This window comes from Pan troglodytes, chromosome 8 (assembly GCF_028858775.2).
Source record: "Pan troglodytes isolate AG18354 chromosome 8, NHGRI_mPanTro3-v2.0_pri, whole genome shotgun sequence".
NCBI classification, from domain to species: domain Eukaryota; kingdom Metazoa; phylum Chordata; class Mammalia; order Primates; family Hominidae; genus Pan; species Pan troglodytes.
In genome coordinates, this window is record NC_072406.2 from 21,438,477 (window position 1) to 21,510,565 (window position 72,089).

The 72,089-nt window shown below is 37.9% G+C and overlaps 1 long non-coding RNA gene and 1 pseudogene across 1 annotated transcript in view; one reads left to right on the forward strand and one right to left on the reverse strand.

The window, feature by feature from the left end:
* LOC107966898 (uncharacterized) overlaps positions 1-2,891 on the reverse strand; it is a 21,615-nt gene extending 18,724 nt beyond the window's left edge. The window contains exon 1 of the long non-coding RNA XR_001706955.1: positions 2,848-2,891. This is a non-coding gene — a long non-coding RNA (uncharacterized LOC107966898). The remainder of the gene's footprint in view (positions 1-2,847) is intronic.
* Positions 2,892-12,432: 9,541 nt separating this feature from the next.
* On the forward strand, positions 12,433-50,229 carry LOC466010 (uncharacterized; annotated as a pseudogene).
* The last annotated feature ends 21,860 nt before the right edge of the window (positions 50,230-72,089 follow it).

Genomic DNA, 72,089 nt, shown 5'->3' on the forward strand with positions numbered 1-72,089 from the left:
CCAAGCCCACGTGACTGGAGATGAAACTGCCTTCTTTAAAGCACACCAAAAAAGTTTACTGTATGTTTTCTTCTCAATTTTCACAATTTTATTGGCCTTTAATAAGCATTTTCTCAAGAGCTTGGCAGTTTCCAAATGTTTTAAAATCATTTTTTACTAGCGGCTTCCACGACACACCTGTGGAGTGGGTCTGTGCTCTCAGTCATGTTTTTATGGGACGTGTACGAGCAGAAATGCAAAGAGGAGAGACAGAATCCCATTTTTAAACTCGGTGCCTTACGTTAACCCACAGGGAGAAAAGGGAGGACTTGCCTGCTTCTTCATGTTTGATGTGCTATGGGCAGTTTCAGTGATGTGGTTTCAATGAGCAGGTGCTTTCATTTCATTCTGTTTCTATTAAAAAACCTCCTCAGAAACGCAATTTATGATAAGTTTGGGAAAGTCGATTCTCCAACTCATAAGGATGAATGTATTGCTTAAAACCTAAACTAAACAACTCCAAACTTTAAAAAACTACCATGTAATTCTGGTTGTTGGGAATAAATCCCACAATATGATTTTTCAGTGCAGATAGGTGACAAATTAGCGTAATGATATAATGACTTCTGTACATCTATCCTTTACACGAAAGGTGTTTAATTTACTGAAATACAAGCTCGTGATTAAGATCTAAGAATTTTCATTACTAACTTTCTGATTCTTCAGCCCCCTTCCTAGAAGCAATCCTTTATGTTTGGCCTATTTAAGCTCTCACAAAAACTATTTATCACAATTCTATGTGAGTTCTGAATATTTCTTTATTTAACCATCTCTAACTTAAAACTTTCTTTAGTCACAATTGCATCATTTATTGGGCATTTGAAAACTTGAGTTTAAAGATTAAAGACCTAATAACCCCTTAATTCCCTTCTTTCTTTTACAACACTTCAGATACATTGCTGTTAGGAAACAGAGCTATTAACTCTAAATTAGTTTTAAAAAACCTAAATAAGTAGCTCCTCTAGTAAAATTTATAAGCCTGTAGAAAGCACAGATAGTCTGTCTTCTCCAATCAATATTTGAATTAAGTGGTAGTAGTTTTTTGCTCATTAAAAAATGTTTTCAATAAGAAGCAATGTTTTGATAAATGGAGGGGAAAATTCAAATTACATAAAGCTTTATAAAATTATTTTCATTATCATATATATTTATTTTTAGGAGTCTGACTTTGTTACAAAATTGTGTTATTTTTGTGATGTTAAAAGTTGAATTTATTTTTTCCTTAGTTAAACTAAATTTAAAACTGCTTTTTATGCTTTGTTTTTTATGTATAAGGTTAAAAAACAAACAGTACAGCAAATGAGAGTCCAACATCAATAAAAAATTTCCAATATGTATAATTAATAAATATTGAAAATATTTTTATTTATTGTTAATAATTTGTTGAGAAAATGAATTTTTATCAGAGCAAAAATAAAAATTCATATTTAGAAAAATTTCATTTCTCTTTTCCTATTCATCTAGTCCATAGGTCAAAAGCAAGCAAAACATGTATTTTGGGGAAATATACAATTATGTGTATGAATTATGCTTTTATATAAAGGTAAAATATAGGACAAAATAGGTTAAAGGAATTTTTGAATTTTTAAATGCAATTACACATATTATTCATATATATTAGTGTATCTTACTTACTTTGTGTCAATAATATTTTTACTTCACACATTGTGAAGGTTTTATATTTATCTCAAATTATGGATTTCAGAATGATGCAATAAAAGTTGACCTACATTTTAGAAATTATTTTAGTGAATAACTTTTGATGGTGACATTTTAAGATAAGATAATTCCAGAGAAACACCAATAAACTAAACTTTCTTAAGAGGAAGTTGGTGAGGCTTTAATAAAGTAAATAGAGGCAAATTCATTCCACGATAACTTTTAGATCAAGTATACTGTACTGAGATTAATTGTTCTTTTTTGTCTCTCTTTTAATTAATATTAATTATCATCATCATCATGCAAAATTTGACATTGCTAATATGTTGTCTTTTCACAGAACTTTCCTTGTACATCAAAGGATGGGCCGAGGGTGCTGTCAACCAATTGTGTTCCTCCGATCTCTTCAAACGCAGAGTCGCCCAGGCTCTGACACTTTTGATGCATGGATAAGGACCGGTTACTTTGCATTTTTTTTTAATATGGCAGAAAATTCGAACTCATATTTTAAAAATAAACACTGAAATAATGGGCAATATTTCTTTACATTGCATTGAATGGAGAAAGAATGAGAGAAAGAAAAATGGAAGTAATCTTCGACCTTGTAGAAAATGGGTGAGTTCCCTGGAACTAGGATCGGCTTTTACAGCATCCTCCTCAGCCCTTCCTTGTACAGTGCAGGATTTTAGCTTTAAGGTAGAGATTTCTCCCAATATCATAGGATCTAATCGTTCAATCCATCATTCAAGAATGACAACAATAAAGATATAATTAGCCGTCATTGTAGTCAAATTTACTACACTTCCTAGTAGGGAGCACATTTGCGTTTTTAGTCCCTTTGAAACTCAGGTCCAGTCTATAAGGGTGGATTGCAGGCAGATCTTCAAGACGAGTGATTATTTTCTAGGGCAAAGGGATGGGTCTTGGAGAGTTAGTTTACCTGCAGTAATAAGCCCGATGGGACAAATCCAAAACGAGCTAACCCTGTACCTAAGGAACCCGGAATGGTGAGTGTAACCGAGACCCATCTGGTAGCAGTGATTCAACACACACCTCAACGGCACTACCCCAGAAAGAAACATGTTGAACCCTTCTAGAAACTCATTCTCAAGGCATGCACATGCAAACAAAGAGAACCCCAAGACTCACAGTTCATTTGAATTCACAAGGGAAAATTTTCGGGATGATTGTTGCTTTGACGTTGTCTTACTGTTGCAGAAGGAAGTCAAACCTGTTTTTAATTGCAAAACCAAATGGTTTATGCATGGGCTCTGCCATGCTTGTGTGAACATGTCGCTTTTATAACCCCCTCCCCCCTCCACGAACACGAGACTAGGCTTGCCAGCATTGTGTTTGAGCATGGTCACATTTAAAATGAAGAGCCTTGCAGGGGTTTTTGAAGGTGAGTGGGTGGGGGGGATGTCAATCTGTCAGAGATGTCACCTTAAGTGGATCTATCTGCCTATATGTTACCACTTGCTAATTATGGATTTGGGTGATAATTGTCATAAGCTTTGCCACAAAATGTGTAGTAAAATGCATTTTCTGGGGGCAGAGGGTGATGTGCAGAGCGGGCCGAAGCTAGGCTCTAAGGGCTGGTAATCTACAGATTGAAAGCCTGTAGGATTGTGCTGTAGGATTGTCTCACTGTTTAATGTTCTAATGAATACACATATTGTTGTGTGTGTCGGGTTGCTTTAGGCAACATTGCTGGCATTCCACTTCAGGAACTATGTGTGTACGCAGAACTGAGTCTGCAGAGAAGTTTCTCTTCACAGGGCCATAAGCGGCCTTCAGGAGTACTGTCTCCTTATGAGTGCTGTCCTGGAGAGGGCTAAGAAACAAGATCAAATAAATGGCAGATAAAATAAGGAGCTTCCTTGTGTTTGTAAGTAGCAGCCAATCACATCAAAGCTCAATCTTGGAAAAACTTTGAGATGGGTCTTAAATATTTGTTGTTCCAAAGATTACTTACAGATAAGGAAGAGAAAAGCCAGAGAAAAAGGCCAGTGATGTATGAAGGAAATCTATGTTTTTTTGCAAAGCATCAGCAATAAAAGATATAACCTAAAAATAGTTTCTGCTTCTGTGTTCAGTCCTTGAAGCTATTGCCACCACCAGCCACTTGTTGATTCATTAGTTGTCATTGTTTCTTCATCTCTGCCCAAACTCTGATCATTCTTCCCTCATCTGCTCTCATCTGCACACGCATGCATACACACACGTGCACACACACACACGGCCCTTACTTTGGTAACATAAGTCCCAGTGTTGAGTTTAAGAAGTCCACTCTCTAGCTGGTGAATAAAATTGGTGTCTTTTTCTGATATTATGTGAAAGACGGTGAGTTGAGTCTTCTTATGGGCAGGGACGATGCCTTGCTTATCCTTCACCCTCAAAGTTGGTGTCCACTAAATATTGAGGAAGAAAAGATCCCTCCTAAAAATGCCCTTCTCTGAGAACTATTATTTTCAACTAACAGAGGTTGAGTACCTGGAGATCAGGGTCTCACTGGACAGTGATGTTTATTAGTCTTTGATGCAATTAAGCAAGTGGTTTTGGCCTGATCTATAAAAGGAAACCTGGCCTAAAGGAGGTGAAGTCTCTACCTGTAAGTGATCTGTGCTCAGATTCAGACCACAGAGTCTAAGCAAATATACTGGACATTCTCTACTGATACATATGCACAGTTAGCAGGCCAAGGGTTAGTAGTGACTGTTTTGTTCAACTCCAAAAGTACAGGAATCATGTGCTCTCAAAGCTGGCACTTAATACAAGTTCCTGGGTCACCTATCCCTTTGCCCCCTTTGCTCACTGCCTGCCCTTGTGCATAGACTGTCATAGGGATGGATAAACACAGTCATGTGCACACTCTTGCTTATGCTTTCCTTGTAGCCTGGAATGCCTACCCCTTACTTCTCATAAAAGACCAGCAGTTATTTACTTATTTCAGGGTCCAGCTCATCCATGGACTCTTCTCAATCCGAGAAGCAGGGTGCATCATAATAGTGCTTTGACCCACTGATTTCCTTGGCTCAGGTTCAGGAGCTGGTGCTTGACAACCTTCTCTGGTCTTTGTTGCTTCTAATCTATCCACTCAGAAGATGTAACACCAATGTAGAACCTAAAATATATTAACCTCCCTGAAGGCAGGGATAACAATGATAAAGTCAGTTATGTATTATGAATCAACAAACTCTGTGGAAGATGTTACAGAAATGACATGCATATTTCACATCGGGGTGCTATTATTACACCTTTAATAAAATGAAGGAATTAAAGCTCAGATAACTTGAATGGTTTGGCTGGAGGCATTTGTTAGAAGCCAAACTGGGACTCAGATTCAGGTCTGTAAAACTTGACACTGTCATTTATATGCTGCATTTCCCTTTGAGAAATGCACTATGAGAAGGAAGAAGAGGCTTGTCGGTTGCCAGGGCATGTTAGGTAGAATTAGATTATTTGCCCTTGTATTTAGTCCAGTGGGATAATGAAGAGACAACAAAACAGTTCTATCTTCTACAATTAGACACTAGGGGGAAAAGGGTTTTATTTATTGTACACGTGTGAGGAGGTGTATGAAGGGTGGAAGGAGGTGGGCACTGGGAGGATGAGATGTCATTTAGTCTGTGAGTGACTGTCATCTGCAGGGGCCTGTGTTCAGGGTCTGGACATAAGATGAAGGACGCAGTTCCTTGTCTTCATCATCCAAGAGCTACTTAATAGTCCAGTGAGAAAGAGAAAATGTAGGAACAAAGCCAAATGGAATAAAGAGTGCTTTTTAGGGAAGCTCACCGAGATCTTGGCGAACACAGAGGAAGCAGACTTAGCCCAGCCAAGGTGTGGGATGTCTAGGGAATGAGGTAACAGGTATAATAGATCCGAGGCTCTAGCACAGTGGGAATATAAGTGGCCTGGCTTCCCAAACACATAAGTCCCCTGTGCCAAGCAGTGACTCATGACATGCAGGAATAAACTCCAACAAGAAAGGGGTACCTCAGAAACACATTGCTCATAGGCACATAGAATGTGCCAACCAGGGATGGCCACATGATTTGCAGACCCAGAGCAAAACAAAAATGCAAAGCCTCTTGTTCAGAAAAGCAGGAGAAAAGTTCTGTGAAAGGCATTATAAGACAAAGCTTTTTCTTTTCCTCCAGGAACTCACCCTCTCTCGAGAGTCATGGTGTTTCCTATTTGCTGTTTAATACCATTCTTGGTAAAGAAAATTTAAAATTGTCAATTATTAGTATGGATTTCACCACTCATTTTAATATTGTATGATGCTAGTTTCGCATGAAATTATAAGAGCATTTAACTAGTATGCAAAATGACTGAAATTACACAATGCATGTTTTGTAGCTCATGTATGCATATGCGGTTATTGTTACCAGAACAGAGGAAGCACTGCACAGAACTAACTCATATATATATATATATTTTTGAGATGGAGTCTCACTCTGTCACCCAGGCTGGAGTGCAGTGGCGCGATCTCGGCTCACTGCAACCTCCCCCTCCCGGGTTCAAGTGATTCTCCTGCCTCAGCCTCCCGAGAAGCTGGGATTACAGGCACGCGCCACAACACCTGGCTAATTTTTGTATTTTTAGTAGAGACGGGGTTTCACTATGTTGGCCAGGATGGTCTCGATCTCCTGACTTCATGATCCACCCACCTTGGCCTCTCAAAGTGCTGGGATTACAATTTCACTTCTTGATACATGCCCCTTCTAGCAACACAACACACTGATCTTGTGCTCTCATCGAGTATCTCTGAATTCCTACACACTGTGGGTCATGGGGCAACACAAATGTTTGACATGAATAAGGCGACAAGGAACAGAGGAAGCATATGTTGTGTGTATTTTTGCTGCTCATGCCTATTCCCCATTGTCTTACTGGATGTGACTTATAAAACATTAGAAAAAGATAAAATTATTAAGAGTTTCAAGACAGTGAGAGCAGAGCACTAAATCAAGTGCAAGATCCTCTGAGCCTGGGGGTCTGCTGGTTCTGCACAGGTTGCAAGCTCACACATCCAGCCTTGCTGTCAACACAATTCCATCCCTGACAACAAAGCAAGGTCAAAAGATCAAACACGAGTTCTCTGCTCTGTGATGCTTGGGCTGAGAGATCGCCTATCCTTCATCCTGCTGGAAATCCAAACCAAGAATATAAAACTGATATTCATCAGGAAGGATACATCTACGCTCACATACGCCAGCAGGAACTTGAGCAGGGACCCAGCTGATTTGACCTTCCTGCTCATCCTGTAGGTTTTCTGCACTGGATGGCTTGATTTTTCCTCTTTGTTAATAATAGGATCAAGGCTGGTCAGGCACTGTGGCTCACGCCTGTAATTCCCGCACTTTGGGAGGCCGAGGCGGGTAGATCATCTGAGGTCAGGAGTTCAAGACCAGCCTGGTCAACATGGTGAAACCCCGTCTCTACTAAAAATACAAAAAAATTAGTCAGGCGTGGTAGCCGGCGCCTATAATCCCAGCTACTCGGGAGGCTGAGTCAGGAGGATCGCTTGAACCCGGGAGGTGGAGATTGCAGTGAGCTGAGATTGTGCCATTGTACTCCACCCTGGGCAACAAGAGCAAAACTCTTTCATAATAATAATAATAATAATAATAATAATAATAGGGTCAAGACCATATGCGGTGGCTCATACCTGTAATCCCAGCACTTTAGGAGACTGAGGCAGGCAGATTGCTTGAGCCCAAGAGTTCGAGACCAGCCCGGGCAACATGGCGAGACCCCGTCTCTACAAAAAATACAAAAATTAGCTGGGCATGGTGGTACTTGCCTGTAGTCCCAGCTTCTTGGGAGGCTGAGGTGGGAGAATCGCTTGAGCTCGGGAGGTAGAGGCTGCAGTGAGCCAAGATTGTGCTACTTCACTCCAGCCTGGGTCCCCAAGCAAGAGCTTGTCTCAGAAAACAAATGAATAAATAAAAATAGAAATAGGGTCAAAAAAGAACAAAGGCCTTCTGGTTGTTTGCATACCTGGGAACTCGGAAGACAAGATGAGGTTACTGGGGAGTGATGGGGAGAGAAGGACCACGAACGTGCTGCGTTGCTTTGCTGTCCGCACGCGACCACACACACCAACTTGGATATGTTGGTTTTCCTACTGTGCTATTCCGTAGTCAGTTTAGTTTTCTTCTGGTCAATCATTCTTTTTCATTTTATGCCCCAGTATCTTGTATGCATTTCTTCTGAGCATTAAAACTCTTTGGTGCTCAATTCTGAGTTGATTTATCCTTGAAAATCCCCCATTTTAGTAAATGTTCCTCATTCTCTTTTAATGCAATTTTTCTGGAACATGGATTGTTCTGATTTTATTTGTCACTGGCTTCATATTTTACATTTTGAGAGATAGCAGACTATAATATTATTAGTAATAAAATATTTCTTAAATATTTATTAAATGCTTACTATGTGCCAGGTACAGTGCTGGGCATTTTACATCTATCAACTCATTTTGATGTTTATAGAAACTTTGTGAGGTTGGTATTATTGTTGAAACCGTTTTAAGGGCCTGGGTTCTTCAGCCAGGGTTGGAATCCTGGTTCATCCATTTACTAGCTGGGAGGCTATGGGCAACCTAACCCCCTGTATTACTCCATTCTCATGCTGGTAATAAAGACATACCCAAGACTGGGTAATTTACAAAGGAAAGAGGTTAAATGAACTCACAGTTCCACTGCGAGGCTGGGGATACCTCACCATCATGGTGGAAGACAAAGGAAGAGAAAAGGAACATCTTACATGACACAGGCAAGAGGGCATGTGCAGGAGAACTGCGCTTTATAAAACCATCAGATCTCATAAGACTTATTCACTATCACGAGAACAGCACAGGAAAGACCCATCCCCATGATTCAATTACCTCCCACCAGGTCCCTCCCATGACATGTGGGAATTATGGGAGTTATAATTCAAGATGAGATTTGGGTGGGGACACAGCCAAACCATATCACTCTCTGTGTCCTGGCTTCCTCATTGAATTCAAGTGAATTGCTTGAAATATACTTAGAATAAAAGCATCAGCATATTTACAACATGAACTATAACTCTTCCTCCAAAGCACGTTAATTCATAGCTGATAATTTCAGGTCCTGGACTTTGCAGACACCTTTTCAGCCTCCATCTTTGACTCATCCTTTTGTCATCTCAAGACCTCATTTGCTCAGAATTCACTAGCAACGGGCTGGTTGAGTCATCTAATTGAATGGCAGAAAACCACTGTTTCCACACCCTCAAATTTATTTTATTAAGTACAAATACATATCAAATTCATTACAAATGAACTTTTAGAATTTGCAGACAGCCTCATGAGAGTGATACTAACAACCTTGATGGAGAGTATGTATTCAAAATATACCAACAGCTGTATAAAAATTACAATAAATAATCATCTCCTAGAAATCAAAGGTCTTGGTTTGGGTACAAGTTCAACCAGTATTCAATTATGTGACTTTGTATCTATTATCCCACTATCCTCACCTGCGAAATGAGAATAATGTTTTCTATTTATTTTTCAGAAATAGTATGAATACAAGGAGATAAAGTATGTGGATGAAACTTTGCAACTTAGAAATCAGTAAGACTATGATAGGTATTATTATGATCACCTGTTATAATCTACATATACAAAACAAATTGAAGATATGAAAGGATTTTTTTCTGTCATTCTGCCATCTGAAATATTGATTAGATGTCTAGAATGAAGAAGTGCTTTAGAACTATTTCTGGCTTGTATTTTCTCAATAAAACCACAATTCTCTATTTTACCTCATATACACTATTACCACCTATTATATTTACTTCTAGAGTCTAGCTTAATGGTTTCTATGAAGAAAAAGACCTGGAAATGGATTCTAAGTTCATCTTAAGCAAAACCTAACTTGCTTTTCTTTACAAAATACAAATTCCATTTAGTTGTTAGTTTATTCTTTCAAGAAAGGATGTTTAATCTAATTGGCCCTTTTAGAGTTAAGATTCTTTCCCCAGAGGGCAGAGCAGCCCTTGCTTTATCTTTAGTCCACGAGTTACACAAAATCATAAAATCGCAGCAGTACAGCTTCTCTGAGGCCTTTTATGACCCCTAAAGGGAAGTCATCTCTGTACAGTAGTGATAATAACAGTATCATCTAACAGCCGAATACTGCTTTATTTCACTGTGCACTATGGCTTGGATGTGGTGTCTCTGCCAAAACTGATGTTGAAATTTGTTTCCCAATGTGGCAGTGTTGGGAGGTGTGGCCTAGAGGGAGGTCATGGGGACAGGATCCTCGTGAATAAATTAGTGCTTTCCTTTGGGGTGAGTTCTCCCTTCCCTGAGAATGGATTAGTTTTTGAGAGCACGTTGTTAAAGAGTCTGGCTTCCTCAGTTTCTCTCTCTTGAGATGTCATCTCTGTATATGCCCACTCCTCTTCTACTTTCTGCCCTGAGCAGAAGCAGTCTGAGGCCCTCCCAAAAGCCAATCAGATGCTGGCGTCATGCTTCTTGTATTAGGTTGGTGCAAAAGTAATTGCAGTTTTTGCCATTGAAAGTAGTGGCTGTGCAACTCTCCAAGTGTGAAGTGACAGCCTTGTGTGTGATCTTTCTGCCCACTCCAAGTTTGAATTTTCGACATTAAAGTTTACTTTTTAATTAAAAAAATAATAATAACCCCAGCCGGGTGCAGTGGCTCACGCCTGTAATCCCAGCACTTTGGGAGGCCAAGGCAGGTGGATCACCTGAGGTCAGGAGTTCGAGACCAGCCTGGCCAACATGGTGAAACCCCATCTCTACTAAAAATACAAAAATTAGCTGGGTGTGGTGGTGCATGCCGGTAATCCCAGCTACTCGGGAGGCTGAGGCAGGAGAATCACTTGAATCACTTGAACCGGAGAGGCAGAGGTTGTAGTGAGCCGAGACTGTGCCACTGCACTCCAGCCTGGGCAACAGAGTGAGAATCTGTCTCAAAAAAAAAAAAAAAAAAAAAAATCCTGTGTAACCCTGATGGTCTCTGGTCTATCTCATCTCTAAATTTTATTAACTTTTTTATTAGCTTGAGTTTCCCTTCATTCTATCTCATCTACCCGTACCTACAGGATATTGAGCAGGGGAAGAAAACATGGGTAAGAATGGATGGTCAGATGTTATGGGCGAAGGTAGATACTGTGAGATAGAATGGGAAGGGGGAAGGTCAGGCTGAAATTATCATTTGGACAGTGGAGGATGCTGGGAAGAGGACGGCAGAAGATGGAACAGCAATCCACATGATGCAGAACAAACATGATAGAAGGAGATATCAGAGTATTGATTAGCAGAGACTTCACTCAAGAAAACAGTATAGGCAGAGCTGCTGGTGGTGGTGTTACAGTGCTTCCCAGGGTACTATTATGGACTTAGGGCTGCAATTTTTAGGTAAAACAATCTCTTCAGTACGAACATAAGTCACTCTCAAAGCACATATTTGTTTACTGATCCATTTGTTGTATGCCAAGTAGTTCTATGCAGAAACACTACTCGAACTTCAAATAAATTTGCAGATGTTGCTGTGTAAACATATCGTTTATTATATACACACCTCTATTTATATTTTAACCTTTCATTTGGCTGTAAAAGAGTCAATTGATCCTAGGCACCACGACAAGGCTATTCCCAGTAATGTTCTCCTGGGTAAATGCTAAGCCATTGACAAGTGCTCTCCGGATGCTTCTGTCTGGTTGGCTGTGCATCCCCTGAATAGTTGTGTGGTTTAGATTAGATCTCCCCAGTTTGTTGATGAGAATGTCAGGTAGGACAGAATCAAAGGCTTACAGAAGTCTAGAGAGATTACATCTATTGCATCCTTTTTATCTACAAGGCCTGTCACTCTATCATAGAAGGAAATTAAATTGGTCTGGCATGATTTGTTCCTCTAAAAGCCATGTTGGTTGCTACCCAGTCTGTTATGTTCTTCTGGGTGATTGCAAATTGATCATTTTGATGATTTATCTTCGTAACTTCCCTGGCACTGTGTTTTAGGCTGACCAATATTTCTTTTCCTTTCTTTTAAAGATTGACATTGTATTTACTTTTTTTCTTCTTCTTTAAGGATTTTCCCTGATGTGCATGACTTTTTTATTTCTTTATTATAATTGTTTGAGGTCTGATGCTATGTTCCAAAAAATTCATTTGCAAATTTTTATAATCTGTTATTTGATTAATTTTCAAAAATTGACTTATTTTAGCCTGTTTTCATTCATTTCCTCTACCCCTCTATTTAGTCACTTAGTCAACATTTATTGAGGACCTAGGAGCTGGGAAAACAATGATCAGATAAACAATGAATTAATAAGTCTCTTGCAAAACTAATAGTTAAGTGTGGGAGACATACAAATTAAAGAGATGACTATGATACAGTGTTGAAAGGACTGTAATGGGGTGAGTAAGATGGAACACCTAGAACAGGTATTTACCCCAATCTTGAGTACATCAGGGAAGGCTTCCTAGAGGAGGTGATGTCTAAACTGAGTTTTCATGGCTAAGTGCAAGTTAGCAGAAGCCAGATATGGAAAGTGATGGAGACAGAGCACAGGACAGAAAGTAAGGCATTTCAAGCAGAGAGAACAGCATCAACAAAGGTATAGCTATGAGAGTGACATGGGTTAGGGGACAGCATGGCAGTTCAGCAGGACTAGAGAGAGACTTCTTATGTCAGACACTGGGTAGGCAGGCCTGTAATAGAGCTGGAGAATATGGCAGCGGCTGCTCATGAAGATCTTCAATGCCAACAAAATAAGCTTGGGCTTCGTCTTGAATGCATTGGAGGTATTCAAACCTCATTCAGTGAATTTTTTGTTTAGTACCTAACCTTTTAATGAGATAGATTACCTTAAGGATCAGAAGATATAAAGAAATTTAGGATATATTCTTAACCCCAAAGTGCCTTGCAAACTACTCAAGGAGTGAGAACTTACAGACATAAAACAATTGAATTGCAATATAAGTATTTCGGCTAAAGGCCAAATAAGTCTTTCAGAGAAGAGTTTCTGGGAGTTCAGAGAGACCAATCTTTGAGGTTGGGTTTATCTATGTTAATTAAATTAATGACGAAGTAAGAAACATCTCTGGGTTTAATCACTTGGGTAGAATCAAAACAACATACACTCAAATTATAAATGACCCCATATTCCAACGATTGTTCACTACCAGCCACAAACTTTGTTTGCCAATATTCTTAGTCCTCATTGCCGTAGCAATGATTTTAAAACTGAAGGCAAGTGAAAAAAATGTTACTTTTTTTTTTTCTAAATTACACATTAAACAGCTCAAACCAACCCCCTGGCTGAGAAAAATTAGACTAGCTGGAAAAATATTCTAAAAAGTCTATTTGAATATATTGAAGAGATGACAAATTAGAGATAAATTACTAGACCAGGATCTTGAGGAAGATGAATGTTTAGGGCAATAACTAGAATATTTGGGGGTTTTCCTTTAACCCTGATGTTTTTTTCTCTTCCCTTCCAAGTATGGAGAGATTGAGTGGCACTTTTGACAATCTTTCAGGGCCAAGGCAACAGGTATTGATTAGCAGGACTCGCTCAAGCTATAGGTATGGTTGAACCATGCTTACTTTAGTTGAGACTCTGAGGGTTGTGTCCTAAGAATATGAATAAACAAACAGTAGGCCTTACAACTAGGGAAGCTCAGCTTTGGACCATTGCAACACTTAATATTAGAGTAAGGGTTTCCTGCAGCATTAGCGCTTCCAGGTATCTTGCACACTCAAGAAATATAGAACCTTTCTGAAGGAAGATAAAATAGATCTTGGTCTTAAATTTTGTCTAGAATAATCATAATATTAGGAAGCAAGACAATATGAAGGAAAACTTGCAGAAAGATCCAATAACAGAAAAAGACCCATAGGATCCCCAGATACTGGAATATTCAAACATAAACAACAAAGGAGCTCCCCTATGTTCTATATTCAGGAAGATAAAAGATAATTAATAACTTTATTAGAGAACTAGAAAGTCTAACAAGAACTCACATGAAAATTCTGGAATTGAAATAAAGTAATTGAAAATGCGTATACACGGTTTTAATAGCAAATTAGATTCAGGTTAAATAGAAGATAAGATGCAGCTAAAAAAAAAGATTAAAAAGATTATGAATCAAGAAGCCCTATGAACTCCAAGCAGTATAACTAAAAAGAAAACCACACTTAAGTATATTATAAAAAATCTTACCACCAGAAGCCAGAAGGGGGGAAAAAGGCATACTGCTTTTAAAGGAGTAATAATGGGCTAATGACTGAATTCTCAATAGAAAAGAAAGCCAGAAGACAATAGAATAATATATTTAAATTGCTGCAAAAAACCCTGACAATCCAGACTTTTATACCTAGTGAAAGTATCCTTTAGGAATGAAATATATTTTAAGACAAAAATGATAATAATTCATTATTTGTTGACCAGCAGTAATGAAAATACTAAACATTTTTCTCTAATTAGATGGAAATTGACTCTACAGTGAGGTCAGAAATTAAGAAAGAAACAGAGAGAAAACAAGGGAGTCAATGGGAGTATATATTCAACATTGGCTGACTGAAATGATAGTTATGTCTCATGAGTATTAAAATGTATGTAGAAATCAAATACATGACAACAATGTCATATAAGTTGGGGAGGTGATAAAGTTAAAAGGTTTTCAGGTCATTGCATTGTCTAGAAAGAATTGTAACAATATCAATTATGTCAGACTTTGATAAGTCAACCATGCATAGTAGAATGTTTAATGTAACCAATAGAAGATGTGTAAAAGACAGTATATCTTGGTAAACTTGAAAACACAGCAATGGAAATGATCAAAAATAAAACACAGAGACAAAGCTGAAAAAGAAAGTATAAAGGATCAATAGTCAGTGGGACAGTTAAAATATGCTAATATACATGCAATCAGAGTCTCTTATGAAGAGGAAGAGAGTGGGGGAAAACTATTTGAAATATAAAAGTAGAAAATTTTTCTAATTTGATAAAAACTATAAATCCAGAAACTTAAGAAGTGTAAGAAATCCTAATTATGAGAAACATTAAGAAAACAACCCCTAATCACATCACATTCAAGTTGCTGGAAACCACTGGTAAAAAGAAAATCTTAAAAGTGACCAGAGGAAAAAAATATAATTACAGAGAATCTATGATAATAATGATGACAAATTTCTGCTTAGAAACAATCCAAGTGAGAAGACAGTGGAGCAACAACTTCAAATTAATAAAAATCTGCCATTTTAGAATTCCATGTTCAGCAAAATTATATGTCAAAAACAAAGGCAAAATTAAGTTTTCTTCCAGACATAGAAAATCTGTAAGACTTTATTACTATCAGATCTGTACTATGGTGAATGCTAAAAGTAATCCTTCAAGCAAAAGGAAAATGATACCAGTCAAAAATCTGGATCTGTATCTCACAAACACACACAAATAATAAACACCAGAAATGTTAACTATGAGGATAAATTTAAAAATATTTTCCTGTTATTTTAATGTCTTTAAGATATAATTGATCAAGGAAGAAATAAAAATGTGTTGTATGATTGATAGCATATGTAGAAGTAAAACAAATGGCAACAACAGTAAAAAGGGTACAAAGAAACAAGTAAGAGGATACTTGTAATGTTCTTGTATTTTAAAGGCAGCAGTATAGTATTACTTGAATTTAGACTGTGATAAGCTAAAGAGCCATGCTATACATTGTAGTGCAATCACAAAAACAAAACATCAGAGTTTTAGCCAATTAGTCAAGAAAGATAATAAAATTGAATAATTAAAAGTATTCAATCTAAAAGAAGGCAGGCTGAGCATAGTGACTCACACCTGTAATCCCAGAACTTTGGGAAGCTGAGGCAGGAAGACCATTTGAGGTCAGGAGTTCAAGACTAGCCTGAGCTACATAGCAAGACTCCATCTCAACAAAAAAATAAAAAATTAGCTGGGTGGTGGCATGTGCCTGTAATTCAAACTACTTGGGAGGCTGAGGTGGGAGGATAACTTAAACCCGAGAATTTGAGGAGAGCTGTGATCAAGTCACTGCACTCCAGCCTGGGCGATTCCGTCTCCAGAAAAAAAAAAAAAAAAAAAAAAATTAGCCGGGCATGGTGGTGCATGCCTGTAATCCCAGCTACTTGGGAGGCTCAGTCAGGAGAATCGCTTGAACCTGGGAGGTGGAGGTTGCAGTGAGTCAAATTCACATCGTTGCACTCCAGCCTGGGCGACAAAGCAAGACTCTGTCTGAAAAACAAAACCCAAAAAACAAAAAAAGGCAAAATAAAAACAAAAGAAAAAGGAAAACAAAGAATAGATGATACAAGTAGAAAACAAATTAAAAAACAGGAGACTTAATCTTCCCATAGCAATAACTACATGACATGTAAATGTTATAAATACCCCAATTAAAAGGCAGTGACTATTAAGTAAGATTTTAAAAATCGAGACTCAACTGTATTCTGCCTATGTGAAGCCAACTTTTAACATAAAAACACAAATAAGCTAAATGTAAAGTAATGGAAAAAAATTCAACATTAACATTAGTCAGAAGAAAATGAAAATGATTATGTTAATATCAGAAAGAACAAAATCCAGAATAAAGACTAAAGACTTAAAGAATAATTTTATAATGACATAAGGATCAATTTATGAAGATATAACATTATAAACATTTTTTGAACCTGTTGAAACCACTTCAAACTATATAAAGTACAAATAAATAAACCTGCAAAAATAGATAAGTTCATAAATTTTAGTCAGATATATCAATTATTGATAGAATAAGTGGAAAAAATGAATAAAATTGAAGACTTTAACAGTACTAAGAATCCACTTTCACAGTCAACCAATCTACTTTATATTTATATAAAGTCAACTATATTTCTACAGTCAATGAATCAACCTAGTGACAGTTTCAGAAAACTCCACCAAATAACAAGAGAATACACATTGTTTTTTCAAGGGGCCTAGAACATATTTACTGAAAAGATCATATGCTGGGAATAAACACACTTTTAAAAATGTACAAGGATTGTAGTCATACAAATTATATTTTCTGACAGCATTGAAACTAAAAATGAACAGAAAGATCCTTGGAAAATTCTCAAGTATTAAGAAACCAAAGAATACACTCCTAAATTACTCTTGGGTCAAATAGAAAATCAAAAAAGAAATAGAAGAAACCTTTACTTTAATTAAAATGACAACGCAAGATATAAAAATTTGTGGGATGCCACCAAAGCATAATTTAGAGGGAAATTTATAGCATTGAGCAACACATTAGAAAAGAGGAAAGATCACAGATCAGTGACCTCAGCTTCTAAATTAAGAAACTAGAAAAGGAAAAGGAAATAAAACTTAAAGTAAGCTCAAAATCAGAAATAAATCAATGAAACAAAAAAAAAAAAAAAAAGGAAAAAAAGCAGCAGAGAAAAATAAATAAAACCAAATGCTGGTCCTTTGAGAAGATTAATAACACTTACATAAACCTCTATTTGTACTGATTAGGAAATAAACAAGGAAGACACAAAATATCCATATAATGAATAAGAAAAATGACATCTTTTTAGGTTCTACGTATATTAAAAGAAAAATAAGAAAACCTTATGAAACATCTTAAGTCATTAATTTTGACCTCTTCGATGAAAGAAACAAATCCTTACAAGACATAAACTACCAAAGCTCACTAATAAAGAGATATATAATCTCTATATGCCTTTATTGGTTAAATAAATTGAATTTGTGGTTAAAAAATCTTCACCTTTAAAAATCCTATGGACAACATCATGCTTAATGGTAAAACACTGATTTTGTTTCCCCCAAAGATTAAGCAAGGCAAAGACTTCCATTCTTAACATTTTGATTCAACATCGTAATGGAGGTTCTAGTCAATGCAATAGGCAAGAAAAGGGAAAGGCATTACTTTGGTAGAGAGAGAAACAGAGAGGACTCCGGTGACTGGTCTTATAAGGGCACTACTTTTATTGGATCAAGATGCCACCTGTATGACCTCATTTAACCTTAATTACCTGCAAATATAGTCACATTTGGAGTTAGAGTTTCAGCACATAAATTTGGTGGGGTTTGGGGAGAGACACAATTCAGTCCATAGCACCTAGGGTTACACAAAATGTATTAGCTACAATGCCAACAGCATGATATATTAAAAAAATAATAAACCATAAACTATCAAGGATCTAGAATCAGAAATGCCATTTGACCCAGCAGTTCCATTACTGGTTATATACCCAAAGGATTATAAATCATTCTACTATAAAGACACATGCACACTTATGTTTATTGAGGCACTGTTCACAATAGCAAAGACTTGGAACCAACCCAGATACCTATCGATGATAGACTGGATAAAGAAAATGTGGCACATATACACCAGGGAATACTATGCAGCCATAAAAAAGGATGAGTTCATATCCTTTGCATGGACATGGATGAAGCTGGAAACCATCATTCTCAGCAAACTAACACAAAAACAGAAAACCAAACACCACATGTTCTCACTCATAAGTGGGAGTTGAACAATGGGAACACATGGACACAGGGAGGGGAACATCACACACCAGGGCCTGTCAGGGAATGGGGGGTGAGGGAGGGATAGAATTAGGAGAAATACCTAATGTAGACGATGGGTTGATGGGTGCAGCAAACCACCGTGACACGTGTATACCTATGTAACAAATCTGCACGTTCTGCACATGTATTCCAGAACTTAAAGTATAATTTTTAAAAATTTAAAAAAAGAAAAAACAAGCCACAGATTGGAAAAAGGGATTTTTCAAATCATATTTCTGATAAAAGACTTATATTTAGCATATATAAAAAACTATCAAAATTCAACAATAAGAAACTAAAACATCCAATAAAACAAAATAGGCAAATGACTTGAACAGCTATTTCACCAAAGAAGATATACAGATGGGAAATAAGAAAAAGGAAAGGATGCTCCACATTATTAATTATTAGAGAATTGCAAATTAAAGCCGCAATTATTAATAGATACAATTCCGCTGATTAGACCTATTACAGTATCTAAAATTGGCTAGGAACAGTAGCTCATGCCTGTAATCCCAGCAAACTCAAAGCTGAGGCAGGAGAATTGCTTGAGCCCAGGAGCTTGAGGACCATCCCTAGATATAGGGATTCCTAGTTAGGTGTGGTGGTGCACGCCTGTGGTCCCAACTACTCAGGAGACTGAAGTAGGAGGATCACTTGGGCCTGGGAGGTTGAGGCTGCAGTGAGCTGTGATTATACCACTGTACTCCAGCCTGGATGACAGAGAGACACTGTCTTAAAAATAAATAAATAAAAGAAAAGACAGGGGATGAACTTGAATCAATGAAAACTCCCATGCACTGCTTGTGGAAATACAAAATGATACTAATATGCAAAAACAGTATGATGATTTTTTTTAAAAAGTTAAACATATACCTACCATGTACTCTAGCCATTCCACTTATAGGTGTTTATACATGAAAAAATTAAATCATATGTCCAAACAAAGACTGTCCACAAATGTTCATAGCAGCTTTATCTGTAATACTCTCAAACTGGAAACAACTCAAATGCATATCAACAGATAATGGATAGTGAAATTGTGATATATCCAGACAACAGAATACCCCTTAATGACAAAATGAATAATCTTTAACACATGCAACAACATGGAAGAATCTCAAAATAATGATGGCAAGTGAAAGAAGTCAGACAAAAATGTACATACTGTATGACTCCATTAATAATAGAATTCTAGAAAATGAAAACTAATCTGTAGTTCAAAAAGCAGTTCAGTACTTGACTGGGGGCAGAGGGTCATGGGGAAAGGTTGGAGGGTTCCAAAAGGTCACAAGGAAACTTTTGGGTGTGATGGATGTGTTCACTATCTTGATTTTGTGATGGTCTCTTGGGTGTATACGTATGTCAATACTTATCAAATTTTATACATTTTAAATATACATTTTAAATATGTGTATATTTAAAATGTATAAATACTTATACATTTTAAATATGTGTACTTTATGTAAAATACACTTTAATAAAGCTGTTAAAAGTCAATATATGAGAAATGGAATATAAAATTTTAAAAATATAAAGTTTACAATAGCATTAAATAACATGAAATATATCAAAGTAAGTTTGACCAAATATGTGAAAGTTCTTGCTGGAAACTTTAAAAAATCTATTGAGAAAAATTAAAGATCTAATACATACTGGGACATATCATCAACAGATGTCAAAAATGTCAACTGTCTCCAATTTTAATCAAACCACAAACTCTGTGTTTATGAGTGTGTGTGTGTGTGAGTGTGTGTGTGTGTGAGAGAGAAAGAGAGAGAGAGAGAGAGAGATTCTAAATGAATTGTAAAAATAAAAGAAAGATAAAAAATTGAACTATCTGAAGAAGTGCCAGATGGGAGGATTTGCTCTAGTAAATATCAAGACATATTTGTAAAGACACAGTAGCTAAGACAGTCAAGTATTGTCACAAGGCTTGTATTAGTTTGTTTTCATGCTGCTAATAAAGACATACCCGAGACTGGGCAATTTACAAAAGAAAGAGGTTTAATGGACTTATAGTTCCATGTAGCTGGGGAGGCCTCACAGTCATGGTGGAAGGCAAGGAGGAGCAAGTCACATCTTACATGGATGGCAACAGGCAAAGAGAGAGAGCTTGTGCAGGAAAATTCCCATTTTTAAGACCATCAGATCTCATGAGACTTATTCACTATTGCAAGAACAGCATGGGAAAGACCTGCCCCCATGATTCAATTAACTCCCACTGGGTCCTTCCCACAATACGTGGGAATTATGGGAGCTACAATCCAAGATGAGATTTGCCTGGGGACACAGCCAAACCATATAAAGGCTATACCGTTGGAACAGAATAGAGAGCTCAGAAATAAACGTATGAGTATTTGGACACTTGTTCTTGACAACGTTGAGTAGTAGAGCAGTGGCGGTCTTTTTGATAAATGATACTGTGTCAATAAAAAAAATCACAATTGACCCCAATCTTTCACCATATGCAAATATTGATGGCAGGTGGATTGTATTAAGCTATAAATTCTGGAAGATCATACATGAAAAATATTTTTATGTTATATAGAGATTTCTTAAACTATATGAAAATTATTATCAATAAAGGAAAAGATTGAGAATTTAGGTTACATTAAATGTAAAAACTTCTGCTCATTGAAAGACACAAGAAAGTAAACATGCAAGCCACAGAGCAGAAAGATTTTGCAGCACATGTAACTGACAAATATCCAAAATATAATGAGCTCCAAAAAATCAAGAATGTAAAAGACATAGGATCCAATAGCTAAGAAGCTTTAATTGGCACTTTTATAATGAGGCTACCCAACTGGGCAGTAAACTTATCCATTTTATAATATTATTAGGAACCAGGGAAATCCTGTTTAAAACCACAATGATATAACACTACTCTTTCACCAGAATAGCTGTAGTGAAAACAGCAAGTACCAAGTGTTGCCAATGATAGAAACACTGGAATTAACTCTCTAACACATTGCTTGTGGGAGTAAAAATTGGTACAAGCACACTGAAAAGCATTTTGGCCTCATCTATTTAAATTAAACATTTACATTAATCAATGTAAATTCGTTATAGTATAGTAATTTAAATTAAGCATTTAAATCAAGCATTGTGATCTGCAATTTCATTTCTTGGTGTATACCCAAGGAAAATGTGTGACTGTCATAAACAAGAATGATCACTTCAGGATTATTTTTCCTTGTCCAAAACTGAAAATGACCCCCAAACCATCAACATGATAGTAGATGTGCTTGTCCAGTGACATTTATATTGTTATGAAAATAAATGAATCAATGCTCTGCTCAATAACATAGTTGAATGTCACAAACAACGTTGAGTGAAAGAAGCTAGACTTTTAAAAATGCTTATTGTGTGATCCTATTTATAGAAAATTTAACAAATAGGCAAAACTTTATTAAAGAATTTAGGGATATATGCATAGGTAGTGAAGCTATAAAGAAGAGCAAGGGAGTGAATACTACAAAAATAGGCAGAGTATTTTTTCCAGTACAGGTCAGCAGGAATTTCGAGTGAGATGCAGCAGAAAGGGAGTACTGTAGATCACCACCACTGTTTTATTTCTTGAACACTGAGGTGTTTACACTGGTTTTCAGTTTATGGTAATTCACTGAATTCTATATTGACATGTTGTACACTTTATTATACATGCATTATTTTTCACTTTTTTTTTTTTTTTTTTTAGGTGGAGGGAGAAAAGAAGCTATGAAAATCAAAAGTGTCTCAGGTGGAAGTGACCTCAGTGGTAGATTTCTAGGTAAGGCTGACTTCTCATCCTAAAGGATCTTCTCCCTACACTGGCTGTTTCTTTCTACTTCCTTCTGAAATATAATGTGCAATTTCACCAATTATAGCTTCATTCTGCACGCTAATCACCTTTTGTAAAAAGGCAAATGCCTCTGGTTGTTTGAACGGCTGTCATCACAAATCTCTTGTTCCCCTATTCCAGAGTTCTGTCTAATAAGTCTACAGTAATTCTTTTACATTATGGGTTAAATCACCCTTCCTAAACTAGTCAGGAACTCAACCGTCATTTAAAAGTGACTTCTGTAGGGATTAAATTCAGATTTCAAAATAAAATATGTGAATATGATCTATTTGTCATTTTGGGAATGCCTATACAGTGACTGGTATGATATACAGGAGAATTGACAGGACTTAGATTCTGACTAACCAGGCTCAGGTTTTGGTTCTACTCATTTTTAGTTACTTTACTGAGAGAAAATTATGAAACCAGATTCCTAAGTTGTAAAATCTGGGTAAAAATACCTATCTCCAATAGATATTATGGGGTGAAAATGATATAAAACGTCAAATAAATATGTGAAAGCAAGATTTCAAATTCACAACAGCAAAAATAAAATTAGATGTAAGAGATTAAGACAGACAAATGAGAACGTCATACAGGACTAAGTCATTGCTGTGGTTAGCTGGCATTCCTCAAAGGGGAAGTGTTCTGAGCAACTGCCTTATAATCAAATCCCTTTCTGTTATCCTTAAAGACTCCGAAAACATCCACGGAGTACTCCGTACTTACCTTTTGGCAGCCTTTGTGACTTAATATGTATATTTTCATCCGAACTCCTCCCCTGTAATTTCCACAAAGGCAGAGATAAGTGTCTGGCATTTAATCAAGAACAAAATGTTTGTTGAATTTGTTTAACTCTACTTGAACCTTTCTACAATATGAACCGCATCTTGAGATGGAATGATCTGTATACACCCTCCCTATCTGCTACCTAAAGTGTGTACTTTTATTTGTCCTATAACTATATTGTGTATATTCAGAGTGTTTTTCCTAGATTTAGAATATAGGGAAGATGACCTACAAAATTTGAAACCATGCTAAACATTGAAGAAAGTTTTGAGAATTTTTCTTTCAAGTTCTCAAGCATGAGGCAACCTATGATGTAGCTAATTAATTATTTATATATAGCATTTGGTATTTTTTTTTTTAGAAAGAGATATTAACTTATCATGGACTATACAGCCTAAGTCTCTACAAACTGATAAAAATCATGCCAGTTTTCAATTCTATTTGCCCAGATTTCTGTGCACTGAGAGCTTCCTAGCCGTGACTTATGGGGTATGCTGGGTATTGCCAGTCATTCGGCGGGAGTCACAGCTGGGGGCCCACATGGCAAACAGTTCCATGACCTTGTCCTCGGTAGCTCCATGCCAGCCTGACCAACTGGTTTTGCCATAGACATAGAAAAGCAGGGGAGGGAGCCACACCGATACCCTATTTGTCACAATAAACATATCCTTTCTAGCAAGCGTGGCAATTGCATAACTAGATGTCACAAAATAAAAATGTTTAGCTTTTATATTCCTCCAAAACTTCGATTTCAAAGTTCCTGGTGCAAATAACGTACACCTATTCAACACCTATTCATTGGTCATGGAGATGGCCTAAGGTCCTTTCCTCCTTGCTGCAACTACGCAGAAGAATGTAACAGTATTGTAGCTCAGCATCTCTGCAGGAGATATAACAGCAGGGATTGAATTAGCTCAGAAGCTATTGGGCTGGGGTCTGGTGCACCAATCAGAGAAATCGAGGAATCAGCAGGACATTCCAAGTGGCCCATTCTTCTGAGAAATTCGCAGTTGTCTCCCTGGAGCTCTTCCCAGAGAGCCTTCAATATAGCTATTTAATTTATTATTTGAAGTTAAATCAGAGGGCTACTTAAAGCTTGGATCCTGGCTGTGAGTACTGAATTAATCAAAAACAAAGAGATGTTACATTATCTGGATCTCTTACATTGACGAAGATATATCTTATTTATTTATTTATTTATTTATTTATTTATTTATTTATTTTTGAGATGGAGTCTGGCTCTGTTGCCCAGGCTGGAGTGCAGTGGCACGATCTCAGCTCACTGCAACCGCCGCCTCCTGGGTTCAAGTGATTCTCCCGCCTCAGCCTCACAAGTAGCTGGAATTACAGGCACATGTCACCACACCCAGCTAATTTTCGTGTTTTTAGTAGAGATGCGGTTTCACCATGTTGGTCAGGCTGGTCTCAAACTCCTGACTTCGTGATCAGCCTGCCTTAGCCTCCCAAAGTGCTGGGATTACAGGTGTGAGCCACTGCGCCTGGCCTATTTTTGTCTTTCCTAGTTTTTGTAGAGACAGGGTCTTGTTATATTGCCCAGAGTGATCTCAAACTCCTGGGCTCAAGTGATCCTCCATCTTGGCCTCCCAAAGTGCTGGGATTACAGGGGTGAGCCACTGTACATGGCACAGGTATACCTTTCCTATCATACAAATCTATTTATTACTCTGTCCCCAATGGATGGCTTACCTTTTAGCTAAGGAATGAGAAGGGAAGAGAAAAGGGTGAAAGAGAGCTGCCTCTTGGGGATTATGGTTTTTGTACATTTCCTGGAGATTTTTATTTTTAGTTTTTGTTCACACTGATGAAATAACCTGGTTGTGTTTCTATTGTTTCGGTCCAAAGGGTCAGGGGAACTTGTAGATAGAAGGATGGCTGGTTTCATGGTGACCCAAAATTAGCCTGGACTTCAAAGAACTTCCTCTTTTCTCTGCATGAAGAACTCTTTAAAGAAGTCCTTTTTCCTTTTACAAGGTGAATGCTTCAAAGCACGTGGGAGGAGTATTTCCTTCTCAGTGTTTACCTTTCAAAGGTGAGGAGTTCATAGACATTTCTCTGTTTGTACAGTAGAATCCAGTCGTTGGTTTGGAGGCGAGGGCTCTCTGCGGTCCTCTCCTACTGTCAGGAGCTTCCCGTGCTCATTTTTCATTTACTGATGCACTAAAGGAGCTGTGCCCGGAACCAAAAAAAGCTGCATTAAATTCCTCTGGAGTATATTTCTGTCAACATTGTATATCCCTAAAAAAAAGAACTTGGTCCTGTTTTTCAAAACCTTCTTTCTCTCACAGGTTACAAAATGTTTACGGAGTGGCCAGAAATGACAGGCAAAGTGGATGTGTGGGGAAGTGCATATATGTTCTCATTCCAGATGGAGGGAGAATGATTATAAAATAAAGTAACAGGTTTCTAGCATATCCGCTTGGATTTATACACTCAATTAATTATGACCCCCTCAGTTAAGATAACTTTGGGATGCTCTACAAGATATTCAATAATGTGCAAAATGGTGAAATAACAGCTTTGGAAACATCTTGAAATTGTATTCAGGTCCCTTAGGACATCATTTTATACTATTTTTAACTTTATTTATAACTATTTTATCTTCTGTAGGAAGCTCTGTGAGAGTGAAGGCAGGAACTGTACCTTATTAGTCTAGAAACTCCCTTTGAGGACTAGAACAGTGATTTGTGCTTTATAGGAATTTTTTTAAATATGTGGGTTATTTTGCATTCACATGAAAAATCTCTAACTTCTGAGTTAAATCTGACATTTTGTAACAATTAAAAAGCCCATTTGGAATGGAATCTGGTAAAATACATTATCAATCTTTGTAATATTATCTAACAAAATCAATAGATCAATAAAAATTAATGACAAGAAATATGTATTGATTTGTATGTATGATATACATGAAATATGTATTGATGAGTATTGATGATTGAAATACTATGATCATGGGTATTAAAACAACGTGTAATAACCATTGCAAAGCAAATGAAAGAAAACCTACCAAATGCTAATGTTAAGGTGCTTGGATTATGAATGAATTTTTGGTACATTTATAGTAGGAAAAAGTAAATTCACATTTAAAAAAATAACAAATCAGATTTTCTTTTGCAATGAATACATAGTCTCTGCCTGAGGGAAATTATCAGTGAGAAGATCAAAAGTATTTTAAACAATGGAATCAATGTGACAATTGTGTTAATAAAATGAGAGAGCTGCTATTTACTGAAAAATTACTATGTGCCAAACATAGTGTTATGTACTGCATGAAAATGATCTCTAATCCACAAAATACCCTGCAAGGTAAATATTTCAATTTTAATTTCTATTTTATAGAAACTGAAGTGTCGCGAGAGTAAGTCATTTGCCTGAGGTCACACCTAGAGTATGGGATTGGGTCTATGCCTTTTTGGCTCTGAAACCCTTGCCCATTAGTGACATCAGAAAGCCTCTTTCTGTGTCCATTTGGTTTTCCCATTGGCTGAAGGCAAATGCCCTAACATGAGAGACCTTTTGCAAACTGATCTGTGTCTCTCAATCCTTTCCCACTTTCCCCAGCCAAACTGGCTGACTCACTCTCTCAATGCTCTTCATAGACATTCCCATGGTATGCCCTCTTCCTCCCAGGGCCTGCAGGATTCTCCATCCTTTTATACCCGTGTACAACCAATTCAAAATCTCCAAAGCCATCAAGATTCTTGGGCCTCTCCAGTCTGTGGAATCGTACCCACCTTTGAATTTTTATTGACTCTGCTCTATTCAACTGGCAGTGGCTTAATGGCAGCCCTTATATTTTCTCATATCACAAATCAGTGTTTTATGCATGTATAGTTTTCTCTTTGCAATTGGAATTTTCTTTTCTTGAGGTCAGCATATATATTTCATTTATTTTCGTATTCAATGTGGCAGCATAAAAGGGGTAAGTGAACCGAACATGGAGTCCGTGAATCAGAGGCTCTACCACATCGGAATTATGTGGTCATGAACAAGTCATATCGTTTCTTTACATTGTAGTTTCCTTATCTGTAAACTGTGGCTAATAATACTCAGTACTTCGTAGATTTGTTGGGAATATTAAACAACATAATAGATGTAAGGTATTTGTACATTTATAGGACACTGGAAGCATTGAATAAATATTATCATTAGTAGTAGTACTCATTAATAAACAGCACAGACAACTATATAATAATAATAATAGAATGAGCAAAAAAAAAAGCACATACAGATCTTTTCACATCTCTTTGGATCTTTTCAACATGCATAGGTATCTTTTTTCATTAAACATTTTGCATTTATTTGCTGCATTTATAACACTTATCACAGTGCTAAAATACTTTAAAAAGCACTTGATACACGTTTGCAGAATGCCTCTGAATAAATGTGGCCACTTTTAAATGATAACCAAAGTAAGAAAAAAAAAAGAGAAAAAAGAAACAAAGACCAGAAAATGAGAACTTTCAAAATAATGTCATGAGTATTAAGGCATGGATAGAATATAAAAATTAAGCAGACTTGTACAAATAAATCTTACGTCATGGGTGGAAGGATCTCGACTGTTGTGGTTTTTTCACACTGGCAGTTACTTGATTGTGGAGTGATTCACAAGGAAACAGGTAGCATTCATATTTGACTTTCTTGTTTGTGTATTAGAGATGGCCAGTGACTCATCTATGGATCAGAGTACATGTCTCTCTTGGAGAGATTATTGGTAAAATATGATCAATGTTTTCAAGCTAATTGGTGATCAAGATGCTCAATGTTGCAAACTCATGTCTCATGAACATTAGGAAAAATAAATGACCTTACCATGCTCCTCTCTCCTGTACGATAAGCAAAGCTCTGGCAGATGGCATTCAATTTTAGTCTTAAAATTTTAAAAAGTGACAACCAAAAGCAATTATTTTTTATTAACAGCAAAGCAAAGCTGCGTAGCGTCACCAGGAGACAAGAAAATAACTTTGGCATTTCTAGGCCCTCGGCTTCCACCTGGAGTTGGGTCTGTGTGGGTTTGTTCTGCTTCAGGCCTGTGCCTCAGGTGTTACTCCTGTGACTGGCAGGAGGAAGGTGACAAGTTTAGGTTACCATAATGAGTAATGACGGTGATCAGTCAACTGTCTTCCCTCTTCCTAAAAACAGTTGAGTACTTAAAATGCCAATCTGAATTGCAGGCAGTCGTCACCACCATAGACTTAGCAAGGAACCAGACCCACAGTGCCTTAACCCCAGGTGTGTTTAAAGCAATATCAATGATCATGAGCTGTTTCTCAGATGTTAAATTCTGACATTATTCAGAATTGGATGAGTAGAATGCCAATAACATAATTTACAATGCATTACACAATGTACACACTGCCTCAGGAAGACAAAGTTCACTTGAAGAGTATCTCCTAGGTCGTGGCCTTGCTCCTGCTCTGGGGGAAAAGAATCCAGGCCCCTCCACGCGAGTGTGGGCACGGGGGAACTGAAGTGCTTGTGGTTCTGTACTAGATCTCTGTGGGGGCAGGAACAGGAGCCACGGGTGGGACCTTGAGCACTCATCGGGTCACCTTCGAGGTGGACAAGAATGAGAACATCACCCATCACTGTGGTGAAGGGCATTGAGCTTTCAGAAAATGTGATTGATTGAATGAAGGAATCCTCTCCATCTGGTTCAAAGTCTCAGTGGTATTCTGATGCTTATGATGCCTTGGTTTCTGATGAAGAATTGAAAAGAAGAGTAGCTGAGGAGCTAACATTGGAACAAGCCAAGAAACAAACTGAAGATCAGAAACGACTAAAGCAAGCCACAGAGCTGGAGAGAGAGAGGGCTGCTGCCAATGGGCAGTTAACCAGAGCCATCCCTCGAGAGAAGGTATCAAGCCAGGAGGAAGGCACTAAGGCAATGCACCTGGCTAGGTGGCTGGAAGAGAAAGGCCGAGTGCTAAAGAAGCAGGTTGCATTCTGCAAAGTGGAGCTGGCTAGACTGGAGGAGAGGAGCTCAGAGTTCTACAAAGTCACCACTGAACAATATCAGAAAATTGCTGAAGAGGTGGAAGCACGGTTCAAGTGTATGAGTCTCATCCAGTCTATGCTGACCTCCAGGCCAAAATTCTTCAGTGTTACTACGAGAACACCCACCAGACCTTCAAATGCTCCACTCTGGCCAGCCGGTATATGCCCTATGTCAATCATGCCAAACAGAGCATGCTTGAGAAAAAAGTATCAACAACTTTTAGAACAAGCAAAACACCTTCAACATTAATTTCAGAGAGGGAATATTTTTTTTTCCTAGTAAGAAAATAACCCATTTAAAGAGACGAGCACTAATGAGAAGACCACTCAAAAGAGACAGCGGACAATGGATCCAACAGAATCATACCACATTTCCATTGGCAGCAATTTGAAGGGCGGCCAAAACCTAGATCAGGATCAGTCATCAAAGGATGCTCTTCAGTATTAGTAAACCCCTCTTATGATGATTAACAGAAGGGCAGCCCTCTCCATCTTTTGGTACTTTCTATTCAAATTCTACTGAACATAAAATGTTTATCTTCTAAGCAAGCCCCATCATTTGGTGAACCTCCACCCTAACAAAGTGTGATGGGGTGAGGTGGGGGTGTGGGGCTAAAGTAATTGGAGTGTGGAGAGGAGAGCGCCAGAAAACACAGCTCTCAGGGCAGCAGTGCTGGGTGGAATTGTCTAGGCCGTGGCATGTTGGTTTTCTTGCTTTTTCTTTTTACCTTTGATTACATAAGAGTGATTTCATTTTAACTTTTGGTGATCATGCAAGCAAGGAAACAAAAAGGAGAGATGATGTACCTCTTTTACAGGACTAATATGTATGATTAGAAGTGAAATAAGGTATTTTTATCAATATAAAGGCAACCTTGGCTTATATAACGTCTATCGTGAATACTGACATCTTTACTTCACTCACTACCAATAATAAATATATTTTCTGACAAAAAAAATTTTAAAAAAGTACCCCCTAAAGAGAACAATTGTGTTATCCCAATCAACAGGAGGCAAGTGATTTAATAAACAGTGCCAGCTGTCCCCCATTGGAACCCACTAAGTGCCAGATACCACCTCTGACAGCTCATCTTCACTTCTGTTAGAGTGATCTTCCTAAGCAGAGAATCTGAGGGTGATCATTTTCCTGCCTGATGCCATTCTTTGGGACATGAGTCTAGCCCATCCTGTCCATGTCTTTGGGACATGAGTCTAGCAGTCTAGCCCATCCTGGCACAGGAAATGCTCTTCTGGATCTGATGGCTTCCTACCTGTCCACTGTCTGGAGTCGAACTCTTCCTCCCTGCTCCTCACACTCTCACTGCACCTCTCTTCCCTGGTCAGACTGCCTGCTTGCAAATCTTTGGCATATGGTGTCTGGCTTGCCTCTCGGACTTGCTCTTGATGTCCTCTCTGTGTTGACAAGCCACCCTCCCACCACACCCCCAGTCCCATCCCTCTTTCCAAATACCAGCTTCTTCTTTAGATGTCATCACCTCCACAACACCTGCCCTGAACATTTCTTCTCCCCGAGAACAATTCAGGTTTTGTTCTAAGATGTTTCTGCTCTTTAGTCACCACCACCTCCACCATCTCCAGGGCACTTACCACAGGGTAATAGAATTGACTGCTTTCCTGTGAGTCTTCCCAGACAGACTTCATGTTACTTAAGGGCATGGTCTATGTGTCATTAGTGCTTGACATATAGAAAAATTCAATAAATATTTGTCAATTAAATCTTCACAAGAACTTATTCAAGAGACATATTTTCATCCTCACTTTATGGCTTTATGGATGTAGGAACTTGAACATAGTAAGGCTGAAAAACATCTTCCAAGTTATGCAGTGAGTGGGTGGCAGAGATTAAATTAAACTAAGATTTATTTAAACGCAAAGCCCATTGGTTTTTAAGAAGCCACAATTGGCTTCTATGTTTAGAGGCAGCTGAACACATACAAATTGGTTATGATAAAACAGTGTGATTATTCAGAGAACTGGTCTTAATTTTGTAAATAGAATCTAATTGATTAAATGAATTAACAATGGTTATGTTTCAAGTTGACTAACAAAAGATTGTTAAGCTTAGATTGAATCTGACTGTGACATGCTACAAATGAAATTATAGAATGTCAGTGAAGAGTCTCTATAGGAAAAGGTTTAGCATTCATCTTGTGATAATAGAGCATTTCTACTCAAAAGAAGGCTTATTCCTACCTCTAACTTGCTATTCTCTATTGAGCAATGAGTTGGATGGCTTCAAATTCTTCCAAGTCAACTTGCAAACTGAAGCTTGGAGTTGGGTGATGGTGTGACGGATTGAGCAGGAATTGAGGGCTGGGACTCTGAAGCGAGAAATTGAGGGTCGGATGTGGAGGTGAGGGACCTCTTACCAACAGAAGTCCTGAATGGCTATTCTTGGTCTAGCATTCAATCTCTGGCTACCTCTTTATTCTGAATGATACAAGAATTTGACCTCTTGTTTTCCCTTGACTTTGTTATGTCCTTTGCTTTCAATCTCTTTCTGATCCTTGGGAATTTGACTACAGCCTTAATAATAAACAGAACAGATTTTTTTAAAAAAAGATTCATTTCTACAACCCTGCCCCTTCCCTTTTTATTTTTCCACTTAGATTTAGTAGGTAAAAGATATATGGGGGAAAGATGGGTGGGTCTTTGGAAATAAAAAAGATGAAAGTAAAATTCCTTTTATTTCAATGTCATCAAACCAGCTGTTTTGACAGTGGGGATGAAATAGAGCTCTGCCATGGGAACCTGGGAGCTGTGATGGAGTGAACCAGAGAGAAATATCTCACCAATTAGAAGTATTAAAGAAAAGATAAGAGTGTAGAGGAGGTGAAGAGCCCTCCAGAAACCATTCTGGGCTATCACTAGGGTGAAGAATAAGATAAGGGTGAGACCTACCAAATAATAAAGGAGCTTTTAGTGGTGGGGAGGAAGGAGAATGAACAAGAGAGATGAATCCTATTCTATAGCAATGGGGGAAAAAAGGGTGTTCCTATGGGGAACTACTTACCTTTTTTTTTTTCTTGAGATGAAGTCTCGCTCTGTTGCCCAGGCTGGAGTGCAGTGGTGTGATCTCAGCTCACTGCAACCTCTGCCCCCAGGTTCAAGCAATTCTCCTGCCTCAGCCTCCTGAGTAGCTGGGATTACAAATGCCTGCCAACATGCCTGGCTAGTTTTTGTATTTTTAGTAGAGACACAGTTTTACTGTGTTGGCCAGGCTGGTCCTGAACTCCTGAGCTCAGGTGATCTGCCCGCCTCAGCCTCCCAAAGTTCTGGGATTCCAGGCGTGAGCCACCACATCCGGCCTGGAGAGCTACTTTCTTATGATGGTGTTTCCTGGAGCCTTCCAAATGAGGGTACACATTAATGGGTCTCATATTTTAGCACATTTCTTACCTGGGAAGTTGTTAAAATGAAGATTCCCAAACTTTACCCATAAAGTTTTTAATTCAGTTTTGGATAGGTCAGTGGAGCCCAAGAATCTGAATTAAAAAAAATACCCCTGATAATTTGAGTATAGGTGGCTAATGTTCCATAATTTGAAACACATTGGCTATTCCTGTTTTTGAGATTCAGAGTAAGTAACTTTGTGGCCTAAAATAGTCATATGACCTTATGCTTTTCCTTAATATAAAAAGTTACAGTCTATTAATTAAACAATAGCATTTAATTTAAAATATATACTGCGAACAAAAGACCTATTTTTGTACATCTTAAGCAGATATCATTTATCTTATTGTTGAAAGTTCTATGGTAATGTTGTGCTTTTTCTCCAAATAATTGGCATTGTGACATTCCTCTATCTTCATTTTTTAATGGTTTAATATGATTTTTTCTCCCTGGTTCTGCTTCCTATTTAATCTGCTCCTGCCTGTTAAATCAGCTTCCCTTCACGGCAAAAACTGAGGCTGCTTTTGTTAGATTAAACATTCTTTTTTATCTGACCCAGCTTTCAGCTTCATCTACTTAGTTATATCATTGGTTGGGTAACAGGAATTGCCAGGATGTCACCCAGTGGGAAAATCAATTCATGAAAGAAGGCCTGGTGCTGTGTGTTTGACTATAGAGCATCTCTTTTCTTTCTCCAAGCATATCTGTCTCAGCGCACCTGGGTATTCCTCCCGAGGGCTAAGAAGAAGTTTGAATTGCCCTGCTGTTAATTAACAACATCCCTTTCCCCTTATATTACAGGTGAACTTGATTCATTCTCTTGTATATATTCCTAAGAGAGAGACTCACTGTGAAAGGACACATCACTATAAAATAAAGAGAAGGCCAATGGTGAAGTGCTTGAAAGATAATTCATTGTTCTAGTTGGTTATTAAAATAAATGTGTCTCATGATAGAATCCAGCATCCAAGTAGGAGCTAAGGATGTTCCTGTCCCATGAATTTAGATGTTTCAAAGATACATGCCCCCGCCCCACTCCTGACATTTAATATCTCTTAGCCTTTGGATTGAACTCAATTGTTCTTAATCTGGGTCTTTTACAGAGGGTGCAGCAGATAGAGGCTTCATTGGGTTTATGGAATTTGTGTATGTGTCTACGTGCTTTTTTTGGAGGAGATCTTTCTCAGCTTGTATGAATTTCTCCATGGAGTGAATGATACCAAAAAGATTAAGAACCATTGAAGTAAAGGTCCAGTGTGTTAGAATATAAAAAATTAATCCTGCTTTGCAGTAGTAGTATTTTTCCAGGGGACTCAGAGTTAATTTCCACAGGAAGCTAAACTTAAAAGGGGAGGTTATTCCTTTTCAGGAGAAGTTATTTAGAAGGAACTACAAGATGACCCTCTGTCCTTCGAGCCTAGGGGACCATCTATCTGTGAGCTGCGTTCTGTGATCATCTACATGAACCACTTGCAGGATATTGAGTTGGAGCTAACTCTCACACTCAATTTTAAAGTACAAACTTTTAAATGCATTGTGACTATTGATCAGTGTTTAAGGATGGGGAAAGAGAAGGTGGATACTGAAAATATATAACACATGCAAATTTCCTCTACCTCTCTCTACACTATAAAGCTTTCCAATGAAAGGATTATTTATTTTAAAAGTAATACTATAGTTACAAGTGCAGGCTAGTGGCTTGTTTGTAAAGAGATCAAATATTAGAAAGATATTGAAGAGAAATGGGGAATCTTAACGATCCCTTAAACATTTTTCCTATTATTTACTAAGTCTGCTGTGTCACTTTTAGTCATCTTGCATACCACATAGAATTTTGATTATGCTAAAAATCAATATATATCATAATATAATATTATAATTCAAGCCAGGCACAGTGGCTCACATCTGTAATCCCAGCACTTTGGAAGCCTGAGGCAAGTGGATCACCTCAGGTCAGCAGTTCAAGACCAGCTTGGCCAACATGGTGAAACCCCATCTCTACCAAAAATACAAAAATTAGCTGGGTATGGTCGTGGGTGCCTGTAATCCCAGCTACTCAGGAGGCTGAGGCATGAGAATCACTTGAACCCAGGAGGCAGAGGTTGCAGCGAGCTGACATCTCACCACTGCACTCCAGCCTGGGCAACAGAGTGAGACTCCATCTCGAAATAAATAAATAAATAAATCAGTATTCTCATCTTTAAAATGATGACACTAATACTAACTTTTGTACAGGGTTGGTTATATGAGCATTTAATAAAATAATCCTAGCAAAATGTTTGGAACACAGCCTGGTCCATATATGTTTGAAATATATTTGCTATTATTATTATTATTATATCTGCAGAGTAATTAATAGAGAAATGTAAAAATGGGATGCTTACATTAACATCTAGCTGTCAATTTTTGTTTACTCTTCATTGGGTTGGACTTTTTAATACCTCATTGGGCTTTGGACAGGGTTCACTTTCGGCTGAATATAGATACACCAGGGTCATGTATTATTATCATTTTTTTGTGCTTTCTTGCTTTGTTTCTTACATATACTTTTCTTTCCTGATATCCCCAGGTTGATTCCATACTTTTCTGGATCCCCTTCTTCTGATACAAGAAACTTATCTCTCCTGTATTGAACTTCCTCAGGATTTTATGCCTTATAGCTAAGAAATATTTAAAAATTGTCATCATAGCTACTAAACATTTTGGGCTACAGTGTAAGCTATAGAAACATTAATGTCTGACACCATTTGCACTTAATTAGGGAATCCTTGGTAGTTGTTTATTGGAAGGATGGACCCTACTAATAGAAATTTGGGGCAAAAGGAAGAAGATATTCTAAAGAGCAATATAACTTTCAACCTAAGGACTTTGTAGAAATGCTATTCTGCCCACTCATGGGCATAATGACCACACGTTACAGAGGCAGTTGAGGGCCAGCCTCAGGTTCCAGCCTGGATTTTGAATCTCAGCTCCAAGTTAAAAACTGGGTGGCCTTGAAAAAGTTATTTAACCTCTTTGTGCCTACATTTTCTCATATGTAAAGGAAGAAGGAAAAAGAAAGAGTACCTACATCAGAGGGCTGTTGTAAGAATTAAAGCTAATATAATGCAAAGCACCTAGAATAATAGTAAATGCCAGATGCATGTGCTTATGTAACTGTTTGCCATTATCATTTCTAGGGCAATCCCAATTTCATCTCTGTTTTCACTAATCAGAAACTAATCCTTTGTCATACCAAGTGTCTTGATTCTGAGTTCAGACTCATTAAGACATCTTTCTATATGAAAGTTGGTTTTTGTTTTCAACTCTTGTATTAAGATGAAAAGGACCAAGTTCTGACATAATTAAAACCACCAAAAATTTCATTTCATTTCATTATTTTACTTTTTTTTTTTTTTTTGAGACAGGGTCTCGCTCTATCACCCAGGCAGGAGTACGGTGGTGTGATCTCAGCTCACTGCAACCTCCGCCTCCTGGGCTCAAGCAATTCTTTCGCCTCAGCCTCCCAAGTAGCTGGGATTACAGGCATGGCGCCACCACACCCAGCTAATTTTTGTATTTTTACTAGAGAAAGGGTTTCACCATGTTGCCCAGGCTGGTCTCGAACTCCTGAACTCAAGTGATCCACCTGCCTCGGCCTCCCAAAGTGCTGGGATTACAGTTGTGAGCCACCACACCTGGCCCTAAAATTTCATTTAAATTTGATGTATTGCACTTATTGTTCAAGAAAGTATGAGTGCATTCTGATCACCTTTATACTACTAAAAAAAATTTGAGACCATACTTCCCCATTTAATCAGAATAGACAACAGATAGATGTATTACCACTCAAGAAACTGACATTAGCAGAGTAGCTCATAGGTTATATATCTAAAGCAATACAAGTATAACTTGCAAGCAGAACAAACCAAATTCCACTGCACCATTCTATTAGATTTCAATGCAGTACAGCCAATTTCTTTAACTCACAAGTTTCTCTTACAATTTATTTCTCCTATGCCTCCTTCCCTCGTCTTTCTTATATGTTTGGAATGATGAGTGAAGATAAATGACTTGCCTAACACTTAACTCAAACCAGATACAACAACTCACTTATATGAAAATTGCACCACACCCCAAATTTATGTCTGATCACAACCACCCAAACACATCTAAGTTTTCTATTATCTCCTTACTTAGGAATAGGAATACAGAGTTTTTATTTTTTCTTGGAAGTGTCTTATATTCATGACTTAATAAATTAGGCTTTCTTTCTTTGTTTTTTTTTTTTTTTTTTTTAGCAGTGTGTAATTAACCTGTGGAACCCATGATGATGAGATATCACTCTGGTTTGCAGCACAGCATGTTTCTAGAAGGGATTAAACATTTACATATGGAAAAAAAAGAGAGCATTTGTGGTTGCTCCACTTTGGGTAAAATTACAGGCCTATCAATCTGAATGCGGTAGAGCATGAAATCAGGAAGTATTTTTCCCTCCACAGAATATTGGATTGCACAGTTAGGTGTATTTTGGGAGTAACGTTTCTGAATGGGACGAAGGATGGAACGTGGAACATACTTAAGGAATCAACCTTCCAATGTGATTTCTGTGCTAGCTCATATCATGGGTTTTCAATCTTTGCCCCTGGGCGCTGAGCTTGGTGAATCACACTCCACTCTTCCCCACTTCTCCTACGTGGCTGTCATTCAAGTTGTTGACATGCATCTCTATGACAAAAGGGAGATACCCAGGTGGTGGTTGCAAGACAGCAGAGACTGGTTTCTGCCATTGTTTTTGTTTGTTTGCTTCAGAGGAGGAAAACAGATGAAATGAGTCATTTGATGGTTATCCTTTTAGCTAAGTACTTTGGCTGGCATGGAGGACAAAACCTTATTATTAGAAGCAAAAAGAGAGAGACAAGCAAATTTTTTTTTCTTTTTCTTTTTCTTTTTTTTTTTCTTCTTTCTTTCTTTCTTTTTTTTTTTTAACAGAGTCTTGCTCTGTCACCAGGCTGGAGGCAGTGGCAGAATCTCGGCTCACTGCAAACTCCGCCTCCCGGGTTCAAGAGATTCTCCTGCCTCAGCCTCTTGAGTAGCTGAGACTACAGGTGCGCACCACCACGCCCAACTAATATTTGTATTTTTAGTAGAGATGGGGTTTCACCATGTTGACCAAGATAGTCTCAATCTCCTGACCTTGTGATCTGCCCACCTCAGCCTCCCAAAATGCTGGGATTACAGGTGTGAGCCACCATGCTGGCCTCTTTTTGGTTTGTTATTGCAGCTGCTAACTGGTTGATTTATGACTGGGCATCTCTTTGTAATGAGAACTGTGGACAAATTAAATACATTACAAATCTTGCATAAGGAATGCTTTTGGTTGCTACTCCATAGAAGGCTGGCAAGAGAAGATCTATATTTGTGCTGTCCAGTGCAGTAGCTGCTAGCAACAAGTGAATATCGAGCATTTGAAATGTGACTAGTCCGAATGAAATGTGTTGTAAGTCCGAATTACACACAAGATTTCACAGACTTCAAATGAAAGATAACTCAATATGTTTTACGTTTATTGCATGTTGAAATGACAATATTTTGGATATATTTTGTTAAATAAAATGTATTATTAAAACCAGTGTCACCTATTTTTTAAAATGTATTATTGTTTTAAATTTTACTTTAAGTTCTGGGATACATGTGTTGAACGTGCAGGTTACATAGGTATACATGTGCTATGGTTTGCTGCACCTATCAACCTGTCATCTATGTTTTAAGCCCCACATGCATTAGGTATTTGTTCTAATGCTCACCTTCCCCTAGCCCCCTACCCTTCGACAGGCCCCAGTGTGTGATGTTCCCCTCCCTCCGTCCATGTGTTCTCACTGTTCAATTCCCACTTATGAGTGAGAACATGCAGTGTTTGGTTTTCTGTTCCTGTGTTAGTTGGCTGAGGATCATGGTTTCTAGCTTCATCTATGTCCCTGCAAAGGACATGAACTTATCCTTTTTTATGGCTGCATGGTATTCCCTAGTGTATTTGTGCCACATTTTATTTATCCAGTCTATCATTGATAGGCATTTGGGTTGGTTCCAAGTCTTTGGTATTGTAAATAGTTTTGTAATAAACATATGCATGCATGTGTCTTAATAATAGGTGGTTTATTAAATGTGGCTATTAGAAAATTTAAAATTACACTTGGGGTTTGCACTTGCAGCTTGCATTAAGTTCCTATTGGATAGCACTGACCAAAATCATCTGATTCAACAGCTCAAAGTTTCAAGTTAGCAATCATAGCTGGATCAAGTACCAAAACACCCTTTTCACCATAATCACAAATCAACATTATTTGTATTCTTGTCATTGGAAGGGAACAAAACAACTTACTCTAACGGACTTCTTTGGTGAAACTGCCTCCCATTTTCCCAATGTCAGTTGTTGAATATGTACCTAATTACAAAGACTTCTTTTTTTAAAGTTAAAGTTCTGGAGGCAGCATAGTTCTGTTTCTTGAAGATGTGAGTTCTACCTGACATGATGCCATTTGCTCATGAGCAAGAGGATTGTTTGGAGGTAATGATGAAACAATGATGGATTCAGTGTGTGTGAAAGAAAGGGGGAGAGAGATAGAGAGAAAGGAGAGAGAACACAGGTGTTTCTGAGCAATTCTTGTAAATATTTCATAGATCAAAAATTAGGGGATTTCATACAGGTCTTGGTGCTAAAAGGGATTTTTCAAAGTGACACAAAGAGGAATAATTAAGTATGCATTTGAAAGTTAGGATTTCAATAATCAGACAACTTAATTAGCTGGTCATCTACTACTTAGATTGCATTATTTTAAAATTATTAAAAAATATTTAGGCTGGATGTGGTGGCTCACACCTGTAATCCCAGCATTTTCGAAGCCTGAGACAGGTGGATTATGAGGTCAGGAGTTCGAGACCAGTCTGGCCAACATGGTGAAACCCTGTCTGTACTAAAAATACAAAAATTAGCTGGGTGTTGTGACATGCACCTGTAATCCCAGCTACTTGGGAGGCTGAGGCAGGAGGATCACTTTAGCCCAGAAGGCAGAGGTTGCAGTGAGCCAAGATCATGCCACTGCACTCCAGCCTGGGTGACACAGCAAGATTCCACCTCAAAAAAAAAAAAAAAGTTTAATTATATAATATAGAGATGGGATCTCACTTTGTTGTCCAGACTGGTCTCAAACTTCTGGGCTCAAGAAATCCTCTTGCCTTGGCCTCCAAAAATGCTAGGATTATAGGCATGAGACACCACGTGTGGCCTGAAATAACTTTTGAATTAACACTTATTTGTCTCTTCAACTAATAGATAACAAAGAGGTTGAGCAGCTAACTAGAACCATACTTTCAACATTGATGCAATTATTGCATACTACCTAAATTTGGAGTGCTAATCAATCAAATGATGTCAGACCTGTACTATGAGCAAGAATGTGTAAGTTATGACAATGATTTTAGGTTAGTACAGACTTCATTGTTCAAGGTTCTATATAACATACTGGTTATAACATGCAATTGTTCCAAAGGAGAGAATAAACTAGTCAAGATCTTTTGTTCTGCATCATTTGAATATCCATGAGTAAATTCTGCTACAATTTAGTTATATTCTGTAGAATTTCAGGAAGTTTAATAATAAACAATCCAATATAACTTTTTATTTGGTACCTGTTTTAGAGATTTAACAGTGACCTTTTTTCATAAACTTTCCTACATTTTTTAAATGGAAAGTTTAGTAACTGGGAGGTGATTAAAACCTTTGATATGAACATCAAGAAAAATCAAAAAAGAGAAAACATATATAGCATAAAATTATAACATACTGGGCCATGTACAGGTTTTGGGAGCTACAGATTCTAATTCTGACTCCGTGTTAATCTGCAGTCTGATTGTAGATGAATAGGTTATTATTTTTCTTTTCTATAACACATCAGTAAACTGTGCTATCTATTTCACAGAGCTTTTGGGAAAGAGAACAAAGCCCCAAAATATTAAAGCACTTGGCACAAATAAAAGACTATATAAGACAATAGAAAAGCAGTGACTGATGAGAAGTTTTACCTCTGAGTAAATATAAGTGAGACTTATATTCCAGTGAGACTTAAGATACTATCAGAGGATGCCAAGCCAAGAGTTCTTTAAAGAAAATCAAGAACCATCCACTTCTGGGGTTGGCAAAATGGTGTGTGAACTCAAAGTGTGAAAGTCCACTTTAATTGTCACTGTAATTCCTTGACATTCTTTAAAAAATTGTGTGCATTAAGAATCAATAAATACTTCCTGATGTCAGTAAATACATAAAATAATAATTAGTAGTATGTTTTAAGTCCTAAAACCTAAACATATTTAGTAATATAAAGTACTAGTATATTGTAATATGTTGAGTGGAAACTATAAAAATGTCCTAATATGAGATGATATATAGTGTTGTGCTTTATAGGGAATCCGTATAGCTAAAGTCTAGAAGTCTGCTCAGGGAAAAAGCTAACAATCAGTCAAGCAATGGTAATTGAGTTCCTACCAAGACCTATCACTGGGCACAAACTGAAGGCCAGGCCTCAACTAGATGGGGGTCATGGCATAGGACTACGAAAAAGCACAAAGTAACAGATAATTAAAAATGAACTTGCATGGTAAAGTCTGATGATGTGGTAGTCAAGGGAATAGAGAGAGTGCACAGGTGGAGGGAATGAGGGTGACATGCTAAAAGACCCCAGGTAAGAGAGAACACAGTGAGATTCAGGAGGGAGCAAAGCTCAGTGATTGCTCTATGCTTAGTGTGGGGAAACACTAAGTGCCTTAAAGTCAGAAAACCTGGAAATGAGCACCAGGCTTTTTTCTTTAGCATTTGTATAACTTTGGGCAGACCTCTTCATCAAGCCTGTTTCATCACTGGTAAAATGAGAATAAAAGTTGGCCATCCTTCAAATACGGTGATCAAATTGGATAAATGTACTCCAAAAACTGTAGTTTGAGTTAGCAGAGTTAGCTTAGGGAGTGGAAGGAGCTAGGCATGGTAGAGGCAGAGGTTGTGTGATGGGAATGGCAAGCTGTACAATTGGAGAGAAGGGAGCAGGCCAGATCTCAAAGTGCTCTGGATACTCTGTTGTGGAGTTTGCTTATTATCTTGTAAGTTACAGGGAAGCACGAGAAAGATTAAGCAGGGGAAAGATATGATTGGATTTGCATTCTGCAGTGTACAATGACCACACACACAGTGGGTTGGTTGGTGGGTGGCCGGGAGGCCACTAGCCATGGCAATGGTTTAAGTGAGAAAAAGAACTGAGGCTGTGACACAGAGAAGGATTATGAGTTTGTGAACTTTTCTGGGGAAAGAAAAGGCAGGCCTTACTGACTAGTTAAAAGTGAAGGCATGAGTGAAATTTGGGCATGTAGAATAATTCCCAGATTTCTATACTGAGCGAGATAGTGAATACAAGAGAAGCACATTTAGAGAAAGGGAGAAATGATGATTTCTATTAGAACTTGTTGGATGTGACGTGTTTGTAGAACATCCAAGGAGAATGATCCAGTAAGGGGGAGGATCTAAGCATCAGAACACTTATATTCTACCTAACACAAGACTCTGTAGAATGAACCTAACATGAGATTCTATAGGATGCATTTCATCTTAGCATCAAAAGAAAGGTCTGGAACCTTCATACTACGTGGCAGGTGAGAATGTAAAGTGGTGCCATTATTTTGGAAAACAGTTTGCCAGTTCCTCAAAAAGTTAAAATAGGGTTGCTATATGATCTAAAAGTTACCTTTTTCATATGTTCCCAAGAGAAATGAAAACATGTATTTACATGAAGTCTTGTACACAAATGTTTATAGCAACATTATTCATAATAAAAAAGTGAAAGCAATGCAAATGTCCATCAACATGGATAAACAAAATGTGGTCTAGCTATACACTGGAATATTATTCAAGAATAAAAGGGAATGAAGTACTGATATATTCTACAACATAGATGGACCTTGGAAATAGTGCTAAGTGAAAGAAGCTGGGCATAAAAGGGCACATATTGTATGATTCCATTTATACGAAATGTCCCACATAGGCAAATTCAAAGAGACAGAAAGTAGATTAGTGATTGCCTAAGGCTGGGTTGGGTAGGAGTAAGGGGACAGTGAATACTAATGGGTTTGGCTTTTCTGTGGTGATAAAAATGTTCTAAAATTGACTGCGGTCATTGTTGTACAACTCTATAAATGGGCTAAAGCCCATCAAATTATTTACTCTAAAGGGTAAATTTTATGGTATGTGAAATATTTCTCAATAAAGCTGTTAAAAGCAAAAGGCCATTGGCACACAGGTAGGTGAACATTTCCATTCCCACCCAATTGAACCCATTGAGTAAGAATGCATGATTCAGATGAGAGGACTTTGCTTTTGGCAATGTGATTGTCTAAACTAATAGACACACATTCCAGCAACTATATCTAGAAATACTGAATAAAATATAGCAAAAAAATTTTAAGACACCACCTAAGCCTGCATGAAAGATGGGTTTTATAGGTGTCAGATATTGGAACTACAAGTGCTCTTTAAGCAGGTGAACAAATTGGGAGGCGAGAAGTTGGTTCCAATACAAAGATACAAAGCAAGAAACTGTTTTCCTACTGACTATGCACAAATGGCAGACAAGACCTTGTGAAGAGGGAGGCGTTATGGAAACCCCAGCTTACAGCCAGGGCTACACACTCAGCAAATGGAAAATAGAAAAAAATCTACTCACCACCAGAGAGAGACAATAAAAAAAAGGTCTTATTTCTTGCTGATTTCCAGGCAGAGCAAAATTTTCTTATAAGAAATCACAACCCAAGTCTTGTTCCTTAAGTAGGTTTGGAGTCTGAATTTCTAGCTAAGAAATTAACATAAACTTGGTCAAAACCCGGTGCTATTCCCGAGATATCTGGAAGCATCACACGCAAAGTTGCTGCAGAGGGACTTTCCCCCAACCTAGGCAGTTGGGACTTACCACAGAACAAAATCCCACTGAAGATGAGCTCACAATCCAACATTTAAAGAGATACCGGGAACAAATTCCTCACAATCAAAAGTCTATACATTCAACAAATCAGAATACTACCCTTAACCCCCAAAACGTGACACAGTAAAATCAAATCTGAAAGAGACTATAAACATTTTTTACAGAGATGAATTATTAAGCAGTTTGAAGGCATGAAGTAGAGGCATATATGTTAACATGGAAAGGTGTTAAAAAGAGTGCCAAATTCAAAAAAAGAAGAAGAAGAATGTGACCTCTCTAGCACAGAACCATGTATAGAAGAAGAAAATAGGAATGGGGATTGGGATAAACAATAAATAAAGTAAAATAATAATAACAGCTCCTGTGTGGACTGATGATGACAGCAGGCAATGACCAAAGGCACCATCAATTACAGAGAAGCGCAAAGGCCTCAGAGTCAGATGGCCTCCATTCAAATCCTGGAGCTGCCACCTCCATTGACTGGGTCACCTTGGATAGGTAAGTTTCTTAATTACTCTGTGCCTCAGTTTCCCCTTTCTAAATTACCGTTTACCATAGTACTCCTCCATAGGAGTGTTGAGAAAATATATAATGCTTGGCAAACATTTTAGCCATTGCAGCAGCCCCTGTGATGTACTGCCCAGGCCCTCTTCAGGATAGAGGGATCCCCTCTTCCTGGTGCTGAGAGTGCTGTAGGCAGGAGTCTCTCAGCTGCAGACAGCTGCCTTACCTGAAGTTACCCTCCCTTCCTGAGGTGGCCTCTCTCCAATATGTGAGATGACAGGGTCTGACCTCTTGTCCATGCTGAAGACATCTCTGAAGGACCAACTTAGCCCCGCCTCCTATTGGGGTGGGATACACTTATATATGTTTCAGGTATCTCATATTTTAGAATAAAATTAAAGTAAGCATGATGCATGGCCTTCATAAATCTGGGCTGCCTGGTTTATTCTCCCACCATAACAGTGTTTCTCTAATTTTTAATTTTAATCTCAATGGTCTTTCACTTTCAGAATGGTAGATTCCGCACAAGTGTACACCTTCATCATGCTACTACCCACTATGCTTTACTTCCTAGTAGATCTTTTTCTTTTAAACAAATAGTAACATTTACTTCCCATTTTAGAAACCTAAATTCTGTATTTACTTTGTCTTTAATATGCATACATAGATTGTTCCTGACAAATTTCCGAAGATAATCACCTCTTTGGAAGCTGCTCTTCCACTTTGTTGCAGTCATATTGTCCATACAATTTATCTTTAGTTTTTTGTTTTTTTTTTCTGGATTTCTTACTCTCTGTTCCTTGAATTCAGTGTCCTTTCTTTTTGATGGCATCTCGGAGCCTCTGACAAAAAACTTCCCACGTGTTCTTTGCAAAATAAACTCCTCTTGTCAGTCAGTATACTTTCCATTAAACCATAACTCTAACATGAGAAAGGATTATCTCTCTTCCTATATATATTGTATTTTTTTCATTGAGTATAAGTCACAAGGGCTTAATTTAGAAAAAAATGGTGATTATTACTCTACCATCGACTGAACTGATTGTTAACAACTCTAACATATTTTCTGAAGTCAGGTCTTATGATGAAAGAGGAATTCAGACATTACCTGTGCCCCCAGGTCTCTGTTTCTTGACCTGAGCTTCAAAGTCTCCAGAGATACATGGTAGATTTTTAACGATCGTATCATGTGTTCCTACATGAATCAGCAGAGGTGGGTAGTGATCATTGTCTGATTAGTCTGGCAGGTTGTCGGCCGTAGCTTGCAGGGGTGCTATGTGAAGATGGCGGAATTCCCAACGTGCTTCTGCAAAATTGTATGTATTCATCCCCCTCTGCTCTCAGTAGGGTGTTACCACCTGCGGATCCTTTGCTTTCCCCGCTGGATACTAACAGCCTTTTTCATAATTGCTAGCACCTATGGAATTGAGTGTTGAACTGAACAAACAATAGTCTTTCTCTGTAATGTCAGAGTTATTCATAAGACGAGGCAGTGTTAGACATAAGAGCGAGCACTGGGCAAAGAATCAGACAACCAGGATTTGGTTCCATTCTTTTATTATCAAATAATTAAAAAAAACAATATTATTTTAAGATACAGTCCCAAGTCTTATAAGGAATTTGAAGGCTTCTGGGATCTAATCTAGGCCATGCCCATTCTGCCTTCCCTTGCTGTGTGCCCCTGACACAAGCATGGAAACATGTATTCACTTACCTTTGCCCTTGGGAACACTTTGGTGGGGAAAAATGTTGATATAGGTTAGCATTTTTATAAACTGTCAAGTTGTACGTATATAAATTAATAGGAAAGTTTTAACGAAAAGTGTCCTTCCCTGGGGTAAATAATTCCTCCCTTTCTTTCTGCTGTGCTCTGTCACTCCACACTCCCACCCACTGGCATCTCTTCCCTTATCCTCTGGGAAACTTCCTCTTTCTGGCTTTCTTCCTAGAATCTTTTTCTCCCTTCTTCTCTAAGAATCCTTTATTGTACAAACTGGGCAACATGGTGAAAGCCTGTCTCTACTAAAAGTACAAAATGGTGGTACATGCCTGTACTTCAGCTACCAGAGGCTGAGGTGGGATGATCGCCCAAGCCTGGGAGGTCCAGGCTGCAGTGAGCTGAGATCAGACCAGTGCCCTCCAGTCTGAGCGACCGGAGTGAGACCATGTCTCCAAAATTAAAAAAAAAAAAAACAAAACAAGGAAAACCACTGTAGAGAATAATCTGGAGTGCTGAGAGGTATTATTTAAGACCCTTTATCTCACCCTCTAGCAGGGAGATGAGCTTGCATCTGTATCAAGTAGAGTTGGTCATTAGCTCAGGCAGAAGACACAGGAGAGTCCCTGTTTTGCAGGCCATGGTGTCTGCTCCTAGAGCCTCTAACTGAACTCACAATTGTTAAGATTCCCTCATGGACTCTCCGGGAAAATTTATTTGTCATCGTATGCTGACAAGTTCTTACCCCACAGCAATTAAGCGCTGGGGAGAAATTTCATGTTGCTGGGAGAAAACATACTGTGTGGCCTGGAGGCCTCAGAATATTTCCATAAACAGCAGATGTTTGATTTCTGTTGCAATGATTCATGAAGCCAGGCTTGCTTTCATGATAAGAATTTGAATGAGGAGGAGGCAAACTTTTACTTCAATCAAAGAAATGAGTAGTGTCCGTAAGATAGAAGTTTATGCATACATTAGTGATGAGGCCCTGATGTAGTTGATTATGGTATTTAAAGCCAACCAAAAGGGGCCTTATTTTCTGTTTTAAAAGTAATTGTAGAAAATTTGGAATATATAAAGTGCAAAGATGGAAATGAAAAATTCTGCAAATCCACCCTGCCCCTCCCAAAGACAAGTGTATCTTTAGTGATAAGAGACTGATAATAGGGAATGGGCATTGTCAACTTAATACCAGACACCTTGTCGCCATCTCAGTGACTGAGATGGAACGCCAACCCAGGCAGACTGTTCATCATCTGTGCTCCTAATCCCTTGCTGCACTGCTCCCAACTGACAGTATCTAAAAGGGTGCTTCTAGGATCCCAGAATAATCGTAAAGCAAATGACCAAGGTGCCAGGCACCAACCATGCGTCATCCTAGTTAATCCCCATAGTAACCCTTTGAGGAAGGTACTATGGTTATCTCCACTTCTTAGGTGAGGAAACTTGGGCTTAGAGAGGTGATAAACCTGCCCAAGGCCAAGTTTACACAGCTTATGAACAGAGAAGCTGGGATTCAAAACAGATCTTTTGAGCAGAATCCTTACTCTTGGGAACCATAATGAACATTTACTGCTTTCCTGGACTGTTAGAGTTAGAGCGGATCCCAGCAGTCATCTTTTCCAAATTGCTTATTTTATAAAAGGGGCAATTGAGAATCAGAGACCTGAAGCAATTTGCCAAAGGAAATAGAGTTGGTCAACGGCCATGCCTAACATTCAAATCTCCTGGCTAGCAGCACGGTGTTCCTTCAATTGAGCAGGGCTCCATTTGCAGGAAGCAGAAAGGTGTTTCTGAACGCTGGGCAGTTTCTTTCAGAGGAACAGTTTTATATCATTTCTTACATCATTTTCTTGGGTCATCCTGCATGACACCCACACGAACTTCTCATATTTCCTTTATTTTTCACATGCTAGGAATTCACCTAGGAAAAGTAGAGTTTGGCTGGGTGCAGTGGCTCACTGCTATAATCCTAGCATTTTGGGAGGCCGAGGCGGGCGGATTACCTGAGGTCGGGAGTTCAAGACCATCTTGGCCAACATGGTGAAACCTTGTCTCTACTAAAAAATACAAACAATTAGCAGGTGCAGTGGTGCGGACCTGTAATTCCAGCTACTTGGGAGGCTGAGGCAGGAGAATCACCTGAAAATGCGAGGCAGAAGGCTGCAGTGAGCTAACATCATGCCACTGCACTCTAGCCTGGGCTACAGGGCAAAGCTTTGAAAAACAAAGAAAGAAAGAAGAAAAGAAAGACAGAGAGAGAAAGAAAGAGAGAGAGAGAGAGAGAGAAAGAAAGAAAGAAAGAAAGAAAGAAAGAAAGAAAGAAAGAAAGAAAGAAAGAAAGAAAGAAAGAGAAAGAAAGAGAGAAAGAAAGCAGGCAGGCAGGCAGGCAGGCAAGCAAGCAAGCAAGCAGCTCAGCCTCTACGGTGTTAAACTCCACTTCCCAGAAACTCAAGGCAGTGTATGAAAGCCAAAATTCCAATCCCATATAAGTAATTGGATGGACTTTTGACTCTCTGGTTCCAAATGTACAGGAAGAGATCAAACACAAGAGAAAAATCGCCGGAACACCATGTCCCTAACTATAGGAGAAAACCTTTCTTTGTGCTAAATAGATGAAAGGTAACAGATGCTTGAACCTTAGCTCTGGTGAGAGAGATCCAGGTGAAGTGTCGTCATTGTCTGAATGGCCACATAGCTCCATTTTTCAATCAACAGAAGCTCCATGTATGGAAGAGAGGAGCAAGGCACAAAGGCAAAGGAACAAGGCGGTAAGTGAAATATTTAAGGTCATGAGGTGATGGAGGCTTAGAAGCCAAGAAAAGAATTCCAGAGGAATCATCTGCAAGAAACAATGAATTATGTCTTCTCCAAACAATGTATTGAACAGACAAGCTCACGTTGGGCAATCTCACTGCTTTCTTCTTGAACTCCTAGTTCTCTGTCTCTGTCTCTCACCCTTTTACCTCTTACACAATGTATTTCTTTAACCCCATATTCGCATTGAAGAGTAGGGTAAAGGCTCACAAAATCTGTTGCTTTCCAGAGTTCTTGCCAATGGAGTATCTGGAAGACAGCCAAATATTCTCACTGGCTGGGCTAGCCATCAAGAGTGTATGCCTTGATGCAGTTATTATCTTACCTGGGTGTACCTTTTAACTGCAGCCTTCTTGTGCACCTAAGTATGCCTAGAAAAAAGAAGTCTTCCAGGTTTTTCTGTATCCTGAAATTTCTTGTCTCACTTCCCCCAGTAAGTAACATAGCACCTGCTCTTTTACTGGTTGTATGTGTGTTTTTAATTAGACACATGTCTTTTGGAGGCATTTCAGGAGCCGTTAAACTGTTTTTCTCTTTTTGAACATAAAAAAAAAATCCCCAATTACTTCACTGCTTGTGTCAGGCTTGATTCTTAAAGGTTTGAAATGTTTTTCAGATGGAAGAGACTGTGGCAGCCAAACATGTATCGTCTTTCAAGTTATGTCAGTTCCATGATTTTTAACAAAGAAAAGTCATCTGGTGGATGACAATGCTTGACAAAAATCAAAGTAATGCTTACCATGTAGATCAATTTATTCAACTTACTGGAAAATTGTATAGAGGAAGAGAAAAATCTCTAATATTACAAACTTCAGCACCCCTAAAGGGAAGTGCCAGAAAGTTCATTGATAAGTCCTGGTTTATGGTGTTTCCTCTTTTCCAGTGCTCAGGCCACTCTTAAACATTTGGCATAAAGTAGTGCATTAAACCTCTAATTCCCCTAGGGTACTAAATGATACCTCCCTATTTTGAATATCTGATGGTGGGTTGGCTTTAAGAAATCTACCAGACCTGCTTCTCCTCCCATGATAGTTTATCAATTCCATTATCATTCAACTAAGTAGAGTGGCCTAGAATTGCCTGAGCTTCCTGAGGAATTAAAGATAATCATCATCAATAAATATTTATTGTACACCCTTTTTCTGGTTAAGAGACTGTGCCAGGCACTGTACAAAATCTGATTACAGCTCCACAGCTACTGCCCAAAGGGGCTTGCAATCTAATTATAGACAGCCCAGATGAGATAAGCACAGATGACAAGCTCTGGCCAGGCAATCCTGTGCTGTTCATCTAAAAGAGAGAGAGGATTAAAAAAACAAAGTGTACTTTGTTGGGTTAAAGGAAAAATGACTTTCCCTCTCCTCCAATCCTATGTGTTTATTTTCAATCTGGGTTTAGGGAAATAAGTTTGAATTTTCGTAAATGTTGCGATCCATGAAGTCTTATCCACTGCTTTATAAAGTCCGAGGCACATTTCATAATTTTTGCTGTTCTCTCCCTTCCTTTCTTCTTGTACACCCCCAGGCCTTGAGCAGGACTTAATGCCACTTAAAGCAGAAATAAGTGGTATCCAAGAAATAGCCTTTTTCATAGCAACAAGGTTTTGGCCTTTCTTATGCTCTGAAGCACCAAAGCAGCAGAGAGACTCAGAGGAGAAACCATATAATGAAGAAAGGGTAACAAAGACCCCCTCATGTTTTATATCAGTGGTTCTCCAACAGCAGCTCCTGAACCACAGCACCAACATCATCCGGAAACTTTTAGAAATATGCATCTTCAGGCCCCACTTCACACCAACTGAACCAGGACTTGCAATGGGACTCAACCACTTGGGCTTTGACAAGCCCCGCTGGTGATGCTGAGGTGCTCTCGGGCTGAAAATCGCTGCTTTGTATGCTCCACAATCAGAGAGGTTTTGAGACAGCTCTGTCACTGCTCCTATTTGGTGCCTACTGGTATAAAAATCCCAAAGCAGACATGCCGCTAGAATGTCATTGGCCAGAGTTGAAAAGCCATCTCCATAAACTCAAAATAAGCATATTTAGGAAATTAATAAGATATTAATAAGGAAGGACTGAATGAAATTTGTGGGGAGGGGGAGAGGCCAGAGTCCTTTGGAAGAGTCTTGTTCCCTACGTGGATCCCAGTTTGTTCTGGAAGAATCTGAGAGTGAATACAGGGAAAGAAGCCCCTGTGATCTGCTATGGTGTCTTTAGATTCCATTGGAAGTTTGTAAAGTACAATAACCACTGTCAGTGTATTAACCCAAGTGACCTAATGATTCATCAGTGATGACCTTGTGAGTGAAAATTACCTCGGCTGTAGGAGATGATTGCTTGCCAGGACCTGGTGTCAGGAGTTGCAAAGTTGGACGTCTTAGATGTGGAAAAAGAGATAGCCAAGGCAGCACAGAGCAAGACTGTTAGTCCACTTTCACACTGCTGATAAAGATATACCCAAGACTGGGCAATTTACAAAAGAAAGAGGTTTAATGGACTCAGTTCCACATGGCTGGGGAGGCCTCACAATCATTGCTGAAGGCAAGGAGGAGCAAGTCATGTCTTACATGGATGGCAGCAGGCAAAGAGAGAGAGCATGTGCAGGAGAACACCTCTTTATAAAACCATCAGATCTCATGAGACTTACTCGCTATCATGAGAACAGCACAGGAAAGACTTGCCCCCATGTTTCAATGATCTCCCACTGGGTTCCTCCCACAACACTTGGGAATTATGGGAGCTACAATTCAAGATGAGATTTGGGTGGGGACACAGGCAAACCATATCAAAGACCAATCAAGGGGAGCAGGAAGACCTGACATTCCTCCAAGAGATGGAAATGCAACTGTTGTGTTGAGCACCTACAAACTCACATAGAGAAGGCACAGATTCAAGACATGAAAGAAGAGACCCAGAGCCAACAAATGAGACATGGAGTTTTATCAGGGGCTAACACATAGGGCAGAGAGTCCAGTGGCAGTGGGCTGCATAGGAGAACCACCTTACGTACGGTCCAGTGGCAGCAGGCTGGGAAGGAAAACCATCATCACTTGCAAACAACATGCAGTCTATACAACATTTTCACTTAACATCCTCCCCTTAATGACCTCCATCTGGCAACCTTCATCCAACCCAAAACTCAGGGCCTCAATCCCCTATATGGCCTGTGTTCCACTCGACAGGCAGAAGGGCTCAAATGTTCTTCACAGACAAGGAATGAATCTCTGGGTTGGCCACTCCAGGATTCCCTGGCTTGGAACACATATTCAGGTGTATTTGCCGTACATATTCAGGGTCATTCTCAGGGTATGCTTAAGTTATTGCTATCAGGTACGTTTATCATACAGCAACTATATGACTGTATGTGGTCCTTACACAATGGATAGGTTTATGACTTGATTATCTAAGGAAGGAATGAAAAGGAAGAGGAAAGAAATAAAAGTGCAAGAACCATTGGGAGGTATCTAGGGGCAGATCAAGGGAGTCCTAACAACTTTGTATACAGTATCTCATTTAATACTGACTCCTAAAGAGAGTTAGGTGACTGACTCAAAGTTCCTACAGTCTGTCCACTTTGGAGTCAGGAGTTGAGCTTAGGTCTGATTGACTCCAAACCCTGTAGGATGCCAAAATGTATAAGATTCCCATTATAAGTAAGGCATGGAACTCTAAGAATTGTAAACACTTCTCTAAATTTCACAATGACTCTCTTTTTTTTTGGTGTCATTATCACCCCCAATTTAGGAAACAGCCTGAGAGAGAGGAAGCAGTAATGGAGGTTAGGGGAACAGAGCCCTGTGGCTTCCACCTTCACCTCTGATTTAGTCGGGGAATGAGAGATCCAGTAGATGTAAAAGCAATGGCAGACCTCAGTAAAGGGGGAGCCACATGGGCCTGAGGGAAGATGCTCCATGGTAAAATTATAAGGCTGTGCTCTGATTTCTTGGTTGGGGGAGACCTTAGTTAGCTCATCCTGGAAAGATTCTGGATCCCAGAAAAGGACTCTGACTTTAATATCTCATTGGGATGATGGAGACTAAGCCTTTCCACTCAAGACAGCAGTGGGTTTATAGAGCCTGGTATTGTTCTTTTCAGTGTAACTTAAGTGGCTATTTGCAGTATAGAAAAGACTGGCTGAAAAACCAATAGTGATTCCAGGACCGAGAATAGAGAAGCTTTTTGATTTAGGGTCCCAGGAATTCCTATTTCTAGAAGGAATGTGCTTTAGACTTGGAGCATCCTCAGAGAGCTCTATAAGACTCACGGGATTACTGAAGCAATTCAGAGCTCTAACATCTCTGCATCTCAAATTTCTTTTCAAGGATAATTCAAGTAGGGAAGCCCTTCTGGAAATACAGGACTTGAAAGCAAATAAAGGCATTCTATTAAGAATTAACTAAAATTAATACAAGAATATATTCCGTTAATTTCAATTTAAATTAATAGGGGCATATTATAAGACATTGGTATTACTAGGATGCTCAACACGAATATTTAGTTTTAAAATGAATGTAAAAGCTTCCCTCTCTTAATGTTTTATATAATGCAATTAAAAAAGGAATTCATTTAGCTATAATGTGCACATATATATTTTAAATATAATTATGTGTGTATGCCACAGCTATCCATTTACAGATTTAACTATGTATAATTCTAAAAATTTAAGCACATACAAATATAACATTTATAAGGACTTACTTATTTAAGATACGTACATCTATGTATATCATTCATATAAAAATGGCTGCGGAGGAAAACATTGAGTATATTGTTTTCAGTTTATGTCTTGCTATATTTTGAGGAGTTAAATCTTTAACACTTTAAAGATTTGTTTGCTTTAAAATACCACGGTAAAGTTATCTATTAATATAGTGCATTGGTTTGTTTGATAAAGAAGTATGTCACTTAAAGAAATACTGGGCCATTATGTCCTAATGACAAGCCTAATGAGAAATGTCTGTCTCCAAATTTCACAAGAATAGAGAAAAAGTTGTTATGCAGCTGAGCCAAATTATGCTCTCCACCCCATCTGAGTAATTTAAACCCAGGCTGAATTGGGACAGGGACAGGTGTAATTGGCCTAGTGTCTGCTATTTCCAGCCTTGCAATTACCATAATAAGGTTGTCTATAGAGAGGTCAGAAGCTAACGGCCAGTTTGGCTGTTGCCTTCTAAGACTGTCATCGGTGGGAGAACAAGGAGTCCATTGGGTCAGAAGGAAAAGCTGAATAGATGGTGGTAATTGGGCTAGTGACAGGAAGGTCTACCAGAAGACAACAGAAATACTCAGTGGCGTTGAAAGACAAGGTAGCAACAAGGAAGCATGTGGGATGAATGACATCAGTGGATTTATAATTATAGCATGAATGAGGCTGGGGAGAGGCCGTGGGCCTGTAGTTAACAATCTAAAAAATGTTATGTGCTGGCTGTAAATTCATTAGAAAAAGAAACATGCACCCATAACCAGCTCTCTTGACTTATCCTACATGTCCAGGTCATAATGCAAACCTCAGAGGAAGAGAAAGTGCTGCTAGTCGATTTAAGAAGTGTCAAGTGTTCCATAACGGACCGCTCTGGGGGAGTGTGTTTTAGAATGAAATTCTAAAAGGGGCTCTCTTTAAGCACAGACTATTTTACCTTCCTGAAAAAATAACACTAGTGACACCAGTTTCCTGGGGTGACTGACTTTCACAGTGCATACATGGTGCCCAAGGATGTGGATCTTGCAAACTTGATTCATTCCTATCGGCTTTGGACCTGCATAAATCTTTCCATAGCCTAGACCAAGAGTCCACTATCTCTTGCTGCCTCCACCCTTTTCACTGTGGGTCTGTCTACATCTGCTGTCTTAGGTTCAGTCCCCTTTGTGAATTAAAATTTGAAGAATTGTTTACTGATGCTTTTCTACCAGCCTTGGAGCCTCCCTTTTTCACTGAATGAGTTCCAGTTCAACAAGAACTTTATTCATGGTTCTCCTTTTCGATAACTCTGTAGTGATGAACAGTAGTTGCTGCAATCAAATTCAGTCCAGTGACAGTCTTTAAGTGTGCTGCTGTGGATTTCTAAGAATAGTACCTCCAAGGTACCTTGTATACTAGGAAAATAGAATTGAGTTAAGAAGGGAAGAGGCTTTTGTTACTCTTAGTTTTTCGCCCTGTTGACTATGGAAACCACTTCATTTCTGCTGTAACACTCCTACTGTGTCTCCCTATTCATTTCTGATAATGTATTACTTTAATATCCACTGAATGAATGCTTCCCCCCACCCTCTTTTTTTTTTTTTTGTTTTTGAGACAGGGTCTCATTCTCATCCAGGCTGGAGTGCAGTGGTGCAACCATGGCTCACTGCAATCTCTGCCTCTCAGGTTCAGCGATTCTCCCACCTCAGCCTCCTAAGTAGCTGGGAATACAGGTGCACCATGCCTGGCTAATTTTTGCATTTTTTGTAGAGATGGGGTTTCGCCATGTTACCCAGGCTGGTCTCGAGCTCCTGAACTCAAGCAATCCACCCACATTGGCCTCCCAAAGTGCTGGGATTACAGGCATGAGGCACCACGTCCAGCCTTTAAAGATGCTTCTTAAATAGATGAATGAATCACTGAAGGAGATCTTTAAATGCAGAAGGACTCTTGTATATTAATATAGGTGACCATTTGTTGAAAGTTACAAAAATCTTTTCTGCAAATTTTCTATCGTCATTATTGAAGGGCATGAAATTAGTTCACAGCATGCATGAAAGAAACTGCTGCTTTGTTTTTAGGATGAGGCATGACCCCCCACCAAAAGTAGGCGGAGAATAATTAGGAGCCATGTGCATGAGTACAGTTTAGTACCACAAATATGTATTAAATGTCAGTTACTGTTTTAGGAGTTAGAGATACAAACGTAAAGAAAACAGCCTCTGTTCTAAAAAAAATATGTATGTTCTTGTGAAGTAGATTGGTGGCAAAAGAGTGATCTATCTATCTACCTATCTATCCATATATATATATTACTCCTAGCATAATACATGCAAACACACACATACACACACATATATGTTTAGTACAAATATATATATGACTCTAGGTCATATATATACTCTAGGAGTATAAAGAAGAGACACTTAATATAGCCAGGTTCATGGACAGCTGGGAGTGTATGGTGTGTTTGAGATGAGTAAGAGACACATTAATTAGTTAAGGCTTTCTGGATGAAGTGAAAAACTTAAGCAAAGAAACAGTCACATAAGTAGGAAAATGAGATGGTAGAAAGAGATGGAACATGATGTCAGAGAGAAAATGGTTGTATCATGAAGACATTTGTGAAATGTATTTATAGATAAAAGCATGAATTGAATACCTATAGGATGCCATTTGAATTGAATACTTATAGGATGCCATTTGAAAATTTAAGATGGGAATACCCTGACCAGATTTATATTTTCTGCATGTAATGTAACTCTGGTATATAGTTGTGATATGCTTTTACTATAAAGTATAAAATTCTTTATATCTTTTATATTTTACTATAAGATATAAAATTTTCTTATAGTAAAATATAAAAGAATGGGATGCTCACTTAAGTTTGATTTTTTTTTTTCTTGTTTTAGAGATAAGGTCTTACTGTCTTGCCCAGGCTGGTCTCAAACTCCTGGTCTCAAGCCATCCTCCTGCTTTGGCCTCCCCAAGTACTGGGATTACAGATGTGAGCCATGGTACTCGTCCAAGTTTGAATGTTAGATAAATAAGGAGTAATGTTTCAGCATGAAACATACCTATACAGTATTAAATATTGTTTGTTATTTATCTGAATTTCAAATTTAACCAGACTTCCTGTATTTTATCTGGCCACACTGTTCCAGGGCAGTGTGAGTGATGGGTTTGGGGAACTCTAGGCAGGAAACATGGAGCCCAGTTAGGTGGGCAGAGAGTGGCTTGAATTAGGGCTGGGTAGTGGGAATGTGGGAGGAAACTGAGGCTCAGCTGGATGAATGAATCCGTTCATCCCAAAGGACCCCAGCTAGGCAGAACCAAATTTGATTCTAGGTTTCTTCAACTTAAAAACCCATGCTTTTATCCCCAATGGTTTATTCATCCATCAACTGGCTTACTCACCCTGTTTTCTCATTTAAATGATAGAGGCCAACTGGTCTAATGATTACGATCATTATTATTATACAAAACTGCCTCAGTAGATACCAACCCACTTTGAGGATTGGCTGTCCCTGCATAAGGTTATCACTTCTGGATCAGTTAATTGTTGACCCCTTGCTCAAGGTCAACCAAGGTTTCCTTTTCTTTGCAAGCACTGCATGCACGGCAGATTCTGTGAGGGGCATGCCAAATCCAGGTAGAAAAATGGCGGAAATTGGAAAGTTACAAGGGTGATATTTTCCTGTGATTTGCTCTTTCCTCCATTGCTAATCCTTGTTGACTTACTAAGATCTTGACATATGTAAGTTTTTAAAATTTTTCCTATCAACCATAGGAGGTAGGTTTTATAATTATTTTTAATTTACAGAGGAGAAATCTGAAACACAGGCAGGTTAGGTAATTTCCCCAAGTAAGCAAGTTCACAAAGCCTCTAGTGAGTGCCTATCTCCAAGACGTATGGGTGTGTGAGGTTGGAAATGAGAAATGTTTAGGATCACTAAAAATTATCCCAAAACTTAAAAGTAGCTATGGGAACAGATCTCAAAAGTGTAAAGGCAGAGATATAACTTGGGAAGGTTTTCTTCCTAGCTGGGTAACCTTGAGTAGGTTCCTTAAACACAGGATTTGTAAAATGGGAAAAATCCTCTCTTCACAGCATTTTTAGGAGAAGAGCCTGTTTTTTTATAAGCCAAAAACTGTTTTATTAATGTTGCTATCGCATAGTTTTAAGGTGATTTTTTTAACTCAATAGTAATTTCCTACCTATGAGCCAAGTAACGTTATCACAATTTGAAATACCTAGTTCTATTGATTATTAAATTATTACAAGATAATAAAATAATTTGTGATTATTAAGCAATTCAGCAAAAAACACTTTATGATTTAGTATCTGTTAATATCATTCTTAGCTTCAGCTTTTTTTCCCTAATATACTTTTTATTATACTTTTTAGAAAGTGAGATTTCTTTTAAGGTTCATCTCTTCTGGGCCTTGTGTAAAGTTTTTTAGTTCTTGAATACAAAAATGATGCCATTAAATGAACTCATCACTATGTAAGGCGTCCCGCACAACGCATACTTAGGATAGAATAATTTAAAGCCTCCAGTGTTAAGTAGCTTTGATATTATTCTCCTTGTAATAAGAGATATTAACTAAATCAAGTAACAGATTTAAAAAATAAACAGATTAAGATATATCTACATGAAATTACCAAATGGGTCAAGCTATGTACATTTTGTATGTTGATTAACAGAATGATCCAATTCAATTTGACTACTGAAATAAGTAGGTCATGCATGAGCCAGTAAAATAGACAGAAACCCAAAGCTACTTACTGTGAAAGAAACACAAAATCTCTTATCAAATATCTTTACTTCTCCACACCTGTGTTGTTGTTTTAAAACTTTAATGACTCAAAGTTTTCTAAATAAATACATGCTTAGTTTTTTTTTAAATTTAACTAATTCAAAATTATTCTGTGAGTTACTAGAACTGTTCAAACACTGCTTCTTGAAAGAAAATCTTTATTTCTTTCTTCTGGTAAGTATACATTTACTTTAAAACAAGATTCTATAGCAAATTAAGAAAGGGAATAGGGGCTTTTATCCATTTCTTTGGAAATGGACATAGAGACAATGAAATAAAACAAGTAAGGCCAAGACAACAGTATTGTTCTATTATTTCTGAGAGCTAGCTTCAGTTCTTAGGGCTGAAGGCTGGCAGGGCTGTGTTATTTTAGGCTTGGTTACAAATCTGGGTAATTTAAGAAGACAGTTTGTTTCTAGCTTTCCTGGGCTCTACAGCCCCTGTGCTTTTCCTTCCCTGTACCAATTCAGAGGCCAACTCCAGGTCAAATTTGGAGGACAAATGCTGGTAATATAAATATATGTTGCTGGGCAATGTTAAGAATGGAGTCTGCAGCCTACAGTCTGTCCTGTGACTTTTAGTTCTTCATTTGGGGAGAGAAAGTTGATTGAAGTCTTTAAAAGCATTTTAAGCTGGCATGCTTTCAATTTCTCAGCCCAAGTGGCAATTATCTGGAGAAAAGCAGTTGATTACATCTATATGAAACTTTTCATCTGGGTTTGCCAAGGCATTTTTATTAATACAAATTAATTAACTTCACTAAAGTTAAAGGCAGAGTAGCATTTTTATTATGGCCCATGGAAGGATTAGGCTGTACAACTGGGAGGCTGCATGGTATAATTCAATGTGTGGTTGTAGGGGTCACTAGCAGTAGTGTTTCTGGAGTCCAAAATAGATGTTCCAGTCACCAGCTTGAAGGCTTGAAGACCAGTTCAAGCTTTGGAATTGGTCTTCAAGCCTTCAAGTTGGTGACTGGAACACCTATTTTGTAAAGTGAAAGTAAATTTGTAAAATGAAGGTAAATTTGTTTACTTTCATTGCTCTCTCCCTATTACTGTGCCTCAAACCTATGTGTGGAAACCTGCCCTACCTATATATGGAAATGTGGAACCCCATGATAAACCTGTGTTGTTCAAATATGGCCTCTATTCTCCATGTTTTCCAAAACTGCTGTAATCTGTGATATGTTCAATGAGTTGTTTCTGAGTATTCTGATGTTTCAATAAATTTGTCAATAGCCATGGCTACGGATGGAACATCTTCATGAAAAATTAAAAAGACTTTTTAGTTAGATTTTAAATGCAGTATGAAAATATTAGTAGCTCACTTACCTTTCCAATTAGGTGTATTTCAAAGTGAGTTTGCATTTCTGAAGAAATGTAAACTGACACAAGGAAAATTGGCATGTTAGGAGACAAGGGTAGGATTAAAAATGTGCTGTTAGTTCATTGGTAAATTATTTAAGCCATTGTGGGGAGGTGGGTGTTGACTCTATTTTTCCTGCTGGGCACATCAGAATATTAAAGGGAGGTAATAATGTATTTCAGCAGCCTCTTGTGTGAGTTGCTATAAATTGCAGAACTTCTGTCACAGATTATTAATTTTTCTTAACTTTAATTTCTGAAAATGAGAAAAAAGTGAGATAGTAATGCTGAATTTTGAGAACAATAAGGGAAACATGATACATAATTTGGGAAAGTAATTTATAAACAGGAAATATGTGAAATGCATAAGATGTTTAATAATAATATTCTGCATTCTTCCTGGAAAATTAAATACAATTAGTAACACATGCATTTTAAGGAAATACATTTGATGTTTAACTGGGATATAGTAATTCATCATAAGTCGTTAGATCATTATGAATCTAAAGAAGGGTATATATATGAGCATCCTATTTCTCTTAGACAGTTTTTGCAAATTCTCATAATTTCAGGGCCTAGCTCTCAATTGCCTTAAGAAGAACATGCATTTGCCAGTTTTCCTTTCAGCCTTTTCCCTACCATCATCTGCAGACAAAGATCTTGTTATTTGATTTGATAATTTATTTAATTGACAGTTTAATGGGTCATGTTTCCTGGTTCCAATTTTAATAACAGTGTTTGTGGTTCATAGCTTTCTTTTTTTAAATTTATCTCTGTCCCCAGTCCAGGCTAGCAATTAGGCAATTTGTTTGTTTATTTACAAATGATCCCCCTGAAAATATCAAATAGTATATGGATGATTTTTTATCATGTCTGCATATTGACCTTGGATGTGATATGGTTAGGAGACTGTGAGAGAGTAATAGGCTTGGCCCAGAGTGAAAAGATCTGCCTTGGATTCAAGAAGCCTGACTCTGAGACTCGTTGGTTGAGTGATCTCAGAGCAATCATCAAGTCTACAGATCACTTCTTATGTTTGTAAAATGGGGTCGGGCTAGTCCCCCTCCCCGAGAATAGATGCCTAATAAATGAATGTTGAGTGCAGTCTCCTTCTATTTAAAGAAAATTCTCTAATTCTATGATTATTGTTATTACAGACTTACAGGATCGCAGGACTAGAATGAATTTTTGGCTCCACCAATTCAAACTTGACCAACATTTCCTCCAATTGCAAAGTAAAGGGGGAAGAAACAAAGAAAGAAAAAGTAGATATGCAAGTCAGAAAGGCAATTTCTTCTCTCTCTTTTATGTTATAATCAACAAAATATTTCCCTATGATACATTCATCATCGCCCTCAGATTACATATAAATGTCACCCACCATATAGAAAGGACTGGGCTCTCTCTGGTTGACTTTGATACACGTCATATCTGAAACTCTGAGTTTATCTTATGCACTTTATGTCCACCTTTTAAAATTTTGCACAAAATCCAGCATGAGCAGTAATTTGGTTAGTTGGTGGTTACTTTCTGGTTTTATTGATTTGGAATTGGCCCAAGACCCTCCTGGTTTGTCATACATTTGGTTTTGGAATTAAAACAGGAAATACTGAAACAGATTAGAATGGAAACAACAACAAAGTGGTATTTTCCAAACATGAATAAAATATTGGTTTAAAGTAGAGGGGATTTCCATGACTAAAATCTTTTTGTATTTCCCTAGCTCCAAAAGAATTGTTTTCCCAATCTGGAATTGTGATATTCCACTGACAGGCACTGATGAAAGATGAGCTAGAGATAAAAAGATGCCTCAGGAAGGAATGAAACCAGAGGCTCACACCCAGGGGAGGGGCACAGCGCACCTGAAGATTGCCCAGGTGCCCATGGGGCTTGATGTTCGCATTTTTTTTAATTTTGTTTTTAAAGAACACCTCAGCTATGCAACATAGCTATGGCTTCGTGCCTGTGCTCGGTACAGGGATTTGATTGATAAAGTTCCCACCACATTAGACCTGGAGGCTGAGCCCAACATCTGGAGCCAAGTTTTGCAATCTAGTCTTTATATCACTAGTGAAGAACTGCTCCCTGCAAATAGGCAGCAAACCACATAGTGTTCTTTCACAGCGTGAACGATTGGCCTGGGCATTTGTTATGGCATTTCTTTCTATGGTACTTCCCATTTCAGATGAAGCACAAGTAAGAACTGTGTTTCTCTCTTTATTTTTAAGAAAAATAGCAAGAGAGGGTCTTGCTATGTTGCCCAGGCTCAAACTTGGGATTCAAGCAATGCTCTTGCCTCATCCTCCCAAAGTGCCAGGATTACAGACGAGAACCACCACATGAGCCTGGCCAAATGAGAACTTTCTGAAAAAGATATTGCCATCTAGAAAACTTCTTCCCCTAAAGTCTTAGAATTTGATACTCAAATGGTTTCCTATTTGAAAAAATTTATGATTAGATGTTTTGGTAAGACAAAGAGATTTATTCTGAGAATCATGGCAGCCACCTTTTGACGGGTATAAATGGTCTCTGTGAAGTGCTATCTCTACTACATAAACACGACTCAATAAAGATTTCTTTTAGCAAATGTTAAACCCATTGATGGAACTGAGTCAAAGAAGAATGGTTCTTTATATTCCCTGACTAATTCAAATACCTTGTAGTCAAGATAGTAGTAATGCATTTATTTGTCAATACTTTATTTCTTTATCCCAAGGAAATAATTGGGTTGAATTGCCCATTTGTGGTATTTTGTAAGATAACTGAAAGAAATGGTGCCTTTATGTAGAAATTGGCAAGAGGATGATTTTGTATTTTTCATTTGCTAGTTCTCTTCCCTTGTTAAGGCAGACAAAACTCATGTAAGATTTTTTTTTTTCATATGCGGAACATAAATGCTGTGTGATGCACCTAGAGGGTTATTTGGATGCCTTCTGGCCTTTTGATGAGTGAATTGAGTGAAATGGTGTATGGGAAAACTCTTTGATACATATATAGTTCGAAATAAATGTTTAACATTGCTGCCTATTGTAGGCTTTCCATTCGAGGATACAGTGTGTTCTCAGTGCCACACTCCTGTGCTGATCTTTTCAGGATAAAACTATCCAGAAAAGCTCCTTCCTTCCACCTTGTCTTTAGTACTACACTGAGTAGATTGTCTTTGTAGCAGATTTAATGTCCTCGTTAGTCCAAGTCCAGACAAGGAAAGTTACCCATGTGAAACTAAAGAGGTAATTACTGTGGGCAGCTTGTTATTAAATTAATATTGAAATAACATATACCTTTTTAGATGGCCTAATTTGAAGAGAATTCACCTGCCTTGTCTCTATGAATGAGAAATGACTTAGTTGAGATCTATGCCTGGCAATCAGGTAACACTATCTCCAAATGTAAGGAAGCATGACACTAGATCGCACTGCATGTTACCAATGGATAAAACCAAGAAACTCAGACTTGCCTCAAGTCTGTCTAGTTCCGTTTCTACAGCTTTGGAAAGAAGTTCAGGAATATATGTATTACTCAAGAGAAGTGTATGATGAAAAGCTTACTGCAGTTATATAGCTTATGACTTCACGAACATTTAAGTGCATTTACCACAAAGGGATAATGTTATTTATGTTTTGGAATAAATAGAGCTGAAATAAATATGATTACTACCTGCAAGTATTAACATTAAGAGGTACGTAAATTCCCTGTATTGAAAAGCATATATATCCGAACTTTTTGCTTGCCACAAGTCTTGAATGACAAGTAACAAACATTTATTTAGAACTCACTGGGATCAAGGTCTATGAATAAGAAAATGCCATATACAAAGAGAAACTGGACTCCTATCTTTCGCCATATATAAAAATTAACTCAAGATGGATTAAAGACTTAAATATAAGGCCTGGAACTACAAAAACACTAGAAGAAAACCCAGGAAAAACACTTCTAGACATTGGCCTAGGCAAATAATTCATGAATAAGACCTCAAAAGCAGATTCAACAAAAACAAAAATAGACGATTAGGACTTAATTAAACTAAAAAGCTTCTGCACAGCAAAAGAAATAATCAGCAGAGTGAACAAAGAACCTGCAGAATGGGAGAAAATATTTGCAAACTATTCCTCTGATGAGGGCCTAATATTCAGAATCTACAATGAACTCCTCAGTAACTCAACAACAGCAATAAAACAAATAACCCCATTAAAAAGTGGGCAAAGAACATGAACAGACTTTTTCAAAAGAAGACATACAAATGACCAACAAACATATGAAAAAATGCTCAACATCACTGACATCACAGAAATGCAAATTAAGACCACAATGAGGCACCATCTTACACCAGTCAGAGTGGCTATTATTAAAAAGCCAAAAACAACAGATATTGGTGAGGTTGTGGAGAAAAGGAAAGGCTTATACACTGTTGGAGGGAATGTAAACAGTTCAGCCTCTATGGAAAACATTACGGACATTTCTCGAAGAACTAAAAATAGAACTACCATTAAATCTGGCAATCCCACTCCTGGGCATACACCGAAAGGAAAACAAATCATTATATCAAAAAGATACCTGCTCTTGTATGTTTACTGCAGCAGTATTTACAACAGCAAAGATAGGGAATCAACCTACCAGTCCATCAATGGATGATTGGATAAAGAAAATGTGATACACACACACACACACACACACACACACACACACACACACACACACACGCACGCCATGGAATACTACTCATCCATAAAAACAAATGAAATCCTGTCTCTTGCATCAATGTGAATGGAACTAGAGGTCATTATTTTAAGTGAAATAACTCCGAAGCAGAAGGTAAAGTATTGCATGTTCTCACTTATAAGTGGGAGATAAATAATGTGTTCACATGGACATAGAGAGTAGAATAATAGACACTGGAGACTTGGAAGGGTGGGAGACTGGGCATGAGGGATGAGAAATTACTTAATGGATACAATGTACATTATTCAGGTGAGAATTACACTAAAGACCCGAACTTCACCTCTTTCATCCAGGTAACAAAACTCCACTTGTATTCCCTAAATTTATACAAAAAGAGGGAGAGGGAATGCCATGTCCTCAAGTAACCTATGAGAGGAGAGAGGGAAAAATAAGATCTGTAAGGCAAAATATGGGGAGGGCTGTGACTAATGTCACAATCAGGATACCAGTCTGCATACCTCTCTTGGGAACTCTGGGAGTTAGGTCAGGCCATGTATGAAGACCCTGTACATCTCCTGGAAGAAACAACACCTATAAAGTTTGTCACCATTTTTCTAGGTCAACGGGGAAGATAGGCTCTAAATAAAAGGGGTAGGAGAGTTGACCTCAGCCTCTTTTGGAAGTGCACCAAGAAGGGAGAGAATTTGGCCTGCGTGGAGAAACCTTAGGCCCACAGCCGGACTGCCAGTTCTGAGTGAGGAGGGAGCTACACTTCCGAGCGCGCTTCATGACTCAGTCACACGCTCCCTGTCTGGGCCTGGCAATCCCTCGTGCTCTGCTCTGGGTTTGTCTTCTCCTATTCTTTTTACCCATAGTGAAAAGAATTTTTCTGCTCTGTTTTGTCACTAATTTCTCCTGGTTCTTAAGTTTGGCTTACATGTCTCTTCTTCCAGGAGGCCTCTCTTGACCTCACAATAGGATGAGGGGACCTTTTTACACATCCCCATAAGCATCCCATTTTTTTCCGGTCAGAGGGCTTATCTCACTGGACATACTTGCCTGTTGACGTGTGTCATTCACTAGACTGGGAGCCCCATGACATCGAGGTGTGGGTCTCTCTTTCCTCATTTTTTAGGATTCTGAGTCATACTTGCCTTCCCTTCGGTGCTGCTGCACCAATTCACAGTTGTGTGGACTCCTCCTGTGGATCTCCCCTCTTGCTCTTTGCACAGACAGTAATATTGTCCTCCTATGTCTTCCTCTTCTCAGTCATGCAAAAAGATTCTCTTCAGTCTTAGTCTTTATTCATTTATTCTTATTTTTTAGCCCATTGCATCCAGTATTCCCAGGTGGTCTTCCATCCAAGTACTAACCGGGCTGGATCCTGCTTAGCTTCTGAGACTAGAGATTGAGTACATTCACAGTGCTGTGGCTATAGACTCTTCACCCTTCAAAACCCATCTTCAACACCTACGGCTTCTCAAGGCTCATTTAGTTGCTCCTGTAGGTCTTCCAGTACCTTCTACATTCATTGGTGCTACCGGTATCACAATACATATAGAAGTAAATTATAATCACAAATATGAAGCCCTTATTTAAATACATCTGTAACTTGTTATTGAGATGTGAATCTTTTGCTCATTTTTTTAAAAAAATTATTTCCTTCTTTTATAAAAAATACATTTGTTCATTTCTTAACAATAGTAGAAAATACAAAGAAAAAAATAACAAATCACCACAAATCTTACCACCCTGAATTATGCAGCAATGATGCTTGATGAACATTATTGCGGCTCTCTCTGCAGCTAGGGGAATGATTGTTGCAGAACAGAATGTAAATATTATAAACCTTGACAAAGGAGGAGAAGTAGATCAGTAGATACTGAGAAATAATTTTATATCAATGGATCATAGTATGCATGCTATTTTCAAAATAGTTAAGTATTTAATTTTACTGTAATTGAATTGGATAAAGAAATTTCTAAAAGTAGGATTCATTTCACAAAGGATATCAGTACCCATAATATCATTTAAAAGTGAAAAATAAATATAAAACATTAAGGACCATGATATGTTAAAATTATCTGTTTCAGTTTTAAAGTACACCAATTGACCATCTTCTATAAATGACTTTGTAATTTCATTGCTTACATTATTTTACTACACTGAGTTACATTATATATAGATGCATAGATATATGTATAATACTTATGCAGATATATATATATATATATAAATGTTATATATATAAAAAACATTTATATATTGGTCTGCAATAAAAATTTTCCCAGGGGTTTAGTCTCAAGAACTTTTTTTAACTTTAAAATATCTAGTCTTTTCTTGCTTTGCGTTTTTTGTATTTCTTGTTTTGATTGTTTTTGCTTAGCAATGTTTAATCACGTAGTTTTTGTCCAAAAGGGCTCTAAGGCGCCCCTGGGCATATTCTTATGTAAGCATATCTGCTATTATCTTTATTTTTAAAAGACAATTTGGCTTGATAATTCTTCCTTTCCCTTAAACTTTCTTTCCTTCAGAACACCCTAAGTACTGCACCATTGTCTCAAGATGTGCAAAATTGTAGTAAGGGAATCTGAGCTTTTCCCCAGACCTCTACTCCCGTCTAACGTATATTTCTTGTGTCTACTTGCTTTTTCTTTCCAGATTTTTTTTTTGCTAAGAATGTGGGATGGTGGCACATAATAGCTGTGATTGTGTTTGTGTGTGTGGAGGGGTGTGGGGTGATGAGGTGAGTATATTGAAAAAAATATATAGGATTTATTGTGGACAAGGAGAATTATTCTAGCTTCAGAGGTTATCTGTGAATTCATAGCAATGATACGGTTTTGAGGGTTTCTTTTTCTTTTAGAGAGAGGAGGAGGAAGAGTGTTTAATTTTTTTTTTAAACTGAATGAAGTCGAGGTTAGTCAAGAGTCCTATCCTTTGACTTTCTTCCACCTAGAACCGTATTTTTCTTTGATCTATGAGACTGAAAATAATAAGTCCCTGTAAACTTAGCTCTAAACAAGAAACCTGTAGCCATATCATTGAGTCACATGAAAAGACAGTTTTTCTGGGGATCTCTTCCATTTCAGCATTGGAGTAATATTCCTGCCTAATCTTTTCACATTTCTTCTGTTGTAATAGGAAAGTTTCTCTTGTTAAAAATAAATAAATAAAACTAAATGTTAATGATGTAAGTGCAATTTATTTTATTTTAGCCAATACATTGTTGTTGTTGTTTTATCCACATGTATTGCCATGGTACAACCACAAGATATGATGAGATCATTGGCCCAGCAGCAAGTCTTCAGTTAGGTACACCTGTCCATGTGATGAATTAGAACGTGCTTTTCCACCTATAAACTACAACTTAATTTGCATAACTTAATATAAGTAGTATTAATGTAAGTGTTATACATATTTCAGGTTATAATTTTGATTACAATTTGAAGACATAAATACAATTGGTTTAGTTATAAAATTACACTACTTACTTGCTACTTTATAACTGCTCACTACCTCCTTAGTGGAACCCAGATTTTCTCTATGATTTGAGAAAAATTACTCCACATGTTACCTAGTTATCAAACTATATTGGGAAGCAGAAAAAGCTATGAAAGGCTTCAAAGCTTCTGAGAACCTTAGCATGACAAACTCTTCCAAAAAGCTTTTTACACTTATCAATAGTTCCTCTTTACATCACATTTATAATCACTCAGCAGCAATCTCTTTTCCTGCTTGATTTGTGAGGCTTATTGAAAACAATGGCATTGACGTTCATTCTGACTCCTTGATTTCCATTGTTTTCAGGATTTTTCATCTATGAGCAGCAGCAGAAAGAGAAAAAGTTAGATTCTTAGATTCCATGATTTTATATTTCCCACCAAGGTACAAGTATTTCTACTTTTCTACCTGATTGTCTCTACTTTCCTCCATGTGTATTTCTTTTCTTTTCTTTTCTTTTCTTTTTCAGACGGAGTCTCGCTCTGTCGCCCAGGCTGGAGTGCAGTGGCGCGATCTCGGCTCACTGCATGCAACCTCTGCCTCCCAGGTTCAAATGATTCTCCTGCTTCAGCCTCCTGAGTAGCTGGGATTACAGATGTGTGCCACCATGCCTGGCTAATTTTTGAATTTTTAGTAGAGACAGGTTTTCTCCATGTTGGCCAGGCGGGTCTCGAACTCCTGACCTCAAATCTGCCAGCTTCAGCCTCCCAAAGTGCTGGGATTACAGGCATGAGCCACTGCGCATTTCTTCTGCCATGCTGACAGCTCCTCAATACTGGTTATTTGTAGTTGGTACATAAATGTTTCAAATACTTTCTGGTTCCCTTATAAACATTACAACCTGGTTCATTTCAAAGAAACCACAGTCCTTTTTCAATGGCTGTTGAACTTTTCTGATGCACCTCTGAGTAGGTCCACACAGCAGATTCATATACTAGAACTGCATTGTACCACAGGAACTCTTCTCATCCAGGGAGAAAACAACAATTACATTTTCTTGTTGCAAATTACAAAATATTACATTCTAATCCTACAATTCCATTTCAATGGAAGAATCAGATATATGCATAAAGAGGCAGGTGCAAGGATATTCATTTTAGGGATATTTAGAAAACTGGAAAAAATTTGAATGTCTAACAATAAAAAAGTTCAACAAATGATGACAAACCATGTCATGGGATATAAAATTTCATATTGTAGTCATATTACAGAACTGTTAAATACATGGTAACGTTTATAACAATTTGCTAAGCAAACAAAGTAATGTGATCACATTTTTGTAAAAGATACAGTCACACCTAGCAGCGCTTCCCCGGCTCTGATTAGGCAACATTGCCTAGAGAAATAAAATATTCTATTGAGGGCTTTCTTTTGAACAGTGGACATCCTCTTTACTCACTAACAGAGACCTTATTAAGAGAAGCAACTTAGATTATTACTCAAATAAGTTCTCCTTCAAGTTTTCTGCTTACAAAAAAAAGCTATCAAGTTATCCCAATTATAACCCAATGATACACATACTCATTTTATGTAGAGTCCAGAAATGTTTTGAAGCTGGAGTTGAAGACAGTTCAGTTCAAGGCCTTACTTTTACAGACAATAAACCTGAATTCCAGAAGTAGGAAGCTTTTATGACAGAGGAGGCTGGCGGAAGAATCAGTGCCTGAATCAGGGTCTGCTATTGCTGGTGTCTCGCCACATATCCAAGTTTTTATTTTTTTATTCTTTATGCATGGTCAAATGTGGCCAAACGGAATGTCTCCTCTGGTTTCTGGCAAGAAAGCACTATGAACTATCACCAGTTTTAACAACGGGGACCTTTTGTTCTGTAGTAATATACATAAAAAAAGTAAGATTGAGCAAGCAGATAAACCTTTTGTGTGCATAATTAATAACTCACACTTGAATTTCTGTATCTCATTAGAGGTAGTTGTCTCACCTTTAACTAGAGAAGACAAGCTTTGTTTTTGTAGCGCTTTGCCCTATTATGTTCAACAATAATAATTCACGGTGACAGATGTAATCCACCAAACTCATTATTTTCAACCCCGATCCATTTATTTTGCATTACCAATACAGTGTTGATGCCTATCATTCCCTGAACTGGAGTGCCTGATGAAATGTTTTATTGCAATATGTCAGAGTTTAAATAATAGCAGGAATGAGGCTGAAGCCTTCCAAAGTTGCTGTGTGTATTATAAAAACGTATGTAATGCACCCTGTACTCACAAGAACAGGTCTTAGGAGGTGTGGTTTTGATTAGCCAATTACATTTGGGAGAAGAATGGACTCTATCTCTTAGAGAGGGCCACATCTTTTCATATATGTATATATGTGTGTGTATATGTGTATATATGTGTGTATGTCTATGTATATGCGTGTATATGTATATATACACATATGTATTCGGGTTTTTAATAAATATGTGTCTGTGTACATATGTGTATATGTACAAATTATATATAAATTTATATATATATATACAAATAAAACCACAATGAGGTACCATCTTACAGCAGTCACAGTGGTTATTACTGAAAAATCAAAAACAACAGATGTTGGTGAGGATGTGGAGAAAAGGAAAGGCTTATACATTGTAGGAGGGAATGCAAATTAGTTCAACCTCTATGGAAAACAGTATGGAGATTTCTCAAAGAACTAAAAATAGAACTACCATTAAATCTGGCAATCCCACTCCTGGGCATTCCCACTCCCCACCCAAAGGAAAATAAGTCATTACATCAAAAAGATACTTGCTCTTGTATGTTTATTGCAGCACTATTCACAATAGCAAAGACATGGAATCAACCTATGTATTTACATATATGTGTGTGTATATATATACACACACACGTGCACACATATATACATAGACACACATACATACACACACACACACACACACACACAATACATCAAAGAGAAAAGAAAACAGGATTGGAACTTTTTTTCTTTTGAGGAGCTAAATTTCCCAAAATCTGCTGTGAAAAATCTCACTCATAATTTAACATATTGTGCTATAAAACTGTTTCCTTTCCCTTCTTGATTTATATTCTGCCAAATCCTGGGGTGGGACAGGAGGATATTGTCCTCTGATAGGCAGTATAGGACTATGTGACTTCCTTTGACTTTAAAGGAATCGCAGGGAAGTTTGAATTGCAACTATTCAACCTTGAAGGGAGAGAAACTAAATGAAACACCTGTTTCTCTGATTACTGTGCCACAAGGCCTTTTAATTAGTTTGTGGAAATAGAAGTTTTAGTTACTGAAGCATATGGTTATTTCCCTCCAAGAGAGTGGACACGTGACTACACACCATTAATTTGTGATTATTATTAAACTAAGAATGCAATTTAAAAGATTGTGTATTAATAGATATATTTTCTAGACTAGAAAGAGCTGCAGAATAAAGTAGGAGAAAAATCCATATAAAATGTCAATCTTTTTTTTATATCAGCACCAGTGATTGACTATTTCCATAATGGTGTTCAGAAGATGTATTTACACACGTGGGAACTTCAGTTGGATATGCTGAATTAAAATGTTGATAATTATTTTATGGATATTAATTATTTTAATTTCATGTAATACATTTTCCTCAAAGATTTAGAGAGCAATATATCAGTGTAGGAAACAAAGGCTGGAAAAAATAGGTATGGCTAAGTTGACTATAACCTTAAAACATTTTCTCCATGTTGTTTTTATCATGTGGTAGAGATTTCTCTCCAGTATGTTCAAGTACTTGAATGTAGAAACTTGGAAAATTCTGCTGGACTGTTAGGAACTCCTTCCACTTAGCTAGATATCATCCTAAATTCATCTTAAGACATCATCTCCGCAAAGTCATTGTAAAGGAAAGAGAAACATTTGGCTTTCTGATAGGTTTTTAGACACCTCTGCACAGAGTTTTGAGAAGGATGTCTGGGTTGGGAGCATTTAGGGTATCAAACTCTTAGACCTCGTAGGTATTAATTAAAATAGGGAAACTTTCATTTTAGATGTGAGATGCGTAAGATATCAGTAACTTTGTGATCATGTCTTATACTATGGTATTTTCCCCATGTAACTCCTTGCTTTTTGCAGAACGGTCATTCAATCAGTATGTGAGCTTTGAGTTGCTCTCTGGGAAAAGCAATTGAATTATTGCTTAGTACTGACTGAAATAAGCATGGGCAACATGGTGAGAGTGTAATCATTTAAGTGCAAAAATGATCCCAAACCATACAACAGCTTTGCTATTAATAAAAATCATGAGAAACTACAAATAAACTACAAGTGTTCATAGTGGCAGAAATGACTCAACTGTTGTGAAATTTTAATTTCTCTCACTGTTTATACCTAAATATGAAACATACCTGACAACAGCATGAGACAGAACACGTCTTCTCATTTTTCCAGATAATTTACACCATGAGTTTGGCCAAAAGCACTGATTACAAAATACGACTGCAATTGGATAGCATAGCAAAATGGATTTCCACACCTATGGCATAAGGCTTGGTTTGTTTTGATTAAAGACATAATTGTGATCCAATTTCATAATGTTGATCACAGTTTCATCACCTGTGCCTGGAAGGAGAGGAAAATATATGAGGGGTATAGCAAAGTGCAAACTCATTAAAAATTGTCTGCAAGAAATTACGATTGTTACATTTAAAGCAAAGGTGTGGTATTGTGTTTAATTAAACAAA